The 59834-nt window shown below is 39.9% G+C and overlaps 3 protein-coding genes, 1 long non-coding RNA gene and 1 gene segment (V, D, J or C); 4 read left to right on the forward strand and 1 right to left on the reverse strand.

The window, feature by feature from the left end:
- Positions 1 to 12148: 12148 nt before the first annotated feature.
- LOC132842259 (uncharacterized) lies at positions 12149 to 13549 on the forward strand. Its single transcript, XR_009648011.1, has 3 exons — positions 12149 to 12366; positions 12704 to 12798; positions 13264 to 13549. It is a non-coding gene; the product is annotated as an uncharacterized LOC132842259 (long non-coding RNA).
- Positions 13550 to 25402: 11853 nt separating this feature from the next.
- Positions 25403 to 27139, forward strand: LOC132843011 (immunoglobulin lambda variable 9-49-like). The segment is given in 3 exon segments: positions 25403 to 25538; positions 25629 to 25973; positions 26074 to 27139. Coding segments are annotated over 3 exon segments (519 nt in total).
- A 59-nt stretch (positions 27140 to 27198) lies between these two features.
- Positions 27199 to 33488, reverse strand: LOC132843009 (E3 ubiquitin/ISG15 ligase TRIM25-like). The gene is made up of 8 exons (XM_060866044.1): positions 32766 to 33488; positions 30990 to 31085; positions 30474 to 30707; positions 28787 to 28952; positions 28585 to 28689; positions 28402 to 28500; positions 27619 to 27738; positions 27199 to 27518 (listed from the first exon to the last, which is right to left on the reverse strand). The coding sequence occupies exons 1-8, from the start codon at positions 33324 to 33326 to the stop codon at positions 27433 to 27435; spliced, it is 1467 nt and encodes a 488-aa protein (XP_060722027.1). The 5' UTR covers positions 33327 to 33488; the 3' UTR covers positions 27199 to 27432.
- Positions 33489 to 39962: 6474 nt separating this feature from the next.
- cdca4 (cell division cycle associated 4) lies at positions 39963 to 46630 on the forward strand. Of its 11 annotated transcripts, none has more exons than XM_060866049.1 (4): positions 39971 to 40150; positions 42014 to 42098; positions 42735 to 43081; positions 44425 to 46630. In XM_060866049.1, coding segments are annotated over exons 3-4 (861 nt in total). In that variant the 5' UTR covers positions 39971 to 40150; positions 42014 to 42098; positions 42735 to 43079; the 3' UTR covers positions 45284 to 46630. The 11 variants fall into 11 exon arrangements, with proteins under 11 accessions (XP_060722028.1, XP_060722032.1, XP_060722030.1 ...); XM_060866047.1 differs by having other exon boundaries at positions 42014 to 42038; XM_060866045.1 differs by lacking the exon at positions 42735 to 43081 and having other exon boundaries at positions 39963 to 40150; positions 42014 to 42038.
- A 1107-nt stretch (positions 46631 to 47737) lies between these two features.
- si:dkey-177p2.6 (uncharacterized protein LOC568712 homolog) lies at positions 47738 to 59312 on the forward strand. Of its 2 annotated transcripts, none has more exons than XM_060866057.1 (2): positions 47738 to 48177; positions 54579 to 59312. In XM_060866057.1, the coding sequence occupies exons 1-2, from the start codon at positions 48080 to 48082 to the stop codon at positions 55237 to 55239; spliced, it is 759 nt and encodes a 252-aa protein (XP_060722040.1). In that variant the 5' UTR covers positions 47738 to 48079; the 3' UTR covers positions 55240 to 59312. The 2 variants fall into 2 exon arrangements, with proteins under 2 accessions (XP_060722040.1, XP_060722041.1); XM_060866058.1 differs by lacking the exon at positions 47738 to 48177 and adding an exon at positions 52687 to 52890.
- The last annotated feature ends 522 nt before the right edge of the window (positions 59313 to 59834 follow it).

Raw genomic sequence — 59834 nt, forward strand, 5'->3', positions numbered from 1 at the left:
TACAGTATACAACATTAGCTCTGTTTCACTTCCCTAATGAAAATGCATTTTTGTTTTGTGTTTCATTTTTGTTTCTTTTCCTTTATCAGAACACACTATCGTAGTAACATCTGTTACACTTTGATTATTGATCTGTGTATGTAATGTACCGCTGCCTTTATACCGTCATTCCCCTTCATGTTTAGTATCCAAATGACCACAAAATTATCGGTTACTCATTTTTCAAACAATGGTGTATTTTATTTGAGCACGAAAGGCGCCATACCGCCTTAATACACCTTGGATAAAACTTTAAAGTCATCTAAAAGTTTTATAGCTAAACCTAAGCTTATAGCTAAGCTTTATAGCTAGACACCTGAAACAAAGGGGAGTTTTTTCCTCCGAAATCCGGGCCGTAGTATTGGCCATCTCCCCAAAGACCTTTAAAATGTCACAAACACCACCAATCCTTGGTCAGACTTTCGGAACAGCTTGGAGACGACTCCATCTTCCTCCAAAGAACTTCCAGCAAGCTTCACTTCCAATAATTACTACTGCTCTGATCTTCAGGAGAACTTGGAAGAACATCTGACCCCACCCTAACTGACTCTTCAGAGATTTCTCTGTTGTATCCGGACTCTTGTGCAGCAAGCCAATGAAAGTAACCGTTTCCTTTAACAACAAAAGATGCGTATTTTAAGTATGAACCTTGTATTGAGTCTTAAGGTGAATTTCCGGTGACGATTTCCCAGTTAGGGTGTGATTCATTTTGAAGTTTAAGCTTGCCATTCCATTTTCATCTTTGTTTTCTCTACTTCTTTTGTTTGTTTGTGTAGTTAGCTTTATGTTGTGTTTGTTTCATAAGTTAAATGCCATAATTTGTTCCACAAGTGATTGTCTCTGAGTATCGCTCACAAACGTAAGGTACCTGCAACATCTGGTCTGAACTACATGCTCTATTAAGTTAATTTAATTTATATTTACGGTATTGGGTATAGGGAAGTGCGTCATTCTCGGCCGGGAAGATACCACCTTCATAGAATTAATAAAGGTTACACGGCCTGTTCACCTGCCTTTTGACCAAATAAGTGTAACGTTAATTCTATTACCGTCAATTTCAACTTAGGTTAAAATATTTAGGAGTCACTATAACACGTTATAATTACTTATAAATATTTACATTGCTTCGCGAGCCAAAATTGCTACAGTATTTAAGCTTAGACAAAAATTTATCAAGAGTAACTCCTCCTAGGGCTTTCGAGCCACATGCACCAAATTCAGATATGTTGTAGAACCTGGTCTGACGTTTGTTGCTATTACTTTCCTAAGCGATCCAATTACCAGTACTTCCGGTACCGGGTCTCAAAATGGCCTTTTTTCCCATAGACTCCCATTATAAACTTTGGAAGTTTATAACTCGGCAAGCTTTCGAACTATCTACACCAAACTCGGCCAGCTCCTTTAGGGTGATACTCTGAACAAAGTTTTAAATTGGTGTACCAACTGGACTTTTGGTTGTCCCGCAGCCCCGCCCCAAAATCTGACCCTTATGTCCACTTGCCTCCAAACAGCACCGGCCTTTGCGAATACTTGCCTCGTCAAAGCCAACATCAAAGTTTGTCGTGACAAACTTTATAAATCTCGTTTCATTTTGAATTTTGTACCATCATTTTTCTGCATAAGAAGAAAAAGGAAATGTAGCGGCTTCCCTCACTGGTACAGATGCGAAGCAATGTTGCAGGACACCGGAAAAAACAAAACAAAACATGGGCTGGTGACATTGTCCGCTGGCAAGAAGTGAGGCGGCATCCTCTGCGGGAAACCGGAAGCAGAGCAGCGTTCCCCACAGGAACAGATGCGGACCGATGTCACACAAACAAACACGTGAACACAGAACATAAACAAACGCACATGGCCAAAATCTGGGCTGGATCCTGACATTCTGTCTTGAATTGTGTCAGATTTATTAGCATTTGTTCTTGGAATTGTCTTGGTCTTGGCATTGCTTTCACTAAAGATGGTGTGAGTCTTTACCAAGAACTTGCTTAAATAGTGTTAATGTTAATGCTTTCTTCCAGGTTTTTCCCCAATGTATGAATTATGCCAACTATTTGAGGGAACCAGTATAATGGTTCCAAGATGGCGGCACGGCAGCGTTCACTCCGGATTCAATATGGTGCTATTTACATTTTTTAGATTTTCTTTGTGATTTTTAGCCAGACTACTACCAGTACATGGACAGAAGAGACGGCAATGTTCATGTATACAAGCACCAGGATCTAATAAAGTACAGAAATCGTGCAACAACCAACCTGCACTGTGTGTGTGCCCTGCAATGGGTTGGCACTCCGTCCAGGATGTATCCTGCCTTGATGCCCAATGACGCCTGAGATAGGCACAGGCTCCCCGTGACCCGAGGTAGTTCGGATAAGCGGTAGAAGATGAATGAATGAATGAATGGAACCAACCTGCACGATGATGTACTGGATAGGCTTCGTGACCTCCAGTCCTCAGCGTCACCTGATACCGGAGACTAGAGGAGGGGACGCAGAAAGCAGGGCACGAGGAAGCGGAAGCGCTGTAAGCGGGCGGGTGTCCGTGCTAGGCTAAAAATAAACCCTTGCCGGCCGGCTCTCCCATCCATTCTAATAGCCAATGTTTGCTCCCTGGACAATAAACTGCACTACATCCAACTCGAACGTACTACAAGGCAAGAGATTAGAAACTGCTGTGTCTTTGTTTTCCTGGAGATGTGGCTCAGCGACAGAGTTCCAGACGCCACCATTCAGCTCAATGGACTCACCTCATTTAGACCCGACAGAAATGCAGCACTGTGCAGTAAGACTCGCGGTGGTGGTGTGTTTACATCACCAGAGAATGGTGTAAAAACTCTGTGCTTGTTTCTACCTACTGCTCATTGTCAGTGGAGTTTGTGACTGTTAGATGCAAGCCATTCTATTTACCACAGGAATTTATTACTGTTTTCATTGTCTGAGTTTATGGAGTCAGTGCTCCCTAAATTCCATCAGCATGTGGACTTTGCTACAAGAGATGAAAACATGTTGGATTTTGTGTACACATACATTCCCGGGCGTGTATTGTTTGGAGCCCCGCCCACACCTCTGCTACTCAGACCACATCTCTGTTATGCTAATTCCAGCATACAGACCACTCATCAGCTGCTCTAAACCGGTTCTGAAGCAGGTGAAAACATGGCCAGCAGGAGCCACCTCTGCTCTTCAGAACTGCTTTGAGTGCACTGACTGGAACATCTTCAGAGAGGTTGCAACCAACGGCGACACCATCAACTTGGAAGATTACACATCATCAGTGACCAGCTATGTCGGCAAGTGCATTGATGACGTGACCGTCTCCAAGACCATCACTACACGCTCCAACCAGATGCCGTGGATGACTGCTAACGTGCGTCCGCTGCTGAAGACTAGAGACCTAGCCTTCAGAACAGGGGACAGGGCAGCCCTAAGAACAGCAAGGGCCAAACTGTCCCAAGCCATCAAAGAGGCAAAGTGCGCACACGCCCATACAATCCACAGCCACTTCCAGGACAGCAGAGACACCCGGCGCATGTGGCAGGGCATCAAGAACAGCAAGACAGCTTCACCTAGCTGTGACAGTAATGCCTCCCTTCTTTGCACATACGGTACAATATTTCAGTCGTTTGCTGGTTTGTACAATTATCTCAAGGACCTGTTGCTATGAAACTAAACATTTTAGTGTTACTGCACGCAATATTGTTGAACATACAGTATTTACACTGGTCGGCACTGTTTCTGTTAATTGTATTTTCTTGTAGTTTATTGTATGGTATTTTGTGTATTGTCTTGTAATTTTTTTGTTTGCATTGTCTTTTGTTCTGCACTGTCTTGTTTGTCTTGTCCTGCACTGTTACTTCCTTACTAAGTCCTTATCCCTGTCTTTGTTTTATGTAGCACCATGACGTTGTCTCATTTCACTGTGTACTGCAACAGCTATATATGGTTGAAATGACAGTAAAAGATTCTTGACTTCTTCTTGACTTACTTCAAGTTTACTTCAACTGTGGATTAAGTCAAATCCAGAAACTCTAAATACTTTCCCAGGGAACACTCTGTATCTTTAAAAATATAAATCAAAAGAACATTTAAAAAAGTTTATCTCTCTTCTCTTAATGAATTTTAGTCAACATTTGTGACAGTAGTCTTTTTTTCTCTCTAAATGTTATTGATGTGCAGTCGGTCAGGTTTGAACAAATGCTGAAATACAGACTCTAACTAATGAGTGAGGGGAAAAAAGGTTTTACTCCACTAGGGGGCTCACTCACTCTCATCTTCTACTGCTTATCCGAACTACCTCGGGTCACGGGGAGCCTGTGCCTATCTCAGGCGTCATCGGGCATCAAGGCAGGATACACCCTGGACGGAGTGCCAACCCATCACAGGGCACACACACACTCTCATTCACTCACACAATCACACACTACGGACAATTTTCCAGAGATGCCAATCAACCTACCATGCATGTCTTTGGACCGGGGGAGGAAACCGGAGTACCCGGAGGAAACCCTCGAGGCACGGGGAGAACATGCAAACTCCACACACACAAGGTGGAGGCGGGAATCGAACCCCGACCCTGGAGGTGTGAGGCGAACGTGCTAAACACTAAGCCACCGTGCCCCCCCTCCACTAGGGGGCTGTAAACTCAATATTGACAATGTGACAATATGAAACAGCAAAACGGGTGAAACATGAAAATCTGATTTTTTTATTTGCAAATAAATTTCTATTTATATTTCATCAAAGCTTTCTTAATTTTGTGACATAAAACCATAATTTCAGGTTTGTCACACTGCAATACATTGGAAAGGGGTTGGTTCAAGATGGTGAAAAATTATGCAGTGTAATTTTTGGTGTTGAATTGCAGTGTGTGCTTTTCACGTGCTGTGTTCAGTCCATTTGTTTCAGTCCAAACGTTTTTTCTGTATACATATAAATATATAAATACATTTATAGCATTCATGCAGTCAACATTCATGTGATTATACTTACTCTTCTGCTGATACTGTATGTATCACATGTTTTCAGAATGTTAGCTATATACATTAGGACATGGTACATTGTTTTAATAATTTGATATTGTCTATAAATTTATTAACAGACTATAAAATAAATCAGCTGTTTCCTATTTATTAACTGTGACACAGCAAAACTACCCACTGTACTGAATACTGAACTTTTCAATGTAAGTGAATCCTGCCTTATAATATCATGTATTGTTCCCATCATGAGTTTAAACCATTCTTTTTTTAAAGATGATGTTCTTTAATGGTTTAAAGAACACATTATTTTAAGATGACATGGTATAAATGAATGATATATTAGTGTGGCCTTGAGCCAATAAGAGGAAGTGTGTTGGAGGTGTAAACTTTCAGAACTGAAGCTCACTGAATGTGTGAGATGCATGCTGCAGCCAGTAATACTGCTCTAAATGTGTTACTGTGTAAATGTGTACTAACATAGAGATAATTATAGTCAACTGGCTTCATTAGTTTGAAGTTTTCTATAGAGACAGTTCATTCATAGGGACACTTGAACAACAGATGTTCCACATAAACAGTTTAAAAACATATGCATTTGTTGATGTGGTGAAGTTTTCTGTATGAGATGTCTGCTTAAATGATTCCACCATCTTTCAGGGTACAAAGACGACATGCATAAAGACTCTTCTCTGTTTTCTCACTAAGGAGTTAGAATGAACTTCCTCTAGATGTCTGACCAACTGACTCACTGGCAGTCCAAACAACAATATTCAAACCACATCTCTTCCTGAAGTTCTTAAAATAGCATTTACCTTAAAACCTTGATATATTACCTCCCAACAAATATTTAATACTAATATTATTCTTAATCCTCAATCTGTATATCACATTGATAATGTGACACGCTCATGGGCATTTTTCCTTTACAACATCAGAAGGATTTTGAAACAGAGACACAGACTTGAGACAGGACGACAACAACAGGACAAAACAGAGGATTCCGCGCTGCTCAAGGCAACGCAGCTCAACTAAATACTAATTACAACAATAAACACATGAGGAACATGTGTTTATTGTTGTATAAACACCAACCCCCCCCCCACCCCCCCACCCCCCCCACCCCCTTTAGGCATGGCTCCCAACGCGCCAATCCGTCTTCACAGTCCCGACGGGGTCCTGGAGGGGGGACCGAGGCACACGGCGAGGCAGATGGGGGGAGCAAGGCACACAGCAAGGCAGGTGGGGGGGAGCAAGGCACACGGCGAGGCAGGTGGGGGGAGCAAGGCACACGGTGGCCCAGCCAGAAGGGCCGAGCGATGTCCACAGCCGAGCAGGAGGGCCGAGCGACGTCCACAGCCGAGCAGGAGGGCCGAGCAACCTCCACAGTTGAGAAGGAGGGCCGAGCACAACCCCAGACGCACCGCGGCCAGACCCACTTCTCGGAAAACAAGAAAGGGGAGGGAGGGCAGGGGGAAAAAATCCTCCTCCACAGAGCAAAATCCAACAACAACAAAGAAAAAACCATGAGGCAAAACACGGGCCTGCAACAGGAAGTGGGCATCCTCCACGGAAACCGGAAGTGCAGTGACGCCACCCACCGGACATGTCGCAGGATGTATATCTATATATACACATATTGTCAGGACTCAGCCCGGACTTTGGCCACGTGCATGTGTTTACGTTTCTCGTCAAGTGTCTGCCCTGCCTTTGTCTGCTCCTCCCTGTCCACACACCTGTTTCCCATCGTGATTACCCTTTGTCAATTTAACTGTGCCGCGTTGCCTTGTGCAGCACGGAATCTACTGTTGTCTGGTCCTGTCTTTAGTCCGTGTGTTATGTTTCGTGTCTTTCTGTTATTAAATCCCTTTTGTTTTAGCTATCCTGCATTTAGTTATCCTGCATTTGTCCCGCGTTCATGACACACACATATATATATATATATGCTGCTTCCCTCATGGAGCCCTGCCCGGGAAGTATATATATATATAAATATATATATATATATATATATATATATATATATATATATATATATATATATATATATATATATATACGTATATATATATACGTACGTATATATATATATATATATATATATATATATATATATATATATATATATATATACGTATATATATACACGTATATATATATACGTATATATATATATATATATATATATATATATATATATATATATATATACATATATATATATATATATATATATATATATATATATATATATATATATATATATATATATACGTATATATATATACGTATATATATATATATATATATATATATATATATATATATATATATATATATATATATATATATATATTTATATATATATATACTTCCCGGGCAGGGCTCCATGAGGGAAGCAGCATATAAATCATACAGAATTTAGAAATATATATATATAAATATATATATATATATATATATATATATATATATATATATATATATATATATATATCTATATATATATATATATAGCTACACCAGCCCCGTTTTGCTTGATAACACCATGACTATGCTGGTGACCCATCTATACCAGCACCTTAACCAGCATTATACCAGCACTGACCAGCATTATACCAGCACTATACCAGCATAAACCAGTAAAAACCAGCCTGGACCAATATGGAATTGATGCTGGTTTATGCTGGATTTTTCAGCAGGGTATTCCATGCTGTTGCTGTATTAACACTGCAGATGGAAAACCCTTCATCTCTGATACATTTCAGTGGAATGGCTTACTGTAATTAGGGCTAGCCAACACTGAGGCAGAGGCCAAGTTATTTTTCAACAGTTCAAATGCAACTTGTCCATCAGCTGTCCATGTTAACTGTGCATTTGGTTTTGTTTGGTCTGCCATCTTTATCATATCCCTAAGAGGTTGTACTTTACTTTTAGAGCAAAATCACATATCCATGGTCTACTAAAACCAGCCATGAAAAGAATTATCAACATCAGCCTTACCGCCTGACCGAGTGGTTCCCTCTAGGACTCATCCCAGATATTTCTCTGTGTTTTCACTTTCCATTCTTTACTTTCCTGTCCTTTTTCTCGCTTTCTTTCTACCTTCTGTACTCTTCCTGAATTTTCAACTGTCCTTCTTCCTAAAACCACTCTATAATTCTTGTTTTTTCTCTAGTTTTCTCAAGCTTTTCTTTTTTACTTTCTGCCCCACATTTTATTCTTGCTCTTATCTTGCTACACAACTCCTTTTTGAAGGAGCCTTCTTTGGGCCACTGCAATCCTCCCTTTGTTTGGTCATGCCATTTTTTCATACATATTCTAATTCTATTTTAACTACTTTTATGTTTAGCCACCACGATGCTCACAGGGGTAGGAGTGACAATTTTCCCCATGCTTTATGTTTTCACCCTTACCTTATTGTTCCATTTGGACCTGGGTTTTCACCTATAGAAAACCACTTTAACTAAATGTTTATCTGCTTTATAGTTAAACTATGTCTTACTAGATTTTTCCTTAGTTTTCCCTCTATCTGTGTATAGTATGTACACTGGTCTGTGCTGCTTCTGTTTATTGTCTTTTGTGTATTGTCTTTTTTTGTGTTGTTTTGTCTGCACTGTCTTTTGTTCTGCACTGCCTTTTGTCCTGCACTGTCTTGTCTGTATTGTTTGTCTTGTCCTGCACTGCTTGCACCAGGTTGCAGAGTTGCACTTTATGCATCTAGGACTAACTTACTAAGTCCTTAGCTCTGTCTTTGCTTTTATGTAGCACCAAGGTCCTGGAGAAATGTTGCCTCATTTCATTGTGTACTGCAACAGCTATATATGGTTCAAATGACAATAAAAGCTTCTTGACTTGACTTGACTATCACATTTATTTTATCGGCTAACACGGCTGTTGCCAATCCCCTCTCCTAATACACCACTCTTGGGTCTACCATCACCAGCACTACCAGTCCTGTGCAGCAGCTAAATTGTTTTAACTCAGTACAGATTGGTCCAATAGTTCAACAGGAATCATAATACTGGACTTAGAATTTTTGGTGCCCACACCTCTCTTATTCTTTCACTCCAACTTTCAAATGGAAACTCACTACACAACACCTCAAGTCCTTCAAACCTAGTTAGTGCCCATAACTTCCTTTAAGATTGCCACTTCTCTAGACTGTATTTATCACAATATGTTCACTTATTGAACAAGTGTGTTCTTATTCTCTGCAGTTCTATTTCTACATTCACCTCTCCCATTACCTTTTGGGGGTTCTCCTGTTTGACCACTCTACCCCACTCATGCCAGGAACCACCTTAGCCGCCACACAGCAATGCCAACATCTGCCTCTATTTCTCCTAGTATTATCCCAAGAACCACAAACATCTCTATTACCACAACAATTTCATCCACCATTTGCCTTCTCTCTCCCCCCATTTCTCACTTAAATATGTTTATTCTTGCTCCAATCCTTCCAAAAAACAAAATATACAGCAGATTAAGTGTATCATGCAATTACATAACACCCTTAAGCTACTCATGGGGGCACACATCCCTACCCTGCAGACCTTTATCTTTAAACAGCGGTATCTAGGGACACATAACTTCAAAGATATTTCACTTTTCTTTTACCTGCCCGTGCAGTCCTGGGTCTTTCTGGATCTGCAGGAGTTTTCCTTAAACCACTCACCCGTACATCCTATTCACAAGAGGATATCATCACATCTGGATATGCTACTTCCACTCACAAATAGCGGTATCCATGAGACTTCCTTTCACAAACAAATGTACTACTTCTATTGCACTCTTCTACCACATACACTTTGCTGCTTTTCCACCCTTCAGGATTCCCTACTCGAAGCCAGCAGCTACATGCTCCTTGGGGCTACCCTCTTCACAGACCACAGGTATAACTATTCACAGACTTTGAGAGTAACAGGTGTCTGCTTATGTTATTTTAATGTGGCCGACCTCTTTAGCCTTTAGGTACTTCCTTTTATTAACTTTATACACTCTGTAAACTTAATTTCTCATAAAACAAAGAACTACCCCAGGGTATGCCATGCGCATAAAAATGGCGTTAAAACAGTGCCAGAATCAAATTTCAAAATAAACAGATGGCTAGCGTGTCTAAGCGGATGGCTAGCATGACGTAATCTGAGAGAGGAATTTCTTGATCCTGGCATGCAAGTTCCGCTTGAAGTGCCAGGTTTAATCATTCACAAATTGATAGCCTTAAAGATAGCCTTAAAGCCTACTTCATTCCAACCGCTCTGAGTTGAGGGTGTGGAATTTCACAGCATATTCAGTGGCAGTGTCTGTCATCCAGTGTTTTGATGGCACTGGAGTAGCTGCACAGAGATGTCCCTCCCCTTTGGGGTACTTGAAATCCATGTGCACCCAGAGGTCTAAGCATCAAGTCTGTGAACACAGAAGTGACTGTGGTGGGTCAAATGGTTCAATATTCGTGTGATTGTTCCCTCTGGCGGTTCAGGGAGGGCGGTGTGCATGCTAGTGTTACAAAGTGTTAGTCTCCTTTCACATTTTTTAAATAAAGCATTTAATTTATTTTGCTTTACAGCCACCTGTTTCTTCCTCATTGCTTTCTTTTTTTCCATTGTTTCTTGGCCATTGCTCAATTACATTTCCACTTTAATTTTCTTTTTCTATTTCAACTAGCCATTTCTTTCTGGTGGGTGGGCCACTGCATCCTGCATTTGATTTTCTCTTTGATCTGACCAGAGTAAACCCTGCATTGTCCGTGATCATGTACTGTAAGTGTTGTCTGTACCTTTGCACTCAACAATACTTTGACTATTAGCTGGCTGTGTGTTTTGTTCTGTGTTTCATTAACTTTCACTTGTGGGTTTTCTTTTCCCGTCTCCATGTGATCTGTTTCTGCCTCAATGTACTTTCTTCCTTCATGACCTTCTGTGTTATTTTCTTGCAGTATGATTTCTTCCTGTCTCCTTGTTTGTGCACTGTCCTCTTTAATGTTCTGTTTTAAATTTCCCTCCTGACCAACACCCAAAACACTTCAAGCTTCCAGAAGTTGCAAAAATGACAAAATCCTCTTCGTTGGCATTTACTTTAAACGTTATGTTCATATCTTCATCACTGTTGCACAGTAAAGCATGTAAATATGTCTTCTGTAGGAGACAATGTGGCTAAACTTAGGGTCTTCACATTATCAGTATCAGTTTAACTGGTGACACTGGTTCAGTAAATCTAGATAGCTGGTTGCAAAGTAGAAGAAAAGTACATTATCTCTGAACGAAGGCATCTTAGACAGAATGAATTTTTCATGGGGTACAAAGGCAGTAAACTTAAATAAAGTAACAGGAGAACTACAACACAGACTCCCAGTTTCAGCTTTTCAAATCTTGTCCACAAATATGACAATAGCCTTATTCATCTGGACAGCTTCTCCCTGATTCATTCATGGTTCTTACGCCAGTTAACTTGGCTAATTCCAAAGCGCATTCCTCAATGGAGCACACAATAGTCAGGAACAATATAAAGCAGTGCTTTCAGGATCGGTTAGTAAACAGGCCAGAAGACATGACACCAATAGCATCAGCTACAGCGTCTCATGCACACAAACACACACACACACTCACACTCACACACACACACCATATAGTGTAAAGAAAATAGCAAAGATACAGTTTTCACTCACACCTGCACCACACCTCGCCCATCACCCATCATTCTTCCGGTAAGAAAGCATTACTTCTTGTCAAATTTTATGTATGCAACATGAAACAACATCACAGACATAAACAACAAAATCAGCTAATGCAAAACATTCTTGATGTTTTCAAAATGATTCTTTAGTTTATTATGTTAACATTAATATAAACACTAACATATTTCACTCAGTAACACATTTGAACATGCTCGTGGCTGCAGCAGGACTTTCACACCTTCATTGTGTTTTAACATAAACAGCTACATCATGTAGTGTAAAGCCTGAGAAACTAAACTAAGTTCACCAGCACACACTTATTTCACACAGTTATTTGAGGGACTACAGCAGTCTGATGGTCATTACACCATAATTCTGTTATTTTTACACATTATTCTTTCTGTGCTGTCATCAGAGAGTCTAGTTTAATGACCTGTGTATGTTTTAGTCCTCCAAACTGTGTGTTTCTGACTAAAACTGGTCCATGTGACCATCAGAATACATGTTACAGCTAATAGACCAATCAAATCAGTTCACAGCTTCAAAACATCCAATAAGGTGTGAGTCTGGACCTGGTTTTCTACTGAACACACAAGTTCATTAGATCACTTGGTGTGAACAGGAACGATGATCAGACTCTTTGTCGCTCTTTGTGCTGTTTTTTCTCTCTTCACAGCTGGTGAGTAACTTTCTGAAACTTTAATGTAAAACAATAATATTTTATATTTAACTCATTTACTGACATTAAATATTAAACAATTTTTTACAGTGAAAACTGACATCAAGGAGATTCATGTGATAACAGTAAAGCGTGGAGAAGATGTAACTATGAAGTGTAGCATTAGCAGTGCCACAAAGAAAGATATTGTAGTTTGGTACAGACAAGAGTTCAGGAAAATTACCTCAGTATTTTGCAAAACCATACACGGACAATTTGGGCTACAAATTTATTGATGGATTTAATGATGATCGTTTCAGTATTAGTGTAAATGACAGTAAATTTATCTCAATATTAGAAAAACAGAAGACAGCGATGAAGGAGAATATTTCTGTGGAGAAATGGAAGGAAGTGTAGTGAAGTTCACATCTAAAAGACGTCTGCAATTTGAAGGTAAACCGTTTTATTTGGGTAAACTGCTAATTCCACATAATCACTTTAAGATTTATACCCAGAATTATGTTTACTGTATGCATTAAATGTTGAATATTTCACTTTAATTATATTTAGTATCATTTATGTTTATTTGTTGCTTTTCTGATTTGTTTGTAAAGATGAAGAGACGACACACTGTGATACATCTGGATTTACATTCAGAGATTCAGTCAGCAGCAATGAAACAAGAAAGAGCTTTAAGAAATAAATTTAATAACAGTCTGAATTTGATGCTTTTCTTTTGTTCGATTCATTCCTTGTTCCAAAGCAATTTGCCAAAACAATACAGCTAAACCAATGTGCAATGAAAAAAAAAAGTAAATACCAAAAGTAAAAAAAATCAGAACTTTTTTTTTATTAGTTCTGACCAATCAGAATACAGAACTGAATGATTCCTAACAATAATTGTGTTTCTCCCTGTAGGTGAGAGCTGTAGTGCTAACATGCGTGCGTTCTTCTGGCTCTCCATTTCAAGAATCGGAGTTCTCAGCATTACAGTTATTACCCTTACAATGTGCCACAAGGTTTTAAAATCAAGATCTTAAACTTGATAATTGGCTTTTAACTGTTATCTGTGTTGCTCTAACTGTATTTTCCAGTACATGACATTTATTTTTTGTGCTTTTAGCTCATTCTTGCTCTGCAATTCCGTTCAAACATCTTGTGCAGCAACACGTTGTGTGTGTGTGTGTGTGTGTGTGTGTGTGTGTGTTTGCTTTGTAGTGTTTCATGTACTTTAGCATTGCTTCACTAAATAATAAAATTAGCCTTCAGTGAGATCTTCAGTGTCAACATTATTTTTTTTACACTCATTTCTTTGTGGAACCGTATAAAGTTAAATACAGCAAATCAACATTTTCATAGAGGATTAGAAATGTTACAGGGAACATAAATTTCTATTGAATGTAATCAGTAAAGCAAAGAAAATGATTTTAATTTGTTACAGAATGAAAACATTTTAATTGAAAAGTGCTGAACCCCTTAAAACTTTTCTGTTCAAAACAAACCAAAATGAATAATTTGTATTTCTTCACTACCATGTCCAATATATTTAGTTGGCCTAAAACATACACATATGAAAGCTGTAAATTAGTATAAATTTTAGGTTGATTTTCTTAGACCACCACACATTTCGATTATTAACTAATTCTGATTAAACTAGGCACGGTGGCTTAGTGGTTAGCACGTTCGCCTCACACCTCCAGGGTTGGGGGTTCGATTCCCACCTCCGCCTTGTGTGTGTGGAGTTTGCATGTTCTCCCCGTGCCTCGGGGGTTTCCTCCGGGTACTCCGGTTTCCTCCCCTGGTCCAAAGACATGTATGGTAGGTTGATTGGCATCTCTGGAAAATTGTCCGTAGGGTGTGAGTGCGTGAGTGAATGAGAGTGTGTGTGTGCCCTGCGATGGGTTGGCACTCCGTCCAGGGTGTATCCTTCCTTGATGCCCGATGACGCCTGAGATAGGCACAGGCTCCCCGTGACCCGAGGTAGTTCGGATAAGCGGTAGAAAACGAATGAATGAATGACTGAATGAATGAATGAATGATTAAACTAAAATATCATATCCATCAAAGTTTGAGAACTTTATCAGTTTGCCTGACATCATTGTCAATATCCACAACCTGCTTTGTGACTCTGAAGGGCCCTTGCCACTAAGCATGTAATTTAGAGATCCACATGGACCTTATCTCCTGCTGTAAATTCCCATTGTGAAGCACTCATTTTACAACGCCAGGATTGACATTCTTGTGCTTGTAGCAAATTCTCCAGTGATAAATGCCCCAGTATGTGGAGATTTCCACTTAGCTCAATTAGAAATTAAAATCGGCCATGAAACAGAGGAAGAGGAAGCAGGCTTAGTATCCTGTATGTATCATGAACCTCAGACCGAATATATGTAATTATAGTCCCCTTTTGAGGTAACTTGACACTGTGTCATGTCTGACTCTATGTGAACATCAATACCAACGCCACTATACATCAAAAGATGTCTGTCCTGGAAGTTGTGAAAGGGCACAAGTGAACTGTAAGGAGAGCACAACTAGTCCTGCAGGACCTTCGACCCAGGAATGTGGTCCTGTCAAAAAGTGTGCAGAGAGGTGCAGCCTGCTGCATCACAAATTTCGTGGAGGGAACACACCTGGCTAGAGCCCTGATGGAGTGTGCCCTAACACCCAGAGGCAACAATGCATGCCTCATCTGCCTGGGCAATAGCCTCCACTACCTTTATTGTGACCGCCAAAGTAGACAAAAAGAGAAGTCGAATTATGTCATGTGCTTGAATAATGGGTAAAAGTGCTGAGGGCCCAAACTAGGCACAACCAGTGCAGCCTCTCCTGCTTCACTGAATCATGGCACCTTGGGAACATATCCCTCAATTGGATGCAGAATAGCCTTGACCGTACCAGGAGTGAACACTAGGCTGGAGGAGGCGACTTTCCTACCCTTCTCAGGGAGGTCAAGGCTAACATTAGCGCCATTCTCACGGTCAGAAACATCTCAGAGGCTGATGAGATGTACCACTGTACCACAGTACCACTGAGAGATCGAAGGAGGGGAGATGTGGTCTGCAGAAAGGTTTGTACCGTCCAGAAAGTTAAAAACGGCTGCCACATATAGTTTCAGTGTAGAGGGTGATAGGCCCACAGAATCCCACACTTCAGGAACTCCAGCACTGTACTGACAGGGCAGTGAACTGGATACTGATGACAATTGCACCAGAGGCAAAAGAGCCTCCACTTCAGGGCATACAATCTCCTGTCACAATTTTGTCTGACGTTCATGAATAATCGTGTTGGTACTGGTGGTGGTCATTATTCCTAGACAACAACATCAACATTTTGTCTTTTTTTTTTGGTGTTGTAATGTATCTTTCACTGTTTTGCTGCTTGTGTTAGGCAGTCTGTACATACCAAAGCTAACAACATTTACAGAAGCAGTCCAGTCTACATGATAAAGTAGGTCTTTCATAGGTTCTTACTGTACAGGACTACCCTCTGACCTCTAGCGTGCGCAGCCTTAAAGGGTGACTGTTGTGTGAGGTTTGGGGTTAACACATAATACTACACCTTTGTTCTGTAGAAATACTCCCTGTTGGTCTCAGTAATCTTTGAAGAGCTTCGCTGCACAAACATTGTCTCTGTGTATGTCTTTTCTCTGAATTCAGCTCAGATTTAGCGGCAGCAGTGAAACTCAAACTTCTTCAAGCGAACCCGAAAAATGTTCTTAAACATGAAATGGAAAATGATTATACTATTTCCCTAAAAACAGTTGGCTTCATTCATTCATTGAGGAAAAACCTAGAAGAAATCATTCTTGTCAACCTTTGTGTATGCAACATGAAAAGACAACACAAACATTATTTTTACAAGTTCTTGATTAATACCAAGACCATCTTTAGTGAGAACATTGCCCAATACCAAGACAAGTCCAAGTAATACAGACTCAAGACCTACAGTGCTAACTCATAAGTATGAAGTGAGTGAATGGACTGAGAATGCAAAAATACATTTTTACTGAATCTTTATTTTATTATATTAACATTAACATAAAAACTAATATATTTCACTCAGTAACAGATTTGAAGGTGCTCGTGGCTGCAGCAAGACTTTCACACCATCAGTTGGTTTTAACATAAACAGCTCCATCATGCAGTGTAAAGAATGTGAAAAAAACTAACACATTAACCAGCTCACACTTCCTTTCTTTCAGTGACTACAACAGTGTGAAGTGTAGCACACTTGAAGGAAGTTCGTGAAGCGTGTAATTGAATTGGGTTCTTTTGTTCAGCCAGTATTACTTGCACTAACATGCACAGATCCAGCTATGTCTATATCTCTGTTCAACACAATGCAATACTGATAGGCTCTCAACACTATTCTATTTCACACTTCTAGGTCTATTATATAAATTATGTATATATTTTCTTGATTTCCCCACATTCAGCCCTACAAACTAGAATGAAGTCTTGACATTCTACATTCCTTGTTGTCTACCTGTTATACAATTTTTCTACTAGTAGTTAACGATACCAGAGTACAACATTAATATCCTTTTCTATGCAGTTTGCTTGTAGCAGACATCATTGCGCACCATGATCTTCTACCACCATCACTGTTCATCAACAGGAATCTTTACTTTCACTGAAGGAACCTAAAAACATGGAAACAATCTAGGAAATGATTTCTTCTAGAATGTCATGGTGCCCCTTTATGAACATTATTTCAACTAATTTTATGAACAATTTTATGAAAATTACGAACGCAATCTTAATCTGGTAAGAAAAGATTTCTTTGCTTTTCTGTTTCTCAAAGAATGTACTATTTTGTATGTAGACTATGAAGACCTGTCACTCCCTTCAGCATGAACATTATTTCCAAATCCTCCTACTGATGATGACACATCATTTTCTCCCTGGCCTGATCCTTACTCATTTTCCTCCTCTGCATCTGCATCGTTCAGCATAACCATGCCTGTTTTCTCAGAAATTCCTTGTAGAACTCTGCAAAGGATGTAAGAGTCTTCTTCTCCTGTTTTGCTGACAATGCTGACTGGGTTATGCTGACCATGAAATCAGGGTACATTTCTTCTAAACAGGTTATCATGTACTCTTCTATCTGCAGCAGAATACACAGGCCATCAGCATTCCTATTCGACTTTCCTGTTCAGGTGAATTTTAAGGCCTTCCTGTGAAGCCTCGCAGTGTAGTACAATGGGGTCATCCAGATCTGGATATCCAAGCACTGGTGGATTGGATAAGTAGTCAATTAACTCACCAAGTTTCAAGGATAATGATTTTAGCCTGTTCCCTTTCAATTAGGTTGTACTTTTCTTGTTGCTGTCTTGTTTTGGTGAGAAACATGTAAAGAGGTAAAACCTCAGTAAATCATCAGTAATTTCTTAGAGTCATCCCGAATTCATAATGTACCCATTGCTGCTCATCACCCTTCCTATGATTTCAGAACACCACATTTTTAGGATGTTAGCTTGTTTTTGATAAAACTGCAACACCTTCCTAATGTCCTGCAGATGATTCTCAAATGTCTCTGAATGTACTAAGTTGATCTGCTTCAGTGGCTGTTCTGGTGTTAGATGATCAATGCAAGCAGGAGGGTCCCATAAGTCTTCCTTTTGAATCACTAAAATCGCATCAGCATTTTCTGAAGATTGAGTGACTCGTTCACTCTTTTACAGACTTTGGGTTGATGCAACATTTGACAGCTGTTTGACAGTGTTTGGCTAGAATTCTTTTTTACTGACTTTCCAACTATGGAATCCATCCTCTTAGCTTTTAACTACGTTCAGCAACACCTCTGCCTTCTTGCAGTTATAGGACAGGGCAATAGACATGGCTTTGGTCACTACACTGCTTGGTTGCTCCACACCACTGTTTATGACATTGAATTAAATTATAGGTTTCTCTGCCACTCAAATATTAGCAGATAATAATGCAGGTATCTTTAATTATCATCCATGATTGGACCTCACGGAACTTAATCAAGTGACTGACTATTTAGAGTCAGTGTTTTGCTACACCCTAGATATTGTAGCTCCACTTAAAAGGAAAGTAATTAGAGAGAAAAAACTTGCACCCTGGTACAATGGCAACACAATCAGCTAGGAAATTAGAATGTAAATGACGTCAAACTAAATTATTGTTCCTTATGTGTCAATTGTCATATGTATTTAGCCGTGCACCCGTGCATCTCTCCACATTTGTTCCGGTGGGGGATGCCCCACCGCTTCCTGTTTTCCCGCAAAGGATGCTGCCTCACTTCTTGCCTGCGGAGGATGTCACTAGCCCGGTTTTGCTTTTTGTTTTTTTCTATGCCCTGCGACATTGCCCTGCACCTGTTTCAGTGGGGGACGTCACTTCTCTTCCTGGTTTCCGGTGGAGGATGCTGCCTCACTTCTTGTCCATGTGGGGTGTTGCAGGCCCGAATGTTTTGCCCTATGGATAATTTTGTTTACTTTTTGCTCCGTGGCAGAGGATTTTTCCTGCCCTCCCCCCACTCTGGTTTTCTGGATGTGGGTCTGGCCACGGTGTGTTGGGGGTTGTGCTCTGCCCTTCAGCTTGGCTGTGGACGTCGTCGGCCCTTCTGCTCAGCTCTGGACTTCGCTCGGCCCTCTCTGGCTGCGCTGCCACTTCTTACAGAACTACCTTGTCAATCCTGATGTTCTACCCCTGGTTGGAGTCTAGTCTCCCGGTGGTCACCCTGCCAGGGATTGACCTTCATGGTCAGACAGTGTCTCATAGGATTGTTGTGTATGAAGCCGCCGGCGACTGTCATGCCTTCTTTGAACCAATGTTGTGTCAGTCAGCTGTATGGTCTGGTCTTTATCAGCAATCAGGTCTGTGCTGAACTCAGAGTTTACAGTGACCCATTAGTTCCTCACTGCTTGACTAGTGATCTCATTGAGGCTATATAGTGTCATATGGGGGATGTGTTCTTTCCTCCACTTTTTATTCAGGAGACAGACTGGTGAGCCAGTATCCCATAGTTCTTGCTTTGCCAAACCATCATAGAAACTCTCTTCTTCTCTCTGATCAGATTCAATAACGGCATTACATTTGATTGACAGCAGATTAGTACTTACAGATTTAATGGTTTGATGTCTTCTGGGCTTCTAATTGCTTAATGCTGTCACATAGGATTTCACTCTGATGTTCTGCCCACAAAGATATTGTGTGATTTATTACTGCATTCTACTAACTGGGTGTTCTCTTTCTTTCCTGCCTGCAGGTGGTCCGCTGCACTCTCTGGAAAGATGTCCAGTTTGCCCACATGCTCTTGACCCTCATTGTTGTTTGTCTGATAATTTACAAACAAGACAGTCAGTGGTCAATGCGAACATATTTTATTAACAGAACTCGTGTCCAACATTCAACACATTGCATACGAACATGGCTCACATGTGTTCTTAAAGATGTTCTTCCCAACACGTGTTTAAAGTGCAGCACATTAGAACATACAAATCACATTGTATTTCTGAACAGATCATTTATCACAATGATCTACATCCCCTTCCTTTAGCTGAAACCTCCTATCAAAGGGAAACATATTTAACAATAAACAGTACTGGCATGACACTGACTTGATCAATAACCAAGAATATGAATGACTTCCATTATAACATTGTATCCATTGCAGTGAATAAGTGAACATTAAAAGATACAAATCTAAAATCAGTAGGCATGAAATAAACTACAACAAAGAATGGCACTGGCAATATGTCCATAACAAACACATTTAACAGGTACTCAAAATAATAACCAGAGTGTCACTAAATACGCCATTACTAGAGCTCACTGTTCATATATTGGATTAGGCTTGCAGATATGACCTGAACGTGTTCTGTAAGGTGTATTACTGACATTAATGGGAGATTGGACAGTGTGTTTTAGCAGGTCAGTAGGAGTGGATTCTGGTTGTGGAAGGTGTGTTTGTGGTGAGTGTGGTGTAGGGGGAGCAAAGTCCTGTGTATGTGTAGTGTTGCTCTGAGAGTGAATGTCCTCTGGGTTGAGCCGTGATGGAGGGGGCTCAGCAACAGGAAGGATGTGGCGTCTGTTCCTCCTGTATGTTCTCCCATTGCATTGGATAGTGTATGACCGAGGCTCCTTATTCACCTCATGCATTCTAACAACTTGTCCCTCTGCCAATGGTTGCAGTGGATGACTTGAGGCATCGTAGTACCGCTTCTGGGTCATTCTCTTATGACGGAGCTGAGCGGTGACTTGCTGGGCATGTTTGGGAGCTGGCTGACCGTGTTTGGGAGCTGGCTGACCGTGTCTGTCGTGACAACAGGCGTTGTGCAGGGGAACCCAACACAGGGAATGTTTCTCAGATTTAGGAGATTGAGAAATACATCCGTCCCATCTCTGTGAGGTTTCTCCATCAGCTGTTTGGCACTGAGGACCGCTCTTTCTGCTAGGCCATTTGACTGTGGAAACTCTGGACTGCTGGAGACATGTATAAAGTCCCACTGTTTGGAAAAGTCTCTGAATTGCTGAGTTGTGTACTGCCTAACATTATCTGAAATGAGTGTGTGAGGTGTGCCATGCACAGAGAAATGTCTCTTCAATTTCTTTATTACAGCTGACGATGATATGTCACGGAGAAGGTCAATCTCATACCAACCCGAGTATGAATCCACAAGCACAAGGTAATTTTGGCCACGCCATTCAAACATATCTGTTGCCACAGTAGAACAAGGCAAGTCTGGACAGGGTATGGCTTTAATGGTTCTTTCAGTTGATGTGGCTTTGTGCTGTTGCAGACTGAGCATGTAAGAAGTTCTGCAGTGATATCAGCTGTCATCGTGGGCCAGAAAAGTATACCTCTAGCTCTGTGCTTAGTAGCATCCAGACCAGGGTGACCTCTGTGGACTATACGGATGTATTCTCTCTGTAATGAGCGAGGAATGACTGTTTTGTGGCCCTTTATTACTATTTCATCTTCCACAGCAAGCTCATCCCTGTAAGGAAATTATGGATGCACAGCTGGGCACAAGCTATGTTCTTTAGTTGGCCAACCTCTTTGAATCATGGTGCTGAGATTCTGTAGCACCTCATCCTCTGCTGTATGCTTTCTGAGTTCCTCCAGTCGGGCAGTCGAGAAGTAATTGACAGACATGACCACAAATGTGTCATTTTCAACGTCCAGAGGAACTTCAGTGTTTGGAGCTCGAGATAGAGTGTCAGCAAGATACATGTGCTTACCCTTCCTGTACGTCAGGGTGATGTTGTAGCACTGTAAACTGAGCAACATTCTTTGTAGTCTTGCAGGGGCTGTGTGGATTGGTTTCTTTAGAATGGTCACCAGGGGATGGTGGCCCGTTTCAACAAGTGTGGGTTTTCCATATACATAGTCTCTGAATTTAGTACAGGCAAACATGACAGCTAGCAGCTCCTTTTCTATCTGAGCATATCGTGTCTCTGTGTTTGTGAGTGTGCAAGATGCATACGCAACTGGACTGCCCTCCTGCATGCAAGCAGCACCAAGCCTGAAACATGAGGCATCGCAGGTTAGTATAACTGGCTTCTTCACATCATAGTATGCTAAGACAGGTGGGGTGGACAAACATGACTTGAGGGTTTCAAATGCAGTTTATTGTTGTTGGTACCAGCACCATGCAGTTTCTTTGTGTGTCAGCTTTCTAAAGGGTGCAGCAATGTCGTGGAAGTTTGGTATAAATTTCCCCAGATAATTTACCATTCCAAAGAGACACTGTAGAGATTGCTTTTGTCTTGGAAGGATCAGCTTTCAGGCCTTCACTTGTAAAGATGTCTCCCACATAGCTGACTTGATCCAGGCAAAATTTGCATTTAACAGGGTTTAGCTTGAGCTTTACCTCACGTGCTCTGTTCAACACTCTTTTCAAATTCATGTCGTGTTCAGCAATGTTGCGACCTCCGACAATGATGTCATCAACAATAATTGCACAGGGGTACCCTGAAAATAACTGCTCCATTGAGCGCTTGAACACTTCGTTTGTGGAGTTTATGCCAAAAAACATACAGAGAAATCTGTAATGCCCAAATGGGATGCTAAATGTGGTCATCATGGAGGACTTGCGATCTAAGTGAATCTGCCAGAAAGAGTTCTTCATGTCTAGCACTGAAAATACAGTTGCTACTGACATCTGGGATGCCACTTCCTCTACACTGCACATTGGGTGATGTGGTCTTTTGGGTTGATACTCAGTGAGAATGTCTTTAGTGCTGTCCTGACATGATGCACATCTGGGCTGATAGTAACGATACCCATGTCGAGGCATGCACGAAATCTTAGCAGCGGTTGAACATCTTGATTTACCAAGAAGAATGGAAGTGAATGATTTTGCCAATTTAGGCCACACTGCAATGTCACTAAGCCTTTTGTTTTGAATTTACTTCCACCATAAGCTACTAGGTTAGGTGTCTTTGATTGCTTCACTGGTCGTTCTTTGTTGGAAATTTGTTTGAAAATCATGTGACATTACATTACATTTTGCCCCAGTGTCAACTATAACTTCAATTGGAATTTTGTTTATGTGTAAAGTGACAAATCCTTCCTCCAAACCTGGCCTTTGAGGGTTAACAGTGTTGACAAACTTGTCAAATTCAATGCCATCAACATAAAAAGTGTCATCCTGTTCAAGGGGTTTGTCTACTTCAAGTCTATGTACTGCTTTCCTATGACTGAATTTCTTCTGACCAAACTGACTGCGTGCTTTGCAACATTTCTTGTAATGATTCATTTTCTTGCAGTTATGACACAGTTGTCCGTTGGGCATTTCTCTTTCTTTGCTGCATGACTGCTTCCACAGTTTTTATAATTGGTTATTGTTGGTGAATTGTCTTGCTCTGTTCTTTGTTTATGTTTTATGTGTTGGCGCCTCCTGCTGGAATTTGGCTGTATTGCATCCACATTAGTGGCAGTCTGAGGTATAGCCAACGTTTTGTTATTTTCCTCTGTCATTTCATGTATGCAACAAATTGAGATGGCTTTAGTTAGAGTTAGATCACTGTCTCTCAACAGCACTTTCCTTAATCTTTCACTGTTGATGCCACATACTATCCTATCACAGATCAGCTCGTCAGTCAGTTCTCCAAATTGACAACTTTTAGCTTTAATTCTGAGATCACTGATAAATGCCTCAATAGTCTCACCTTGTTTTTGGTTTCTAGAGTGAAACCTGTGCCTCTCCATTGTTTTATTTTGTTGAGGGTTGCGTATTTCACGGAATTTTCTTTTCAGGCACTCTGGATCTTCTCTCGATTCAGCGGGAGTCAAGATCGCGCCATTCTCTCCCGGTGCACGCACCTCCGCTGCATAGACAAATGAACGCTCTCATTCTATGGCTTCCGGCCCTGTGAGATTGAGGAGGATATATGCCCTTGTCTTGGCAGGCTTATCATAGTGCGCGGCGGCGATGAAAATGTCATACTCTTGCTCGAAGATTCGCCAATTGTCGGCGATATTTCCATCAAACGTGAGCGGGTCTGGTCTCCGAAAGCAATCCAGCATCACTGCGAGGTCTCGCAAAAACTTCTCGATTAGTTTAGTCTGTTTTCTACAAAACTGTCCGACATACGACACATTGCATACAAACATGGTTCACTTGTGTTTCTAGTACATCCGCCCTCATTCTCAAAGAGCCCAACACCTGTTTAAAGTGCAGCACATTAGAACATACAAATCACATTGTATTTCTGAACATATAAATTATCACAATGATCTACATTCATGGAATCCTCACTTCCTTTCTCAGGGGTACATGAAACAGTATGTACTTATCACTTTAACTTTTCTCATACATCCTCACAGTTTTCAAGGCTTTTAATTGTGAGTTCATAGCCTGTGCTTTAGCTCCAGTTGCATGACCCACTCTATCCAACATATAACGCAGGCTCCTACCTGGATTTTCTTATCACAACATTGATAATAGCAGACACCCTGTGTCCTTTATTCACTCCAGCATCAATCTAATGCTTCAAATATTGGTATGACAGCTTATCTTTATCTGATCTATTCCCCAATTTGGCCATTAATCTTAAAATCATGTCCGATAGTGATTTCAGGAACGGCATGCTGATTTGGCAAAACACAGAAAGAACTTGACATATCAGGAACTTTTAAACTCAGGTCCTGGATTTAATTTTTTAGCATACTCATCGATACTCAAAAGGATGTTGCCGTTCTGCGTATTGTTTCTTCAAATCCACGAGTTTCACAGAAGTCAGTCTGCATAGGTGTATCCAGCTATATCTTTGAACAACACAATACTGATAGCCTCTAAAACTATGCATACCTGACTGCTAATTGTTCTTCTTTTTTTCCCACATCTAGGCCTGTTTGGGTTTCCCCACCTGACTACTGCCAGCCATTGGACTCCCTTCACATAGCTGAAAATTTATTACAAATATACGGGCATGCATTGAATAATTATTCAAACATTATTTATAAATAACCAAACAGAAATTACAAAAATATACATATTTTGGGGGGGCAGATTGTCAGGATCATCAGAAGTGTCAGGATCTAGCCCGGACCTTTGCAGTGTGCCTTTTGTTTATGTTTTGTGTTCACGTGTCTGCCCCGCATTTGTCTATTCCTTCCTGCCTCAGCACACCTGTCCCTTATGTGTCTAACTGTCTTCCATATTTATTCGTGCCGTGTTACTTTTGGCAGTGCGGAATCCTTGTCTTTGCCTTCGTTTGGTTCGGTCTTATTTTTTTGAGTTTCAAGTTTGTTTGTGTTTTGTTAATGTTATGTTTGATAAATCTGTATTTTATTAGCTATCCTGCATTTGGGTCTTTTTACCCTTCGAAGACACCCTGGTACCCTGACATTAAGTTAATCTATGAATACATATTTTCTGAATTTCCCCTCAAATGGTTTTAACAATAAATCTGTCATTTTTACACATTATTCTTTCTGTGCTGTAGTCAGAGATTCTAGTTTAATTACCTGTGTATGTTTTAGTGCTCCAAACTGAGGAACTGTGTGTTTCTGACTAAAACATGTGACCATCAGAATACGTGTTACACCTAATGGACCAATCAAATCAGTTCACAGCTTCAAATCATCCATTCAGGCGTGAGTCTGGACCTGGTTTTCTACTGAACACACAAGTTCATTAGATCACTTGGTGTGAACAGGAACGATGATCAGACTCTTTGTGGCTCTTTCTGCTCTTTCTTCTCTCTTCACAGCTGGTGAGTAACTTTCTGAATCTTTAATGTAAAACAATAATATTTCATATTTAACTCATTTACTGACATTAAATATTAAACACTTTTTTACAGTGAAAACTTCTGACATCAAGGAGATTGAAGTGATAACAGTAAAGGTTGGAGAAGATGTAACTATGGAATGTAACACTAACAGTGTCACAAAGAAAGATATTGTAGTTTGGTACAGACAGAGTTCAGGAAAATTACCTCAGTATTTTGCAAAACCATACAAGAACGAATTGGGCTACAAATTTGCTCCAGGATTTAATGATGATCGTTTCAGTATTAGTGTAAATAACAATAAATTTGAGCTCAATGTTAACAAAACAAGAGAAGATGATGAAGGAGAATATTTCTGTGGAGAAATGGAAGGAACTGTACTGAAGTTCACATCTGGAACACATCTGCAATTTGAAGGTAAACGGTTTTACTCAGATACCTCGCTAATTTCAGATCAACACACAATCAGAATCCAGAACTGAACGATTCCTAATAATAATTGTGTTTCTCCCTGTAGGTGAGAGCTGTACTGCTGACATGCGTGTGTTCTTCTGGCTCTCCATTTCAAGAATCGGAGTTCTCAGCGTAACAGTTATTATCCTTACAACATGCTACAAGGTTTTAAAATCAAGATCTTAAATATATTTGATATAATTTTATTTTATCAGATTTTTTTTATATCTTTGATATAATTGTCTTTTAACTGTTGTCTGTGTTGCTCTAACTGTAATGTAACAAGTGTGTTATATATCTAACTGTAGCTGTATTTAAAAAGGAAATGAGATCTGAGGTTGTGTTTAGACCCGCTAGGAGAAAGAACAAGTGGTGCATTTCCTTCTTATACCAAAAATGTCACTCCAGTGGTGTGTGTGTGTGTGTGTGTGTTTGTGTGTGTGTGTAAGGTTTGAGGCTGAAACAGAAACTATTTAAATTCTGAAGCTAACTGCGAGTCGTACAATGTGTATGTAGCAGCAGATAGATTACACTGATGGTTGTTAGTTCTCTTTCTCACTGTCACATCCTCTGCTTAACAAAAAGTCAGCTTATAATTTACAGATATGATTATAGAGAAGTGTAAGAAAGACAACTGAGATTGAAAATAGTGTAGAATGAAAAGCTTACAGATAAACAGTAGATATATTTAAAAGACAGACTTTACTGAACGTATTGTTGCCAAATGCCACCTTTCACAACTCTGGAGAGATTTACAACCAGTAACTGAAGAAAATATCACAACTGTTTATCAGTTATATGAAGAAAAGTAAGAGCACCACCTTGTTTGAGTGGCATATTGTTTAAAAATCTACCTTTAAATCACACATCATGGTTTTATGTAATGTCAAAGCTAAAACAAATATAAAACATTTCACCGATTTATTTTTATTTCGTCTTTAGTAGATAAGGAATTCTGTTCAGTTCAGAATTATTGTGTTGTAAATACACGAGTATAAGTGTGTTTTGTATGAGATTATGCTTACGTGTGTGTGTGTGTGTGTGTGTGTGTGTCAGCCTGGGAAAACTGTTCACATCAAACAATTTAAAGCTTTCTACAGTATCTACAGGCCATACACAATACATTTTAAAGAAATTTATTTTTTATAATCAATTATTACAAATTGTTGCAAAGTAAAATAAAATTTAAAAGAAAAAGAAATCTGCTTAGCCCATTTCAAAACAATCCAAAATGAATCATTTGTAATTGCTCACTTGTGTGAGAAAAAAACAGTCATTTCATTGTTAATTCTGCTATAATTTTCTCAGACCATCACACCTTTCTATTATTATTGCATTTTAACAAAAAAAAAATGAAAAAAAAAGACAGACAGTTAGAAATGAAAGGTCTCAATAATTAATAATCTCATTAACTCATAAGGATTTAGGATGTGATTTCAATCTCTGAGACGCTACCCATCCAGTCAGAATGTTCTGGGAAGTCCACAGTAATTTCATCCTCAGAAAGACCTTAAAAAACAGTTAAAAAGTGTTAATATATTGTGTCACATGATAACAATGCAGTAGGTCTGCAGTACAGATTCAGAAATGTGCCAATGAAAAGCCTTACCCTTGACCACCCCCACACTTTGGTGAGTCACCCTTCCCCAACCCTGCTTTGGATTTTTAACAGACGGCTTCACTCGGACTCGATCTCCAATTTTAATGCTCCTCTGCTGAGCTGAAATTCCTACGAAAGAAAAAAAAATCCTTGCTGGAATATTTTAGCAGCTAAAAGACTTTTACAGTACTGAGATTTTTTTCATGGTGCCATGAAAAGACACGTTTTCGGTTGATGTAAAAATACAGTGAAGACGAGCGTGGAGCTGAATCCTGAATATATATGTATAAAGTTCACAATATAGAAATAACACAGTGAAATAGTGAACATGTTATAAACTGTACACAGAAAGCCATTCGAGATTCAGCTTTACATGAAGATTTTACATGAAATATTTAATTAATCCCAAATATGAAAAGTGGAGAAAATATCTGTGATTAACGAATTAAAAATTAATCTGAAACTTTAGATTATGAAATAATAGAACTGTGATTTTCTTGCAAATATGTGTTAGAAATTGTGAAGAGTTTATAAATGAAAACATGCCCCTACTGAAAATCTTCTGGTAGAGAATCTGTAATCAAGACAATTGTGTTGGACCAATCAATTGTCTGCACTGTTGCAAGCTCCACCCACCTTTCCCTATTTGGGCATCTAATGGATTACTGGTACTTAATTACACTAGAGTTCAGTCAGTGGTGTAAACAATAACAAACATGAGATTTCAGTTTCTTTACTGTGTCATGATACAAATACATGATACATACACACACTCACACACAGTTTACATACCTGACTCATCAGCCACAGTTACACGCTCCATTTCAGACAGGAGACCTTTCCAGTTTTTATGATCTTCAAAGTCAACGATCAGAGTTTCATCATTCACAGCTGTGACACGGAGCAGATTTCAAATTGTAATCAAACTGGATTCCTTTGTGTTTAAACTTAAATTAAAACCTGTAGAACACGTACATTTGACTACGCCTACACTCTTGTGTGTGACGGTGCAGCCCCAGTTAAATTTAGGTGTTTTCACAGATGACTTCACACGAACTCTGTCCCCGATCTTGATATGGCCTAGCAGACAAAAAGGAATCCGTACTCAAACAATAAAGAATTTTCCAGAAGATGGATTCTGGAAAAAAATACATTTTTTTTCTGAAAATGTACTTACAAGTATGTTTTGCAAACATATTGTCCAGTTCCTGTGTGCAGAAATCATCCAATTTTTCTTTAAACTCAGAAATCATGTCACTCGCATCATTAAAAAAGTCGAGCGGCTCTAAAGTGTGACAGGACGACTCTTCATCCGCAGAGGGAGTGGGCATGCTCTCAAAGTTCTGCCAGAACACAAAAAACAGTTTATTATTATTATATATTAACGGTTATATTCAGTTGCCAAACTAAGTCCAAAGGTTTGATAAACATTCGTGAGAAAACATTTCCAGCCGTCACCTAACGCAGCTGAGTGAATTTTCTGATTAAAAAATATTTCCTGAATAATAAAATCTACCAGATTTCTTGTGTGGAAACATCTGAGTCAAAGTCTTTCAATAGCATCTGCCTTTAAACCCTCAAAGAACTGAAGACATTGAATGAGACAACAGAGAAATAAATTGAACAAGATTCTGCATGAATAGTCCTAGTGTTAATCATCACATTAATCACTGGTTTAATTGTTTAACAAAATGACTTCCAGAGAATTACCCCCCCTTCCCTGGACTCTCAATGGATTGAACATACAGTATTTACACTACAGCTGTTTTTGTGTATTGTCTTTTGTGTGATGTATTTTTTGTCCTGCACTTTTTGTCTTGTTTTGTCCTGCACTGTCTTGCCTGTCTGTCTTGTTTGTCTTGTCCTGCACTGATTACACCAGGTTACACAGATACACTTTACATATCTAGGACTAACTTACTAAGTCCTTATAGCTCTGCCTTTGTTTTATGTAGCACCCTGATCCTGGAGAAACGTTGTCTCATTTCACTGTGTACTGTATATATGACATGAGAATAGCACTTGATGTAGCACTGAACACTATTCCATTTTACAACAGTTACTCGTGCAACTTAACGAAGATGTGAGATACTAAACGTGTTATTTGAGATGTTAAAATAATGGAAATAATAATAATAAAATTATGACAGTGTTTTAATTAATTGATTGTTTCAAACGGGGGGCACGGTGGCTTAGTGGTTAGCACGTTCACCTCACACCTCCAGGGTCGGGGTTCGGGGCCCCGGTCCAAAGACATGCATGGTAGGTTGATTGGCATCTCTGGAAAATTGTCCCTAGTGTGTGATTGAGTGAATGAGTGTGTGTGTGTGCCCTGCGATGGTTTGGCAATCCGTCCAGGGTGTATCCTGCCTTAATGCCCAATGACGCCTGAGATAGATAGAAGATGAATGAATGAATGAATGAATTGTTTCAAACTGCTAAAGTTACAATTCACTTTAAGTTCATTCATAAATTGTATCATTTAAAAAAAAGGTACTTCAAATTAGTAAAAACTTCTGATGAACTTTTACATGAGTTCTGAATACAGATCAAATTTCAGCATTAAATCCTCGCTGTGTTTTTATTTCTAATAATAACTCGACATGTTAGGAACACACACGACACACCTGACACACCTCACACACCTCACACACAACACAAGCAACACGCACAACACACATCACACACCTGACACACCTCAGACACCTCACACACAACACACACCTCACACACCTCACACACAACACACACCTCAGATACCTCACACACAACACACACCTCACACACATCACAAACAACACACATTTCACACAACACACACCAAACACATCACACACATCACGCACGCTCAGATCAAATCAGACCTGGAGGAATTGGACATTATCCTCTTTCGCTAAAAGATTGTCTATGAAGTCTTCCTGTCCCATCAGTGTGGCAATTTGAAGCTCCAACTGTTCCTGAAGATATGCAGCTTGATCCATGTAGATCTTCTCCTGATCCCGGATTTTCATGATCAGCTCAAGGTAGCTTTTCTCAAGGGAAGCAATTAGGGAGTTAAAGGCTTGGTCTATGTCGTCCACTGACTGCTGTGTGGCCTGCTGTTAAAAAATAAAAAAAAAAACACACTGTTTATTATTCCATACGTGATATATTTATACGGACAGACGCACTCATGGGGGTTTAAGAGGCTTGTTGCAGTGTAGACAATAACTTCATGAGCTAATTTTGGGATGTTGTTCTTCTTGTAAGGAAACATTTATTTGTGTATGATGTGGTGAAGGAGTCTCCAGTGATTTATTTTTTTTTTTGAAGAGAGAGAGATAAAATAGAGGCTGGTGAGGAAACAATAGTTTATATCCATTTTCCCTTTCATGACTTACTGCGTGAGCCTCGGTGGCTTTCATCAACTCGTCAAGCTTTTTCAGCTTTTCTTGCCGTTTCTCCTCAAATTTGTGTTTATTAGCCTGCAGTATGATCTGTAAAGAACATGAACAAGTTTACAAATCAATCCAAAAGTAATCAGGAACAATAAAAAAGACCAGACAGAAATACTCTCAGAAATAAAGCTACAAAACTGTATTTTTCTTTGTTGTCTGTGTGAAACACTTAGTGTAGGTTTGCTCTGAATCTTCAGTGCGTTTTCTGTGATCAGATAGCTATCCAATGGTAAAAAGACCAGGTCTAAATGCCCTCTGAAACATTTTCGAGACGGATATAAATCCGATGGTTCAAACCACTTCAGGAGGTGGTCTGGGACGCATTGCAGATGAAACTGGACAGGTGTAAATGAATTTGGTTGTTCAAGCCACATACGTCAGCGCTATACTCCTCCCAAACGGGAGTACGTGATCTTTCACCCAGGTGTCTCGTCAGGTCTTAAAACACGATGCTGCCACCAGTGAAAATGCAGCAAACAGTAAACGCTGTTTTTTGTAGCATAACCGTCGTAACGAGTTTTTCCGTCTTCTTTTTGATTGCGTTCCGAAAACCGCACACACCAAAGCGTGTTCCATTTCAGTTACCCCGGAAATGAGGTAAAATATATTTGCATTTTGGGTGGGAGTAGAAAGATCGGATCGATATCCGATTCGCCAAGACGCATTTGGCCTGATGTAAATGGAACAGTTTTAACAAATCAGATAGCTATCGGATCAGAGAAAACACATGAAGTGACCAGGTGTAAAAAGGCCCAAAGAATCTACATCAGAAAGAACAAAGAGATAGATAAGTTAGAGAAGTTTTAACTGTTTTGTGTGTTACATACAAAAAAAGGCTGCAACCCAAAACACACAATTTGACTCATTTGTAGCAGGTGAGTCGATTCAGAGTTGAATCACTTTTTCATTTCATTTGAAATGGTCTGATTCCACATCACTCAGATGCCCACAGCCTGGCTTGAGCTGCACCCATGTGACTGGTGTGTTTTCTTTCTTTATAATAAAATGTATCAAAGAACAAACACACTGGAGTGCAATTCAAATAGACAAAAGTATTTAAAAGTTCAAGTGTTTCTTAAAGTCTAAATCATGTTTGCATGTAAAATATAAACACTGATCGTACAAAACATGCTTTTAACAGAACCACAGTAACATGGCAGTGTAGCATAATGAAATTATATCAAGCTGGATCTGGATTTTAATTTAATTTTAAAAAGGAGGCGTGGCCAATATTTATGAACTCTACCATTCTGCTTCATTGGAGAACACCGGTCGAATGTCAGAAGTGGAAATGAGAGCACCGTGTGTGAATTCTGGATCTGACAGTTCCTCAAACTCAGCTACATCACTCCAGATTTACACACTTCTGTTATTTTGCTTTGTTCCACCCTGAGAAACTTTCGACTCAACTTTCTGATCAGGCAGTTACTAAGGATGAACGAATGAACATGGTGTTTCTACTACAAGCTTCCAATCCAGCTGCTCATGAAAACCTTCGGCTCATATGACGTGACTTTGTTGCTTCTCACAGGATCTCAGTCAAAATAAAGAATTCAGTGTGTCTCAATCTGTTTAGAACACATTATCTACTCATTCTTAGTGATATACTCTTATTCCTTCACTTACACCTTGACCCCATCTACAAGGAAACTTCGTACCTTTGTTTCTGAGAGTGTTCTGTAATAAGATTTAAGGTTTAATAAGAATAAAGTGTCCCACTTGTTTTTCCTCTCTCTCTTCTGCAGATGAAACCGTGTTGTGGCCTTTGTGTTCGTCCATTACACAGCTCATACAGATGCACATATTATCCGTGCGACAAAAAGCCTCCAGCAGTTTGTCGTGTCTCGGACATGTGGGGATTTCGGTGGCGTTGACTAACTTGTGTTTCTTCAGAGCAGGAACGTTGTAATGAGGCTGTAGATGCATGTCACAGTATGATGCTTGGCACTGCAGGCATGATCTCACAGCTCGCAGCTTTCTACCAGTGCAGAAATCACACTCAACTTCTCCCAGAGCTGGAAAAGAACCCTGAAACTTTGGGGTCCTCAGTTTCTCCAGGATTTCAGCCAGCAGTGTGTTTTTGTTCAGTGCAGGTCTTGTAGGAAATTCGTGCCTGCACTGAGGGCACTGAGTTTTCCTTAATTGGTTCTGTTTCCAGTATTCATTAATACATGTCATACAGTAAGAGTGTCCACAGGGAATCGTTACTGGATCCTTCATTAGCTCCAAACACACAGAGCAGTTGTACTGGTCGTCATCCTGAAGTAGTGACTCAGCCATTTCACAACAGCCCTGAAAAGCCTTGGTAAAGTTTCTAAAAGTCCTGAAGACTCCTGAAGAGTCTCTGCACGTCAAAAAGACCTCCTAATACTTTACGTCTTCCTGTGAATTGTAGCTGAAGCAAAACAAACACAAATATACGCGTGAAGGAGAAAGTGAAAGTAAAACGTGTGTCGAATCTTCCGGTTTGAGATTGTAGCCAAAAAAATAAAGGTCACTTTTTAACATTTTTAATCATTAATTATGACCTGCGAGGTGTGTGGAAAGGTTTCATAAGACTGTTTTATACGACTGAAAAAGTAAATAAAAAATAAAAGTAAGCCAATCAAAACTGTGCAGAATTGTAGCACCTTCTTTGTCATTTTCTCTACTGTTAATTCATATAATGTCATTGTGATGAAAAGTGTTAAAGACGTTTTTATTTATTATTTTATTCATATATTTAGCATCTTTATTAACATGCCTCGTACCACCTCTCTCTCTCCCTCTCTCTCTCTCTCTCTTATTTGAGGCAATCCTAAACGATGGGAAGAAAAAAAGGGGGACATTGAAATTTAATTTATAAAAATAGAAAAGGAGAGAAAAGACAAAATTATTATTCACATGTTCACAAAAAAAAACCCGCACAAAAACAGAGAGGAACTGAACTAATATATGAGTTAGAGGAGTTAAATGACAAATAAAAGAAGTTTTGGCTCCCTCTATTGGCCATTAGAAGTAACAACATTCTGCATTTCATAAGTGAGTAAAGTCTGAATTTAAACGTCAAATATATAATAATTAAATATACTATTTGAACACTGTGGCTGTAATCAGCGTGTTACTTTAAATGCACACTCTAGCACCCTTTAATAATTTTTATCCTAATTTAATAATGAATATTTTTGTTTTTTTATTTGTTTTGTGGTGTGATTAATGTTGTTTGCAGTGAAATCCTGAGATCTTTTAAGATGCACTTGTGTTATTGTCACTTGTGATATTGTCACTTGTGTTATTGTCACTGGCTCAATTCAATTCAATTCACATTTTAGTATAGAGCTTTTAACAATGCACATTGTCTCAAAGCAGCTTTACAGAACATAAGAAATAAAACAAAAGGTTTAATATTATATAAAGATTAATATAATACAAAAATTCAAGATTAATATTAGATTTATATTTAAATGTGTTTGTATTTATCCCTAATTAACACGCCTGAGGTGACTGAGGTAACTGTGGTGAGGAAAAACTCCCTTAGATGGTAAAGGAAGGAACCTTGAGAGGAACCAGACACAAAAGTGAACCTCATCCTCATTTGGGTGACACTGGAGGGTGTGAATATAAATATACAGTCTGACAAATGTGAACTGATCAAGAGGTTGTTGTCCTCAAAGACCACAGTGAGTTGGCATCTCTTCTTTGGCTGTCTGAAATCCTCGACACAGAATCTGAAGCTGGTACATCTCTAGATGCTTCAGGATCCTCACAGGTTTGGCCTCATCTCACTGAAGGTCAGTGCAATACATCCCAAGGGAAGCATGTATATTGAGAGAGGGAGAGGTCTCAAAACTGATACTTGAGGGACCCCATAATTAGTTGGCAATAAAGCGGATAGGTTTTTATTTAAATCTAGAAAATGGTATCGATCAGATAGGTTGGATATAAACCATCTTAATACCTGTCCATGAATACCTGTGTAATACTGTAAGTGATCTAGGGGAATGTGGTGATCTGTAGTGTGGAATGCAGTGACTGGGAAGAAACTTTCCTTTAAACAAGTGTTTTGTTCTTAGGGATCTGTACCACCTTCCTGAGGACAGAGGATTAAACAGGTGATGTCCTGGGTGTGTTGTGTCCTTATGTTTTTGGCCCTTGAGAGATGGTGGGAGCTGACAATGCTTTCCAGGGAGGGTAGTGAGCTGCTAGTGACTTTTTGGGCTGTGTTGATTATTCTTTGGAGGGCTCTCATGTTTGCTGCAGTGTAACTAGAGTACCACACTAAAATGCAGTACACTAACACACGTTTGATGGTAGAGTGGTACACCAGCAGCTTATACTCCAGGTTGTTTTTCCTGAGCACTCTGAGGAAGTGAAGTCATTGAAGTCTCTGGTGTTACAGTTGCTGGTGTTAGTGTCACTGGTGGTAATGTCACTGGTGTTAGTGTCAAGGGTGATACAGTCTCTGGCATTAGTATCACTCAGGGGCAGTTCTAGGATTTCATCTTTAGGGGGTTTTAGCCCTCAGTGAGAATTTAAAACAAGAAGAGTTATATATTATATATTATATGACTTCATAGTAAGCCAAAAGTTTTTATTTTATTTAAAATGGCAAAAGTGGACACCAAAATTTTATGCATGATGTAATGATACCAGTCTTGAATCAAATCAGTTCATGTATGTGTGCATTCTCTACAAACAGTGTGTCCAATGAATGCAGTCATTAATAAAAAAATCTTCACAAGACAAAGACCAAATCAATAAATGTTATTTTTATTTAGTATTGAATGGATTGTTTGCATTAATATTTTGTTTGTGCTATCAACTCTGGTAACAAGAATAGTGAAATTTCACTGCTTTTGGTTGCCGTCTTTGCGGTTTTCCGCCAATTAACGTTATAGATAAACGCCTCCAGCTCTGACTGCGCGTGCACACTGCGCGTGCCTGTGCTGCTCCGTTCAAATAAAGCAGACAGCTGATGACGCACTTTTGAAAGACTAAAACGCACGCGCGTAAAAAGCAAAGTAAAAGAATCGCTCTTGGATCAAACTGATAAATATTTTTTTTCCCATCGACGACATGTCCTGCATTTTAACGTAATTTTTAGTGTTTATTTATGAAAATAAAAATTATACTTTTAGTTTTTAGGTGGCTGAGATCACAGACAGGGGGGCTGGAGCCACCCTAAAAAAAAAAGGCTAGAACCCCCTGGTGTCACTAGTGTTGAATTTAATTCTGTTGTTGCAGTCTTTGGTGTTGCAGTCACTGTGTTAGTGTCACTGGTGATAAAATATCTGGTATTACACTCACTGGTCTAAGTGTCACTAGCAGAGGTGGGTAGTAACGAGTTACATTTACTCCGTTACATTTACTTGAGTAAGTTTTTGAAAAAATTATACTTCAAGGAGTAGTTTTAAATCACTATACTTTTTACTTTTACTTGAGTAGATTTGTGAAGAAGAAACTGTACTCTTACTCCGCTACATTAGGCTACAATGATCTCGTTACTTTTCTTTTTACCTCTTTGGTATTCTACGCATCGATTTTAATGTTTAATTTTGACTGATAGAGAAACTTCCGCTAAGGCTCTACCACGTGACTGTGTTTCACCAATCAAACGTAGTTGTGCAGTCTCGTCACGTTACCATACTCAATCTCAGCGGCGGGACGGGTTAGTTAGCAACACAAACATGTCAGAATCAACCGTCGGCAATGCAGACACAAATGAGGAGGAAAACCCGCACCCCTGGCCTCATATTGAAAGCATGTTTACCTTAGTAATAGTGCGAGAGAGCAGCTACATTATGAGGTGTCTTCTGTGTCTGCCAAAGCAAACGGACATTTCAGCATTCAAAAACTCAACATCTAACTTGAGGAAACATGTCCTAAATGTTTTTTTTTTTGCTATAGATAGGCGCATGTTTGTCTTTTATGTTACATATGACAGAGCTCTCAAGTCTTCACCGTGAGACACGCATTTCAGTCAGTTCACACGTTCACACCTTGTATTTCTTACGCTGAGAAGTAAGGGAGAACTTTTTCTGCTATATACTATTGAATTAATGGACGAGGCACAGGCATACAGTACACAGAGCAATTTTGTCGAGTTCAGCTGTTTCGAGTTTTTTATGTGCTCAACTTTACTCAGCGCCGAACACACATATTTAAAGGGATAGTTCACTCAAAATGAAAATTCTGTCATCATTTACTCACTCTCATGTTGTTACAAACCTGTATAAATTTCTTTGTTCTGATGAACATGAAGGAAGATATTTTGAGAAACAAAAACAGCTTTGCAACCAGAAGCTTTAGCTTACTTGAACTAAGGAAAGTACTAGAGGCTTCCTGAAATTAATTAAAGGAGTAGAGATGTATTTCATTATTATTGTCCTTTCATCAAGGCATCAAATGTGCAACAATCACAACACAAAAGAAATGAAATGTGTGTGTGTGTTTCCTTCTGTTGTTCTGTCACTGGAGACACACACACAGTTTATGAGAATTTATGGGCTGCCTCGTTCTAGTTCTGCCTGGTAAAAAGTATAAAGGTTTGGAAATTTGTGTTACTTGTGCATATTTATTTTTTATTTATTATTATTTTATTTATTAAGTACTTTAATTTACCTGAATTATTTTAATTTAAGCTATTTTGTAATTAATTAATTTTCATTTATTTTATTATCCTGCCTTGATGCCCGTTGATGCCTGAGATAGGTACGGGCTCCCCGTGACCCGAGGTAGTTCGGTTAAGCGGTAGAAGATGAATGAAGATGAATGAATGAATTTATTTTATTGATTGGATGAGCCATAATTTGCCTAATGATTATTTTGTATTTTTGTCTGTCTGATTGTTGTCGTGTTAAAAAATAAATCAGACGTTACTCAACAGTTACTCAGTACTTGAGTAGTTTTTTCACCAAGTACTTTTTTACTCTTATTCAAGTAATTATTTGGATGTCTACTTTTTACTTTTACTTGAGTCATATTATTTTGAAGTAACAGTACTTTTACTTGAGTACAATTTTTGGCTACTCTACCCACCTCTGGTCACTAGTGATACAGTATCTGGTGTTGCAGTCACTGGTGATACAGTCACTGGTAATACAGTATCTGGTGTTGCAGTCAATGGTGATACAGTCACTGGTGTTGGTGTCACTGGTGATACAGTATCTGGTGATACAATCACTGGTGATACAGTATCTGGTGTTACATTCGGTGGTGTTAATGTTACTGGTGATACAATATCTGGTATTACACTCACTGGTGTTAGTGTCACTGGTGTTGCAGTATCTGTTGTTAGTGTCACTGGTGATACAGTATCTGGTGTTAGTGTCACTGGTGATATCTGGTGGCATCTGCTGTTACAGTTACTAATGTTAGTGTCACTGGTAATACAGTATCTGGTGTTAGTGTCACTGGTGTTGCAGTCATTGGTGTTAGTGTTACTGGTAACACAGTATCTGGTGTTGCAATCAATTGTGATAGTCACTGGTGTTGGTGTCACTGGTGATACAGTATCTGGTGTTACAATCACTGGTGATACTGTATCTGGTGTTACAATCGGTGGTGTTAATGTTACTGGTGATACAATATCTGGTATTACACTCACTGCTGTTAGTGACACTCGTGATACAGTATCTGGTGTTAGTGTCACTGGTGATATCTGGTGGCATCTGCGTTAGTGTCACTGGTAATACAGTATCTGGTGCTATGTGATACAGTATCTGGTGTTGCAGTTAATTGTGATACAGTCACTGGTGTTGGTGTCACTGGTGATACAGTATCTGGTATTACACTCACTGCTGTTAGTGTCACTGGTGATACAGTATCTGGTGTTAGTGTCACTGGTGATATCTGGTGGCATCTGCGTTAGTGTCACTGGTAATACAGTATCTGGAGCTATGTGATACAGTATCTGGTGTTAGTGTCACTGATGTTACAGTCTCTGGAGTGTTATGATACAGTGTCTGGTGTTAGTGTCACTGGTGTTACAGTCTCTGGAGTGTTACTTATGATACAGTATCTGTTGTTAGTGTCCCTGGTGTTACAGTCTCTGGTGTTAGTGTCACTGGTGTTACAGTCTCTGGAGTGTTACTTATGATACAGAATCTGGTGTTCCAGTCACTGATGATACAGTCACTGAATATCTGGTGATATCTGGTGTTACAGTCACAGTCTGATGTTAGTGAAAATGGTTATACAATCCCTGGTGTTAGTGTAAATGGTGATACAGTCCCTGGTGTTTGTGTCTGTATAATCGAGGGAACAACTGTTTGTGACTTCTTTGTTTTATTATTTTGTTTTTTAACCGAGAGTCATTAACAGGGCTGCACTTTCACTGTGGGACTTGGCTTAAATCCATTATGATTATTATTGATTAAGATTAATAATTAATTGTTCATTATTAATGTTAGTGTTAATAATGTAAATAGATGATTTTACCCTTAAATGGCACATAGAACTGATCAGCCATGTAAAAATTCAACTTAATATTTTTGCTCGTAATAAGGCATTAACTGGTGAGAGGAGAAAACAGCCTGGTTGAGGTGGACACTAAATATATTAGTATTTAAAAAAGACAAACAAGCAAACAATAAAGAAATAAATACATATAAAAACAGATTTTATTTAACTTCTTATTTTATTTAGATTTGTCGCAGGACATTGCAGCTTATACTTGTGTTTTTTTTCTGTAACTGCTGTTCTGTACTTGTAATTTTCTGCAGATGATGGAACAGAAACAAAATAATCCGAAACACCATTTTTATTTCAGGTTTAAGATGCGAGCAGGAGGGGACAGGACAGGGGCAGGACATTGGACAGGACAGGACAGACAGGTGAGGACACACACTTACAAGCACACACACATACATACATCCATCCACCCACCCACACACATACAAACGCACACACCCCAGTGCCCCATCCCCCGAGGCTTTGTGCAGATGCTCAGATGGCCTGCTGTCCATGCAGCAGAAAGTTTCCGCCCCCATCAGCCCTGCCTGTGTGCCGGATGCTCACTAGCTCACTACACCGGAGTGGTCGAGTGGAGCTGCACCTTTAACACCGCCGCCGGCCTGCAGACCCGCGCATGACGCTCATCAACCAAAGAATTAAACTCACAGCAGGTACGTTATCTCCTGTGCACGTCTCTCGCCGCGCGCCTGCAATCTGCGTTCAGTTTTAGCCCGAGCGAGCGAGAAGTCGTCAATAAACCGCGCGGCCGATTTCGAATAGCGGCGTGTTTGCGGAAGTGGGGGCTCGCGCTCCGGCGCTCGGGTACAACATCAGCCCGAAACGCGCGTTCTATTCACTTATCGTGCGTGTAAGGCTCATATAGCCGCACTACAGTCAGCCTGCGTTATTACTGTTAGAACACATACATCTACTCTCAGTACTGTGTTTAATAATCGTGTAAAACACACCGCTCTACACCGCATCACCAGAGCTGGCGTTAAACATCCAAAATGGCGCCCATCTTTGTCGCTCTCACACTAACCCGACTCGGCTTTCAGTTGTTCTACATATTAAAAGCATATTTTATACCATTTAAGGACACGTTGGTAAATTAAAATAACCATCGATGCTTGTTGTGCACTGTAAAGATTTAACGTGTAACGCGTTCACTGATTTTTGGACTATTTTGTGCTTAGCTTAGCTTTGCCCTGTTACCGGCCACGTCAGGGCGGTGGGGGAGGGGACGGGGCGGAAGTGGGGGCGGGGCTTTAAATACTCTCGGGATGTGACGTCACGTCGGTGTCGCAAGAGAATTTCCCCATTTAGTTTCAGTGAGCTATTAAAATGAGACTGAACAATAAACATCGCGTGTTAATTCAGATGTAACGTTTATTACTAACAGAACAAGATGTATATCTTACTTGTGCTCAGAGAAAATAAATAAAAAGTACACAGTTAATGTGATATTCAGTAAAGTGTATATTACAGTTACTTACACACTGAGATACAAACACAGTTAATGTGATGTTCAGTAAAGTGTTTTACAGTTACTTGCACTCTGAGATACAAACACAGTTAATGTGATGTTCAGTAAAGTGTTTTACAGTTACTTGCACTCTGAGACACAAACACAGTTAATGTGATGTTCAGTAAAGTGTTCATTACAGTTACTGTACACTCAGATACAAACACAGTTAATGTGATGTTCAGTAAAGTGTTTATTACAGTTACTTACACTCAGATACAAACAGCTGAATTTATGGGACAAAAGCCTTCAGTTTTACACACAGAGGACAATAGTGTCATTATTACCTTATATACACCACATGGCCAGAAGTATGTGGACCTCTGGTTGTCACACCATTATGTGGTTCTTTCACTGCAACCACGAAGCCCAAACCTCCTCCAGCATGCTGTGTAGACGTTAAGCTTCCGACTTAATCCCACTGGGATGAACTGGAACTGGAGTCTCCTTAACATCCCAACATCAGAGTCTGATCTCACTGATCTCATAGATGAACGAACACAAAATCCTCACAACTACAATCCAACGTCTAGTGTAAAGACTGGAGCCGATTACATATAACAGCACAGTGAGGTGAATAGATCTGGAATGAGACAATACTGCACATATGGCTGTGATGGGCAGGGCTGCACATAATTCTGGCTGTATAGTGTACAATATAGAGTAGAAGTAACCCTGTATAACAGTGTATAATAGAAAAACTGTTATATCCTGTGAGAAAAGAGTTTAAATTTTTTCTGTGCTTCAGGAAGCACTTATTCTTTTTAAAATACAAAAAGATTAAATGCATAAAAATAAAATCTTCTGTCCTAATGATCACCTGAACAAGCATTTATAATATAGATCTAACCCATAGGTTTGTATTAAAACGAGGTGTGTGTAGTGCGAGTAGAATTTTGAATGTGAAGATCATGTGTAGTGTTTATTTATTTAGTTAGTTTGCTTTAGGTTTGAGTTTTGTCGTGATTGTGCTGTCTGTCAGCTTGCGCTCTGGTCTGTGTCTCTACAGTGCTGGGATGTCACTCGTGCTTCAGGTAGGCGACACGCCACTGTGCCCTCTCCCTCATCTTAACCCAGTCTATCTGGATACCGTGGTCAGTTGGGGTAGAGTTGTGGTGTGTTAACAGTGTGTATGTATTGTGTGTGTGTTTTTTTGGTTAAAGGTAACAGTCAATCAGATCATTTCCATTATTGTAAGTCACCAGTCTTAACATGAAGTGAGTGAAATTAATGGACCTGGTTTGTCTCTGTGAAAATGCTAAAGAATGCCTGATGTAATCAATCATGTACAGAATAAAACACTGTGTGTGTTGTTTTTTTTTTTTAAACAACCTGATTACTGCTTCCACACAGAAGATGATTCATTTTCTTCAAGAGCATGCCCAAAAGTGTTTTATTCCTCTTCTCAAAAAACAGTTTGCCAACAAATGCCATTATAAACTAAAGAACGAAACATCATACTTTTTATTTGTTTTTAGTTCTGTTTAACATAGTGGATCATCCATCATCCAAATTAGTGCTTCTTCTATCTTGTGTATAAACAGTTGTTCCCTCATCAAGCTTTCTTATCTCAACTGCAATTGCTGTTAAATTCACCAGAAACTGCTCATCTTAAACTCATCTGTCCTGGAGATGAGGGAAAGCGTAGATATCTTTGTTACCTTTGACATTTACAAAGCCCTGACAGTGGAGACTCCTTCCATATATGTTAATTATCCATCTCCTTTCAGAAAACTTTAGCCTGCCAACGAGTACACACATCTTTAAATTCCTTCACATGGAGTGTGTGCGGTACACCTCCCTCTCAGAGCCGCTGAGAATTAATCGACACCTGACCAGAGTCCAGAACTCAGCACTGTGCTATGACCATCTTCAGAACATAATGAGGTGGAAAATCACGTCTCACATTTCCTGAGAATGTTCCAGCTCAGGTCAAGTTCCAGAGGATGTCGTAGCCTAGTGGTTAAGGTGTTGGACTACCGATCCCAGGTCCACCGAGCTGCCACCGCTGGCCCCTGAGCAATTGCTCAGCTGTATATGCGCTCTGGATAAGGGTGTCTGCCAAAATGCCATAAATGTAAGTCTGATTAAGAAGTTAGATTTACTCGGATATATTGCAATCTGTTGCTGGTAGTCTATAGTCTTGCATTTCACCTAGTTCCAGAATTATTGGTACCTTTCAAGAGAATTGGGGACATGTAACACAAAGTAAAACCCACCGTGATTAATGTATTGAGCTTTATGCTGTGTGGTTTTATTTGAACCACGCTAGTTTCAAAACAGTCGGCACTCTTGCCATTTGTTGTGGATAGCGATTTGGGATAAAAGATCAATCTGTGGGAAAGACATTACCTCCTGGCAAAGGCAACCAGCTTTAACGTAAAATCTTCCGCTGTTTGGTAGAATTCATTATGCAAGAACCCCATAGCATCAGTTATGTTATCTATTGCCATATTTTGGGTTTGGATGCTGTTCCTTGTATTTAGGGTTTTGATGATTGTCTTCAATGACAAAACATTCAATTTTGAGCTGATCTGAGCTTGAGTATTAATCTAGTGTAGCTCCACTGGGGGTTGGTGAAGGAAGAGCTTCTTTTGACAGCTAACACCTGATTCTCAGACATGACGAATCAAAAATAAACTAAACCGTAGCTTTACTGAACTGTGTAATAAACCCATTGTGACAGACAGTGAAGGAGTTTCACATGATCATTATTGGTTAGGTTAAAAAGGTAGATTTTGTGGGTTGATAGTTTACTAACAATTTTTTACAATGTATTTTTGCCAAATGTTTTTAGAGATGTTCCTAGATGTGAATTTAAACAGTTTCTTCCTCATCTCCCCTCAGATTTCTGAAGCTGCTTTGTGCTAGTGTCTGGTGTTAGAAGTGATCTGACATAAAACTGACGTCATGAAAAATCATTTTTGTCCTTTCTCTTGAAGCGTGACAATAACTCTGGAGTGGACGACAAGGTTCCTCTGTAAAGTTGGTAACGGTTTTTGGTGAGAATCAATCAGTACCATGTACGTGTTTGTTCTTGTGTTGTAGGAAGGTGCTGTAGTTTTCTCAGAAACAGCTTGCAGGCTACTTTGATTCAGTCTAATCATCAAGAACGATGTCATTTTATTTCTTTGTTGGTGCTATATGCTAGATTACAGCATGTAGAATCAGCTGGTATTAGATGTTGGGGATAAATGAGCTCAGCAATAACCTCAATACTAGTATAGGTGCTGATATGTCCCTCACTTCCCTTTGACCTATGACAGCTTCCTGTTTCCCGTCCTGCACAAATTCAGCATTAATATGCATTAATCTGTCTTGCTTTGCTGTCTGTTTGCATTTGATGTGGTTTGATGAGATTATCAAAAGCATTACAAATACATGACATAATACGAATGAATGTTCTACTTCCTCTTCCAGGGTAGAAATGTTCTCCAAAGGCACCAAGCGCAAGTTTCCCAGCGACGATGACGAGATGTCAGATGAGAACCTGGCCGGAGCCAAGGTGTCCTCCTCGTACAGCCTGCAGCGCCAGTCTCTATTAGACATGTCTCTCATCAAACTGCAGCTGTGCCACATGTTAGTGGAGCCCAACCTGTGCCGCTCGGTGCTCATCGCCAACACGGTGCGGCAGATCCAAGAGGAAATGACTCATGATGGCAGCTGGGTGGTCGCCGAGGCCTTCTGCAGCAGCACCCAGGGTCCCTCCGAACGCCTGGTGGCCACTGAAGTCCTCTGCCGGTCACGAGAGCAGGAATCTGAGCCTAAGCTCTTCTCAGTTATCAGCTATGAAGGAATCAGCCGTGAGGAGGAGGTGGTGGCAGATGAAACGCTGTGTTCGGTCTCGGTGCACGACTCTGCCTCCGACGTGTGTCTTTCAGAGACCTCAAGTCGTTGCTGGGACACGAGCGAGGACTCTAATGAAAGCTCCAGGCTCAGTCCAGGAGACGAAGACGAGGATGAAGACGACGAACAAGAATGTTCCTCCAGAGAGGATCCAAAGTCAATGGGGCAAGTTTTCGGGACATTTGAGATCAAGAACGGTTCCTCAGGTCCAGACTCAGCGCTCGAGGAATTGTTCTCAGACGTGGATGCATCGTATTATGACCTTGACACCATGCTCACGGGGATTCAGAGCACGGCACCCAAGATGGGTCCGTACGACCTGCTGGACAGTTTGAGTCCCTCTCACGCACCGACGTCTATAAACTCGCCATCAAACTGCCGCTCCGATCTGAATGAACTGGACCACATCATGGAGATCATTGTCGGCTCTTAGACCGGAGTTGGCTCAGAGACTAGCACGTTTAAATTTCCTCTTATGTTTTTCTACCTGTTGTGGAAGTTCAGTCTGCAGTCCTTTCAGGGAAAGGAGTGTGTGTCTTCTAAAAAAATTGCCTTGATATCATGAGCTGACCAGTTATCTTATTCGCATACCCTTTTGTATGTTTATTTTTTCCCTTTTTTTTATTTATTTCTTTCTTGCATCCGTTAACACTACAAACAGGATGGAGAGCAGAACCAGATGTGTACAAAAATGAAAAAAGATATTTTCATAAAGATGAAATTGCCTAACTGTAAAGTGATAAATATATATTTTTACAATAGATACCGCTCGTTAACTGTTACAGTGCACTCGTTATCGGTTATCAGCGTTAAACAGATTCACGGAACAGTTATCCATGTCATGTTGTGGCTTTTTTTTTCTTATTCCTTTCAGGATTCAGAAAAAGCAGTAAAAATACAGAGATGCATGACTTTATTTTATCGTAGCACACTTTTCGGTGCATTTTGGCACCTGGCGTAATTTTCCCGTCAGTATCTGGGCAAATCAGCAGCCTGTGTTTAAATATTAGAAGTCATAGTGTTCTTATATTTGTTTTATCGACAAATGAAGAATAATGGGGTTGTCCCGTTCTATATAGTGACTTTTAATTTATTTTTATTTATTTGTTGCAAACCTTACATGTCGAGTGTTGGCTTTGGTCAGACTCAGGGCAGAAGAGACTTCGCGGGCCTGATTCGCCCCAAATCCATCAAACAGTAGTTCCTTTAAATTGAAAGCGTTTTCTTCATTTGCATTACGCAGATGCGTTATGTCCGTGTAACGCTTTTGATGCACATCGACGAATCTATAAAGATAACGTGATTCAGCTTTATTTTCGGCTGCCTTTAATTATAAAGTCTCTGATCAGGTAAGAATCCTGAGTCTGATGTCATGGTGTTTTGCAGCCTGATGTCTAAATGCAGCCTCTTTAGGGGCTATACACTTTCTCTGATCCTATGCATTGAGTGTCGCAATACACTTCCTATGCACAAAGTGTTCGAGCACATTTTAAAGTACCGTATTGACTTTAACTTTGTATTTTTGACCGTCAGAAAGAGGACAGGGTTAAACGGTTGTCTTCCTGTTACACGAACTTCGATTCCTCGAGTCATCGATTCTGAAGCCTGTTGTTATAGTAAAGAAAAATACAATCACAGTACATCCGTTTGAGTGGATGTAATTCCTCTCTGCTTTACGTCAGTTTCATTTTTAATTATGATATAAATCTAGAGTAGAGCATTAAAACATTTTATATGTGCATTGTAGCATTTTATAACATTTTTAATAAAAAAGCACAAATTAAATAAGTTTCCTGTGTGGTTTGTATTTATGCATTTGGAGTGAAATTTAACACGAACAACAGCAAGTTCCTGTTATCGCTTACATTATAGCGGCTATAAGCCAGAAACCTTCGTGTCAACTAGTACGCTCACGACGTCTCTGTGCCGAGGAGCTGTTACTACAGCAACCGTAAATAAACCGTATCCATATAAATCCCAGTCTGGCAAATGGGATTATGGATTTTTTAAATAAAATTACACTTTTTTTTTTTTTTACACAAGATTAGCATTAAGCACTCATTTCCAAGAGTTTGCCCTTCAGGAAGCTCCGCCCCCATGTTCTACAGTGTAATGACTGTCAGGAGGCACGTACAAAAACACAAACCCCGCCCCATCTTCACAAGCTCCGCCCCATGATCTACAGTGGTCTATGCACTATGGTGTCTATGTAATGACTGACAGGAGGCACATTCAAACACAAGCTCCACCCCATCTTCACAAGCTCCGCCCCCATGATCTACAGTGGTCTGTGTAATATGGTGTCTATGTAACGATTGAGAGGAGGCACATTCAAACACAAGCTCCGCCCCATCTTCGTGAAGCCCCTTTTCACATTCAAACACAAGCAGGTTTCCGGACCAGAACTCAGATTTGTTCCGAAGCACCGGATTAAACTTTACACGTGTTTACAAACATACACAGATCTTCCAGGTTATCAGTGAGAAAGTTATATTTAAAAATGAGCGTTGGCCCTTTAAAGATGACGTCCGTGTGACGTCAGAGCTCTACATTTAAATCTCCAGCCCGGGACACGACATTAGATTAATAAATACATTAAACACGGATGTTGTTTTGATTGTGGGGAAAGCGGCTGCACTTTGATCCTTGTGTTACAGCGACAGATATGTTAATATTTTCTTCTTTTTTTGTCCTGGTTACAGTTTTAAATCGAATTATCGGTGCAGTGAAGAGTCACATGCTCAAGCCTGTGGGAAGAGCCGAACAACCAATCAGAAAAGGGTCGTGAGGCGAGAAACCAATTAGACGCAGTTACTAGGCGGGTTCGTGATACAATTGAGCCAATGAACGTCGCGCTTGGATTTCTTTGGGCCAGTCAACGCTGTTTCACCTGACCAGTCAGTCAGCTGTGATGTTTTTCCCGGAGCTTCTCTCACACACATACGGAACAAGTTGGTGTTCTGCGGTCCTCCGGTCCTGTCAGTGATTAGCGCAAGTTTACACAACTATCACATCATATGAGGAATAACAACCAAAGCGAGTGATTAATTCTTTAGTTAGCCGTAAGGATGTAGCGCCTGAGCGAAACCTTCGGCTTGTTACTTTAACTTTTACACCTAGCCTGTGATGCTAACCGGCGCGCGCGCACTCAAGTTTCCGTCGAGATTAAACCTGGTTAAAGAAACATCATGGTATCAGATAAAGGGAGGTTTTATCACTGAATGCGTCCATGAAAGGTAAGGACACGTCTGCGTGTCGACTGGACGTGGATTGTGTGCTGAACAACGAAGTAGGACCCGACCAAAGAGATGCCTTTTCCTCAGCAAGGTAAGAAAAAGGTGTATAAATGATAATAAACCGATTATAACACGTTATAACACGTCATGCTAGTCATCTCAGTGGGGCAGGTTAAAGGTGTTTGCTCCAGGACAGCAGGTGATGGGTGTAGAACTGATATTAACTGAGTTAGCTGGTTAGTTAGCTGGTTAACTGGTTAGTTAGTTAGCTCTTTACAGCTCGTTTAACGTGTCTGTTCTTTTATTATATTACTATGAAATCACTTTACTTTATTCCTGTAGTCGATGTTAAAGGACGTCTGTTAGTAAACACGTCCTTCACTCACTTTGTTGGACTGATATACCGAAAGATGTTTCATATCGCGATACTTGGCGAGATTTTCCGATATATATTCGTGTTTAACAGTGCTGTCGAATGCGTGATTCTGATTGTTCAGAAGCTGTCGATTGATTGTTGACTCTAATGCATTGTTTTCCACGATAACAGCTCGTTAACAGTGACTTGTACAGCGGACAAGGCACATCATCTGTTTTTATACGTTTAAGGAGATGTTTATACAAGATGTGTGGAAGGAGTCTCCAGTGTCAGTGCTTTGTGACAGTCAGCGGTTCTACGGCATCTCCAGGACGGACACAAGCTTCGTTACAGATAACAACATTCTCTTGTTAACAAGTTAAAGGAACAACGTGAGTGAGAACTGGAACTAACTCCTCACAGATGCTCCATGGTGTTAAGAGATAAAAAGTATGATGTATTTTTGTTTTAGTAATAAATATTGTACTCCTGGGCAAACTGCTGTGCTGGGTCACTATTCTGCTGAGCCATGTGAGTATATAAGAGTTGATCAATACGAGAAACTAAAGATGCCGGTGTCCAAATATTTAAAGACTTTGTGCGTCGTGACGGTGACGTGACTAATTTCCCGTCTCACCGCTCTGACTCATTGCTGTCTCTTACTGTCTATCACCTTTGCCTGTATTAGGACTTCCTGTTTGTCCGCATCTGCCTTTTCATTGGGCCCTTATAGAGGATTTGCTAGGCTTTTCTCTGCCCCTCCCTTCCCCTTCTCCCTCCCCTCCCTCCTTTCCTCCCTCCCTCCCTCCCTCCTATGCTCTCTCGCTTTCCTCTCCTCTTCCGCTCTCACGCAAGCTTTTCGGTGTCGTGTGTTTCTTCCTCTTTTCTCGCACGATTGTTTCTGGTACTGTAGACATGTCTCACTCCAGTTCCTTCCATCAGATTCTGCTCTTATTTTCCTTCTTTGACTAAACAACGTTGTAAAGAAAAGTTACAAGAATATCGAAAGGCGAAAAAAAGTAAATTATTCGTGTATTGTGGTTAATAATAATTTTATTTAAAAAAAAATTAAAAAGTTTATGAAGTACGTCGGGGGCACGGTGGCTTAGTGGTTAGCACATTCGCCTCACACCTCCAGGGTCGGGGTTCGATTCCCGCCTCCACCTTGCGTGTGTGGAGTTTGCATGTTCTCCCCGTGCCTCGGGGGTTTCCTCCGGGTACTCCGGTTTCCTCCCCCGGTCCAAAGACATGCATGGTAGGTTGATTGGCATCTCTGGAAAATTGTCCGTAGTGTGTGATTGCATGAGTGAATGAGTGTGTGTGTGTGCCCTGCGATGGGTTGGCACTCCATCCAGGGTGTATCCTGCCTTGATGCCCAATGACGCCTGAGATAGGCACAGGCTCCCGTGACACGAGGTAGTTCGGATAAGCGGTAGAAGATGAATGAATGAATGAATGAATGAAGTACGTCTGGTTCATCAGTTGAATATTTGTATACAATTTTGTGTGTTCTGTAAATTTCACACTTGAAAAGTTTTAAAAGCGTTCGTGAGCTCAGTGTTCAGCGACTCGAAAATAAAATCGTCTAAAGTTTGTGTGAGAACTGTGTTGTTCAATGACTGTGGACTGTTCATCAGCAGAAAATAAAAATCTGTTGTGTCTCTAATGAAATCTCCTTCAGTAAATGATGTGATGTAGCAGTCAATGATCTACATGTCTGAATTTCACTCTAAGCTCTAAAAGGTTCTTCAGGTAAAGATCTGACACTATTACACAACTGCAAGGTTACACAAGGATTCTGATGGATCAGAAGAAGATTCTGAGATCTTCTGGACTTTTAAAAAAGCGAGTCTTGTCAAGTTTATAGCTGCTCTAACAAGTGAGAACTTCTTTCGTGGACGTTAAATGTTATTATATACATGTAAAATGCTATCACTAAATATTTTACTGTAACATTGAACCACACACACGCACACACACACACACACACAAAAGACTACTTCCTGTTCCTGCGGTGTAAAAAACAGGAAGTTTTGTCCATAGCTGTAGGTAACTTATTCTATACACAGGCTGGGGTTTAGATTTAAGTGTGAAAATCCAGTCATGTCTAAACACTGGATAGTTTTTAAAATTTTTTTATAAATGTTTTGTCCTCTAAACACAGTTGCTTATTTCCTGCTCAAACCGGTAGAGAACATTCCAGTGATTTGTCAAGACAAAGATGGAAAAGTGTTCATTAGCGGTGAGCTGGTTGAAGGAGCAGTAAAGGAGATATTTATTGGATCTGTAACAGTGTGGATTTTACAGCCTAAAGCTAAGAATGAAGGTTTAAACGATCACCAACCATGAACTGCTGCATCAGAGGCTCGTATGTTCTTTGTCCAAAACAATAGTAAGAAGATCTTAAACGTCCTTCATACATATGCATGGAAACCTGATCGGTTTATCGACTGCTATAGCTAATGATATAGAGCAAGTGAATGAGCTAGCGAAGTGTGTGAATAAAGACCAAGTGAAACTGATGAGATTATGGATCCCACAGAAGAGAAGACTTCAGTCCTCCTCCTCTCCTGGTTGAGTTTTTGTCTTTTATTTGTAGTCTCCACCCCAGACAGGTGATCTTTCCATACCAAAGCTACTGCTTCATCCGTCTCTGTCTGATAGGCTAATAACCAGAAGCAGGACCTGGTGGGAAAGAGGTTCCTCTAACAAAATGGGAGCTTGCTTCATTCTCTTACAGAACATTTTTAAAAACACATGAGGCTTGTCACATGGTCCGTTTTCTTAGTGTTCAGCTCAATATTTGTGTTTCTGTGTGTGTCTGTCTGTATCTCTGTGTGTCTCTGTCTGTGTCTCTGTGTGTCTCTGTCTGTCTGTGACTCTGTGTCTGTGTGATTCTGTGTGATTGGGACTCTGTCTGTCCGTGTGTGTGTGTGTGTGTGTGTGTGTGTGTGAGACTGGGACTTTGTCTGTCCATGTGAGTGTGAGTGAGTGACTGTGACTCTGTGTGAGTCTGTGTGACTGTGACTCTGTCTGTCCGTGTGTGTGATTGCGAGTGTGTCTGTGACTCTGGGTGTGTCTGTGTGAGAACAGTTAGTGTATTAGGAAATTGCCTTCACAGACCTTTGTGTAAAATGTGACTGAGGAGTTGTGATCTGAGTCAGTGCAGTTTCTTGTCCTCTGCTTGTTGTGTTCCGTTCGACGAGCGAGCCGAGGCGAGTCTGCACACTACTGATTCCCATCCGCTAGTATGCTGCCGTTGCCATGGTGAACAGACCGGAGAGGCCAATCTAATGGCAGAGATTCTGTTTAAATCACGGCTCAAGCTGCATCCGCACACGCGTTAGAGTTTCAGATTTACAGCCGCTGTAAAATAATTAACCGGAGGTATAAAGTGGTTTGTTCATTAAGCTGAAGACAAAGTTTTTGCTTCATTAAATGCTGTTTCAATTTCACTGCTTCATTAACTCACCTTTTTACAGAAATCTGTTATATACTTTCATCTAAACATCATCCTTTAACATCAGCACACTTCTGGAACATTTTAATGTCAGACATTTGAGGAACAAAAACTGATCATCAGATAACGGAGAAATTTAAAAAAAAAAAAAATTAAATAATGTATGTATGTATGTATGTATGTATGTATGTAAGTGTGTTAATCAGTAATGTGAAGTTCACGTAACCAAAAAAAGATTATTTATTATTAAAAATAAACATGCAAACGATATTCCAGATGTCTTCCACGTGTTCTCTTAACTGTGATAGACGGAGAGATTGAGAGAGACCGTCACGTGTGCATACAACTTTCTCTTTGGGTCTACTGGGATTATTAAATGATTTGGCAACACGTCGCTCCGCTTGGGTTTCTTTTCTATGTTTACTGCTCATTATACAGAGGTGGCAATATTTACAGATAATCTATAGTGTTTATTATTTCTGGCCCATGGTGAGTTTTTTTTTTTTTTTGCAAGAAAGGGTAAAGGATTTAACTTTGACTTGTAAATGAACGAGTCTGGGTTTGTGAGCCAACACAAAACAAGAAGGCTGAAGGCTCTGTGGCTGCGAAGTGGTTGTTAAATAGCCAAGTTTTGCTTCTTGTTTTCTTGATCTAAAAAGAAACCATTATTTTACACCCAGATGCACTAAAGGATTTTGCGATCTTATTTTCTCTTGGCCTGATACAAATTTCTGCTCCATCGGTTCACACTGTAACAGGAAACAGGGGTAATAAGTGTTATTTTCTTTTGCTGTTTGATTATTTTGAGTCTTAGTTTAGTTGCTGGTGTGAACGCAAAGCCGAGGCTCCTTGGGGCTTCTGTGGTGTCTGCAGTGAAGCACAGAGCGGTGCAGTCTGCAGTCGGAGCTGTGGGGGGATGATGTCTTCCTGTGTGCAGCAGCATGATAGATGGAGGAGGCTGAACCACCCACACTACAGCACAGAGAGGGGTAGAGAGCCACGACCGATTCCACCCCTGTACACACGCTCGTCATGGTGCACGTATTATGTCTTTATTATAGAAACACAAAAACCCGATCTCTGTGTGCGCGGCTGTAGATAATTTATATGTAGATAAAAACACCTCAGCTGGCACGGTGGTGTTCAGTCCACCATAAACACAGGAGCAATTGTTTAATAAAGTTCTGTTACTGTATTTGTGGCATTGAGATTAGGGCTGGGTGATACAGCTGAAAACTGTTTCACGATTTCAGTGTTTCATATCGGTCGATATCGATAATTATTGATATTTTTTATGACCCATTTAAAATAAGGACCAGGAGAAAAATATATTACATTTAAACATTTTATTTTAAACTTAACCTTCCTCTGATCATAATCCCCTCAGTTATTAAGACAGAAATGTCAACAACCAGGAAAACTCAAATAATTATAATGTAAACATAAGTCTAACATCATAATGAACACTTAACAATTATCTCTTAACATTTAAGGTGCAAAATGAAAGAAAATGTTTAGTGCTATTGCATAATTTGCAGACGACATTGTTGTGACTACGGTCAGATTTATAATATCCAAAAAACTGCCCTGGTGCCCGAGCTGACGTTTCCTCTTTTATTTACTATTTCCTCGCTCGCTGCGGCTCATTTTCTGCTTATCAGTCGCCGGTTACTGAAAAGGAATCCAGCACCAGCACGAGACAACGATATGGCGAAACCAAACATTATACTGATGCATGATTGGCTGTTAGCGTGTCACTCCCTACGTTGCTAGGTTACCAGAGAGTGAGTGCCTTTGTTAATGGAACCAAACTTGCTTTGCAACCTCTGTTTTCTTCCGACGGAGAATAAAAAATATCAAGCATTTATCGAACACATTTTTTATTGATATCGATCACATGTCTATTGCAATATATATATCGTTATCGTTTTATCGCCCAGCCCTAATCGAGATATACTAAAACATTGTATGACGGTGCGGTGTGACACCAGGTACCATCACCAGCTCATCACCTGATTGTTTTACTAGTGTTTCATTCCTCTTATACCATGTCAACCTGCTAACAATTACAATTTATATGATTATAGTAATGTGAGTGACAACAACATTTGTGTTGTTCTTTAGACGGTCCTTCACCAGCCTCTATTTTTTACTCTATTTTTCTATTTTTTGTTTATAAATAAACCGGCTTACTGAGAAGCCTCACTGTGCAAACTTTACAGACTTAATGCTTTACTTCTGACTGTTAAGTTTAACAAGTTTAACACAGCACTGATACTGGAGACTCCTTCCATAAATTACTCTGGAGAAAAAGGAAAAGTTCACACTTGTTTTTAAACATGGTTTCTAACGGCAGCGTGTTTCCGAAACGGATTCCCATGAACGAGCTGTTGCTATAGAAACACTACAGTGTTAGAATGAGTGTTAATACACACCCGTGCTGATGTTTTAGAAAACTAAATCAACAGCTTTTGACCAATCAGAATCCAGAATCCCTCAGCATTGTGGTGTAACTGATGAGAGCAGAGATGATGAATGAGTTTATTCTTTTCTGTGATAAACATACACATGCACACACACGTTACTAAAATGTTGAACAGTTTTACAGGGTTGTATATTCGCTTATGCTGGAAGTTGTGTTTGTTGCCGTAGTCTCACAGCCTCTGTGTCCTTGCAGGTACGGTCTGGGTCGTGGGGTGAAGCGTAAGCTGAGCGAGGAGTCTGCGCTGGATCTCCCGTATCCCCAGCAGAGGCAGCTGGTCCTGGACCTGTGCCTGGACAAGCTGCAGAGCTGCCAACAACATGCTGAGCCCAGCCTTCACCGCTCAGTACTGCTGGCTAACACGCTGCGCCAAATCCAGCAGGAGATGAGTCTGGAGGGTGGAGATGCCCTGCCTCCCACTTCACCTTCTCTGATTCCTCCACCCACTCCACGCCACATCCCCGAACTCCGACCTGTATCTCTAGACTCTTCACTTCTTCTCTCTGGACCCATGTCCTCTTCCTCATCATCATCACCATCATCATCCCTGACACTCGATGAGGATGTCGAGAGTAGACCGCCGGCTCCGGAGTGCTCGGACGAGGCGGATACGAAGACGCCAGATTCTTTGTTCGGCACATTCGAGATCACAAATTCCACCAGCTACCTGACGGACCTGCAGCTGGACGACATCTTCGAGGACATCGACACATCCATGTATGACTCATCAGAAATCTCAATCCTGGCGTTTTCCACACCGAGAGAAGACGGACTGAAGAACCTGTCGAACCTGCAGCTCTGCCTGGCTGACCTCAGTGATCTCGACCACATCATGGACATCCTGGTGCGCTCGTGATCCTCACACACACTCAGAACGTCTCAAGCCATCGTCACATTTACACTGAATGAAATCTTTCAATTTTTTAAAAAGCTTTTTTTTACTATTATTATTTAATGTAATTAAATCTATTTTTATACAAAGAACCGATATTTATTAAAATCATAAACAACTGGAATCTCACACACATACACTGTAGGATGCACGTTGCTCTTTTCCTATTTAAGCAAAGATCTGTACCTATCTGCAGGGAACGAACATCAACACGAAGTATTATCACTGATCCTTTATTTATAATGAACGCTGTTTAAAAAAGAATGAAACTCAATCTCTTTTAAGGAGATAGACGTTTTATTTCGTTAGTATGAACCGAACTTAGGAGTATTTCTCAAGCGTTAATAATACACACGTATATTTTATCAGTACTTATGCCAGCTCATGACATGCACGCGCGCACACACACACACACACACACTCGCACTACCTCTCAAAAAACCCAAGAGCAATCTGTCTTTCTTCTATCGCTTCTTCTTTTTATTCAGTAACTTTCCCACACCGCTCCCATCCAGCTTGGAGATCTGTTTCTTCTTAAAGCTCTCATCCTCTCTTTATTCAGATCTTACAGGATGAAGAATTACATTTTATTTTTCCTGTATATATTTTTTTTAATTTGTTTTCAACTGCCAGACCCTGTCATGAACTTTAGTGCCTACGAACGGAGGATGAAGACTAGCGATGGTGGACGTGCACACTGTGGACACACTCGATATCTCTTCAGTAGAAAGCCCAGTCTTTCTAAAGCCATGATTGCAGCTGTTTGTACACAATCTGCTCCGAAACCTTAAAATTCACACAGCTGACACTACAGAAGTTATTCCGGATGTCTAAGGACACGTTTCGGACCGAATCCGTGCCTCGGATCTGCAACCTGACTTTCTCGGAGTCTGTGTGAAATGTCTGAACAATGTTTAATCTTTTCTACACGACGCTGTGCTACACTCTCATCCTATACACAAACGTACTGAACTGAATCTGGTTCACCTTCTTACTTACATGGTGGTGGTAACAACCCCAGTAGAGTGGGCGGAGCTAGAACCATCACAGCTTGTCGATTGGTCAAGTAAACCAAAACTAGTTTCACAATTTTAAATTTCATTTTATTTATTTACCCTTCAGTCGTCTTTTCCTTTGGCTACATATAGGGTTGCAAAGGGGCGGAAAGTTTACGGTAAATTTCCAGTAAATTTCCACAGGAACTCAATCTGGGGAATTTTGGAAATATTCCAAATTGGAAACTTTACGGGAATTTATGGGAATTATTTGGAAATATAGGGAAATTTATATAAACAATATCATATACAAACAAAAACATTTTGTTTGGTCATAACACTCCTAATTTACTGCTTATTAAGAGTTAGTAAGGTAGTTATTAAGTTTAGGTATTGGGTACAATTAAGAATGCAGAATAAGGTAATGCAGAATAAGGCATTAATATGTGTTTTAATAAGTACTAATAAATAGCCAATATTCTATTAATATTCATGCTAATAAGCAGCTAGTTAAATAACCCTAAAATAAAGTGTTACTGTGCATGTTATGGAAGAATGCAAGTGCATGCAAGGGGTTTGGCCTCAATGGTCCTCCAGTAAGCAGTGTGCTGTGTGCAAGTGACCGAAGAACGCAAGGTAAAAAATTGCTTAAATTACATTAAATCATCTTGTTTAAACAAGATTATGCTGTAAGATTTTTTATAACTACATTGAAGTTCCTTGTTATAGGTAACTCTGCATTTTTTTAAAAATTCCCAGTTTATTTCCATATATTCCTGTTAATTCCAATGGAAAGTTTCCAACCTTGAAAATTCCTGGAATTTTGCAACCCTAGCTAAATACAAGTCTAATGCAAACACACTGATTGATAGACAGTCCATCTTTCAAGAAAATCATGACGATTAATAATTAGAGCTAAAAGGAAGGGGCGGGGCTTACAGAGAGTGTCGGATCATATCATGGAACAAAAAAACATGTATACAAATCGTTACAGGTTCAAAGTTAGCTTTTTTATATATATATATATATATATATATATATACACACACGTTACAGTGCACTGTGGTGTTAAAATGAAGGTTAGCCGCTCTGATGTTCACGCATTCGGCTTCAAGGATTCAATTGATACCGCTGCAAAAAAAAAACCTCACTGTATCTCAGAAGAACCTGATACGTGGACACCATAGAAACTCATCAGATAGTCCTGAGGAGTAGAAGCAGTGGTGTTAGAGCGCAGGGATGTGGAGAGGGTGCGGTGTTTATGCTGAATGAGAAGATGGTTGGGGGAAGGGAAAGAGAGAGAGAGCAGGAGGAGGAGCTGAAGTCTGAACACTGAAACATGGAGGAAGTTGTGGAAAACGCTGCATTGAAATGAATGTGTGTTTCACTGTTAAGCCCAAACCCCCAAAACGCGGCCCCACGGCTTGTTTTTTCCTTTTCAACCAATCAGCGTGGTTTGGGGGCGGAGCTTGATGTAAAACACACTTCTGCTCAGGACTCACATGCTGAAATATGTTCATGACATCCTTAGTCTCCTGCCTCTTTTTCTTCTTCTTTTCTCTCTACATTCAAATACAGATTATTACTCAACACTCCTGTCTTTAATAAAACCTTCCCGTCTCACTTCAGCTCGGACTCGTAAACATCCTCCTCGTCGTGTGTTTCGCTAGGCAGAAACCTGACCCCTGTTTACACTTCGGTTCTGAGCTCTACATCTTCGGTGAAAGCATAAAGCAGATGTTTAAATCACCTGCGTGCTCAGAGCTGCAGATCAAATCAAACCATTTTAAACCTTTTAAACTTTACTTCTTTTTAGTTTTTGTCGCTTGTTGTAAGATTAAAAACATTTGTATATATATATTTTTTTTCTTTCTTGGTCTGTTAAAGACCAGATGCTGAGTGATAAGAGTGAATATTCACCGTTGTTTTGTAGCGTAGAATCGTTCACCTTTACTTCCTTTTGAATAATAATTATATTTTTATGTAAATAGTTGAATGAAGAGTATGAAGAGTTATATATAATGTGTGTGTTAGTATGTATAAAATAAGTATTTGTATGAAGTATGAAATTCTTTACAGAGTGTATTTTATTCGTCCCATCGTCCTCGGACCAGGCGGTTAATCTGGCAGCTCCTTTACACTGTTTTCACACTGAAATGATGAAGCTGAAGTGAAAATAATGACCCTAATAATGTCATGTTTAAAGCCTTACTGATGTAACGTCACTAATGTGGTGTTGGAAATGTTACACTTCTGTTCAAGATAACATTTTAGTTTTTACTGGATTTTTTTTTTTTTTTTTACGGTGACATGGAGATGAGCAAGCTGCCTGTTCATCTCCCGAACTCCTCAGCGTGTCCTAGCACATCAAACTGTACAGAGGTCTGATACGAAACTGCCTCGATCCTGACTTGCAGTAAAGCTGTGGCTGCACAACACCTTCCCTTAAAACAAGCCAACGCTCTTAAAGCTTCTGAATGTTTTTTTTTGCTTAAGATCGAATGCAGAACCTTTAACATCCATGGGACCTTTCCATTGCACTAAAGGTTCTTTGGAGAACCAAACATGGTTCTTCTCTAGCACTTCTGTGGGGAAAAAAAAACCCTTTTGGTTCTTCCTGTCACCTTTTATTTTAATTTATAAAAATTTAAATATGTCACCTTTATTTTATTTTACGGGAAATTCCTTCCATTCTTAAAATACTCCTGGTTTATTTTTGAAAGCAATGAAGCAGAGACTAGCTTTAATGTTGTATTTACAGTCTGGGCGTGTTTTTATCTGATTTTGATAATTTTTATTTGATAATATGAAATTATCCTGGTACAAATGTAAACTGCTGTTCCAAGTGCAATATAAAACACAGACATGTGAAAGATGAGGCCACTGAACTTTATACGAGTGTGTTTTTACCTGATGAACTGATGACTGCATGGTGTTTGAGTCCTGTAAATAACAATGCAGCCTGTGTTCACCATCACTCGTGTTCTATGCAATACTGCTGTAGCAGGTCAGTGTGTACAAAATAAACATACATTCACAAAATCGCTGTGTTTGTGTGTGCGTCTCTGTGTGTAAATGACGTGTCCAGGTGAAAATTATGCAGAATCTACACAACCCTCTTGATGTTCTGGACCAGGCAACATCGAGCTGTTCTAAAGAGTGACACAGAATTCATACAAGACTATTTCACATGTGTATGAACAATATAACGTTACTTAAATGTACTTAAACAAAGAAATAAGATTTGGATGTAAAACAAAAGGAAGGGTTCAAAAATCACAAAACAACTTACTTCACTGTTTGATCAAGTGATTATTTGATTCTCTGAATGTCCGGTTTCTGATTTAGAGGTGAATTGAATGCTTACTGTGTATATTAGTACACACACAGCGCCACCTGCTGGACCTATTGCACACTAACAAATACACAAAACCTGTGTAGACAAAAGTTCTGTGACAGTGTTATTTGCACTGTAGAAAATCATGCCTTCGTTAATCACAAGTTATTTAAGTTGTAAAAAGTCAGTACACTAAAGTTCAGGCACTCAAATACTGTGTTTAAATA

Source organism: Tachysurus vachellii, chromosome 3 (assembly GCF_030014155.1).
Source record: "Tachysurus vachellii isolate PV-2020 chromosome 3, HZAU_Pvac_v1, whole genome shotgun sequence".
Taxonomy (NCBI): domain Eukaryota; kingdom Metazoa; phylum Chordata; class Actinopteri; order Siluriformes; family Bagridae; genus Tachysurus; species Tachysurus vachellii.

Excerpts from the sequence above, each read along its gene's own strand:
- LOC132843009 (XM_060866044.1), bottom strand. The coding sequence starts at position 33,326 with ATGGCTGAGTCACTACTTCAGGATGACGACCAGTACAACTGCTCTGTG. Across the intron at positions 28,953-30,473 it reads ATAATGTCCAATTCCTCCAG|AACTTTGAGAGCATGCCCAC; the intron begins GTCTGATTTGAT and ends GTGTTCTGGCAG. Across the intron at positions 28,690-28,786 it reads TATGTTTGCAAAACATACTT|GCCATATCAAGATCGGGGAC; the intron begins GTAAGTACATTT and ends TTTGTCTGCTAG.
- cdca4 (XM_060866045.1), top strand. The coding sequence starts at position 40,114 with ATGACGCTCATCAACCAAAGAATTAAACTCACAGCAG. Across the intron at positions 40,151-42,013 it reads AAGAATTAAACTCACAGCAG|TGCTGGGATGTCACTCGTGC; the intron begins GTACGTTATCTC and ends GTGTCTCTACAG. Across the intron at positions 42,039-44,424 it reads GGATGTCACTCGTGCTTCAG|GGTAGAAATGTTCTCCAAAG; the intron begins GTAGGCGACACG and ends TTCCTCTTCCAG.
- si:dkey-177p2.6 (XM_060866057.1), top strand. The coding sequence starts at position 48,080 with ATGAAAGGTAAGGACACGTCTGCGTGTCGACTGGACGTGGATTGTGTG. Across the intron at positions 48,178-54,578 it reads GATGCCTTTTCCTCAGCAAG|GTACGGTCTGGGTCGTGGGG; the intron begins GTAAGAAAAAGG and ends GTGTCCTTGCAG.